General features: G+C 44.1%; 2 protein-coding genes across 3 annotated transcripts; one reads left to right on the forward strand and one right to left on the reverse strand.

The window, feature by feature from the left end:
• Window positions 1-23,417: 23,417 nt before the first annotated feature.
• On the forward strand, window positions 23,418-23,897 carry LOC125507316 (zinc finger protein 4-like). The gene has a single exon (XM_048671934.1). The coding sequence runs from the start codon at window positions 23,418-23,420 to the stop codon at window positions 23,895-23,897; it is 480 nt and encodes a 159-aa protein (XP_048527891.1).
• Window positions 23,898-42,465: 18,568 nt separating this feature from the next.
• On the reverse strand, window positions 42,466-49,815 carry LOC125510411 (ribosome biogenesis protein BOP1 homolog). Of its 2 annotated transcripts, XM_048675581.1 has the most exons (17): window positions 49,559-49,815; window positions 49,370-49,483; window positions 49,129-49,283; window positions 48,524-48,641; window positions 47,939-48,040; window positions 47,032-47,191; window positions 46,744-46,852; window positions 46,537-46,639; window positions 46,263-46,413; window positions 45,564-45,696; window positions 45,384-45,487; window positions 45,236-45,306; window positions 45,093-45,153; window positions 44,531-44,758; window positions 44,283-44,367; window positions 43,508-43,686; window positions 42,466-42,825 (listed from the first exon to the last, which is right to left on the reverse strand). In XM_048675581.1, the coding sequence occupies exons 1-17, from the start codon at window positions 49,682-49,684 to the stop codon at window positions 42,740-42,742; spliced, it is 2,085 nt and encodes a 694-aa protein (XP_048531538.1). In that variant the 5' UTR covers window positions 49,685-49,815; the 3' UTR covers window positions 42,466-42,739. The 2 variants fall into 2 exon arrangements, with proteins under 2 accessions (XP_048531538.1, XP_048531537.1); XM_048675580.1 differs by having other exon boundaries at window positions 49,370-49,815.
• Window positions 49,816-72,089: the final 22,274 nt, after the last annotated feature.

Consider the following 72,089-nt stretch of genomic DNA (forward strand, 5'->3'; position numbering starts at 1 on the left):
GAAGATCCAGAGCGCAAGACGATGTTTCATACGAACATGAGCGCTTGTATGCGCACTCGTATGGGTGGGTGCCGACACTATGTACTATGACAGAGCGAAAGACGGTGGACCATACAACCATGAGTGGTCGTAAATGCCCTAGTACCAGGTCAAGAAAATACCCAAAAAAAAATCTTCGAGCCAAGGTAAGTGGGTTATATTTTAACCATCCGTTTGCATTTTAATGTTTATTATTCACCTCCACACCCTCCGAACCAATAAATCTTTGTAGGTCTTCATGTTTCTTTTATTTGTTTTTCCTTCTTTTTATCTTGTGTGTTATTTTTACAAAGGTTTGGACCTAGTGTGGTGAGATGTACGGTATGGTGCCAACGGTATGCAAACCCTCACAAGCCACTTGGCTGCCTCGATTCAAAAATATATTCAACTACAAGTATCAAAGAACGTTCTATGAAGTGTAGTACATGTCCTTTATGGGAGAGGTTATTAGCGCCACAATGGTAAAAGTTTTATTACCCTTTCTTACATCTAAGCTTAGGGAGGTAAGAACTTTCCATACTCTCCTTTAATAAACTGCACTTTCTCTTTTTATTTCATAATTTTCTTAGGATTGGTTCTTGCAAATTTCTTAGCTTTGGGAAGTTATTTTTGCATGTGTAGAGTTTTCTGTGATGATCTTCATCTGATAGATACTATGCAATCATGTGTCCCGCTATTTGACATGCTTGCTTAAGTTTGATTATTTTGTATTTATGCAAGGGAATTACTTGCTCAAGTTAGGCCCCACATTGCCAAGTTAATGTTTTTATGCACTTTGTTCAATCTTTTGCTTAGCTTGGGAACAATCTTGTGATCCTCTGAAAGATATTGCCATTATCTCTACTTTTACAAAAGGAAAAATATATATAATGGTTGAATAAAAAGTTTGACACTTGTTAGAATTGTTATAAAAGAAAATGTTATGGAATAGCTCAACCCATGGTGTTTGAAACAATAGTCTTGGTGGTCCTTGCTTTGTGTGTTGTTTATACGGAATAGGTATCCCATAGTATTTAAGATTATGCCAAAATCTGTTTTGCAATACATCACACTTTAGCTTCTTGCTGGTTCCATGGCCTTGTCACTATATGTGTGTACGCACGTAAATGTGTTTTGTCACCTCTCTTGATGTTATGTCAATAACTCCATTGCCAATGAACGATCCACCTGAGTTTCGGCTTGGATTTCGGCTATGAGTCTGTTAACGTTCTACAGTGTATATTATTTGGCTTTCTCTTGAACAGTGTGTGTATGTGGTAATAAATGAGTATTAATCGCAAGAGCTCGAAAAAGACAACATATTGGTCCACGGTACTCAATATTAAGCCGCAACGAAACCTCACATATATCACCTTTTGGCATAATCTTGAGAACTAAGAGATGCCTATTCTGGATGCACCACAACTAAAGTAAGTGTCTCGAGCCTTGACTTGAGAACATTAGTGGGCATGAATGAAAATCTCTATATCTTGAATTTTCAACAACTCTCTTTACTCAAGTTTGTTTAAAAAGAAAAACAACAAAAAGAAATGAATAAGCTATTAAGTAAGAGGATCCAAGTATTGGATTCATGCTAGATTAAACTTTGACAATGAGCATATAAAGTTTTGTTGAAGCTCTAGTGGTTTGGTTATCAAAATATAGATTACCTAGTTGAGAATGGTCTACCTTGTATAAATATGATCCATCTTGCTTGTATGTTGTATAGAAGACAAGGATGCGCCTATTGGTAATATTCTTATTGATCATCTAGATGAATAAATTTGGTTTATCAACCTTTTTGCTTGAGGATGAGAAAGGTTTAAGCTTGGAGAAGTTGATGATTGGATTTTATGCATACTTTTTAGAGTATATTTTAGTGCCAAAATCCCTCATATCATATCCATCTAGCACTTATACATGTCCCCAATGCATAGTTTTCGGTGTTTACTCGCTTTATCAGTTCATTGCACAACTTTTATTTCTATTTAGTTTTTATTAGTTTACCTTTGTTTTGTGGTCTTTGTAGGTGTATTAGGATGTTCGTGGACTTGGCACATCTAAAGAACCAAGTTGGGAGTCAAACCGGAGAAGTTCCAGGCACCAGATGAAGGCCCTATGGAATTTTGATGTTTTGACATTTATTAAAGTGTCTGACTTGAAGATCCAAGACCAATGACGCATCGGGCTTTTTGCTAGCAATCCAACGAGTCCAAGAACGTCAAAATCGGAGTTCATATGAAGAAATGGCAACTAACATACGAGAGTGCTCCTGAAATCGAGAACGTATGATGGCCTTTGATGCGAGCATAGCCGCTCGTATGGGGGCTCGTATGATCTTCAGACAACTTTGTAAATTGGCAGAACTTTCCTGATCTTGCTACAATTTTGTCCCGGGTTGTTCCTATGGTATCCTTGGCAGATAAGTCATCCTTTTGGGCATGGATTTGACTCCCCGAGCCCTTGGATGAAAGGGAGGATGCTACATCAACGAAGGAGACCCGAGGAGGCATCCTATATGAAGAGCTCCAACCCTAGCCGCCATGATCATCATCCTCATCCACCACAACTCCAACCAGCTACCGAGAGGATCTTCCTCCATCACCATCACCACGAAGGCCACACAAGAGGGGGATAAGGAGGCACCGCTACCATCACCAGGCATCGGCCTTAGGCTGGGCGCGCCATTTCCCATCCCCATCTCCATCTCCATCCTCGCACTTGTATTTTGTAAGATTGAACATGTTGATGCGAGCAATGAATCATTCCTCTTTGTGTGTAATCATCTATGTTTGAGTAATTGATCCGGTTCTAGGTTGAGGTATGATCCAGTATGCACAACTAGTCTTCATGGCTTCGTTTAGTATTTACTCTCTTTCTCGTTGCATGTATGTTACTTGCACGTACACAGAGTAGATAGATGAACTTCATGATTCTTTGGTTCTGTTGTGTATTATTAGCAGTCGTGTGTGACCATGACGCGATGTTATGTCTAGTAAACCAAGGAGTGACAGACAAGGGATGCAAACCATAGGAGAACAGTTAGTAGTCTATAATACTTGCATGCCACTGAGACGCTCCTCTAGCACTAGTGAGACCAAAAGCCTAGATACCGCCTTTTGCTATATTCAATCCTACAAGTACACCCCCTTTTACTTTGTGTTCTAGTTTAGTATATTTTCTGTCCTAGTTTGTAGTCTAGTTAAACCCCGTTTATTATTGTTCCCGTAGCAACCGATAGAATAGACTATTTTCAAGCTGTGGTTTGGGTGTGAACGTAGTTGCGGGGTTGATAGTGTCTTCCTATTAACTTCATATGGGTTCGACACTCTACTTATCAAGAAAGTGCTACAACAGCTCTATGCCCTTACAGGTCATCATTGTTCATGCCTATGTTTTACCGAACATACAGGGTTTCACGCATAAGGGAATCACGATTTGTTGATTGTTAATGGAGTGAGAGTTATGAAAAAATATTCTCGGAATAGTTTCGGTAACATAAGAAATAGTTTGAGAGAGTTCCAAAAGAGTTTCAGATGTTTCCAGAAATGTTCTAGGAGGTCCTGTGAAGGTCCTAGGAACTTTTGGTGATGTCGAGAAGGTTATGGAACCTTCCGGATAAATCCAAAGGGTTCTTGGTGCGAGGACACCTTGGTTGGGCCAATGGGTAAGGCCCACGAGGCCTTTAGTCGGTGCAAAGGGGGGTTTTGCGGAGGGTAGGGGCTAGACGCTAGGGTCCCTAATGTTTTCCCCCTTGGGCCAAACGCCGCGGTCTATGTAGTTTCCGAAAACGCCTAGAACCTTGGCATTTCGTGTTGGAGATCGAGGAGGACTCTTCCTCACGGTCCAAACCGATTTTGGGGATGCCCCCTCCCCAAGTTGCAACACCAGGGATCAACATATAAATAGATGGGCAGGGGTAGCCCCTAGAACACAATTTTTGGAGCCTCCTCTAGTTCTTTAGTTCTAGTTATAATTTAGAGTTGATCTAATTGGAGCTAGACTTAGTTCTCTCTAATCCTCATAATAGAGAAGCTCCGTGTGGTTAGCTCCTCCTCCCTCTAATTCTCCGACGACAACTAGCTCTAGACGGAGAAGCGTTGCCGGATCATGAAGCATGTATGCCTGCAATCCGTAGAGAGGTTGTGCTTTTGGTATTTAGTTCAAGGGATCATCCATGAACGGTTCAAGGGACTTCATCAGTGATCTAAACCAACTCTTCTTCCGCCACAACTCAAAGTTGGTAATGATCCGATCTAAACCTCTAATGCATCTTCATAGTGTTCCCGGAATCATGACCATGGGGCGAGTTTTTTTTTGTTTTCTACTACTTTTCCAACAACCATGGGTCGCCAAAATAGACTAGACAATGGTTGTAGGATAAGATAGAGATCACGAGAGGGGCGGTCCGGGTGCGGTGGTCGGAGCGCTGTCTAGTGGCCTTGTAGGGGCTTATCATCGATCTGTATCATGTGATTGGTACATGGGGAGGTGCCACTGTGATCATGCTCTGGGAACTAGCAACGATGATGAATCTCGTTAACAAAACATCGCATGTCCTGTCTACTTTTCTGCAATGACATATTCGCATATTTTCTAACAACGCATACATGCATCGACCAAAAAGTGATTAACCAACAAGATTGACTGAACTCCTTGTTTGCAGCTCAAAGTGAACGACGCCCACTTTAGTGTAACTAGACAATACCCGGCGCGTTGCTGTGAGAATCGATTGCAGTATATGTTAGCGACTTGAGTGTATGAAACCTGCATAGTTGAATTAATAATATATGAACTAAAACCAAGAATGAGTATTATATATTATATTTGATTATTGTGTAGTCGAAATATATTGTGAATATAAGTGGCCTAATTTAGTGGAAAGCATTTTTCCATGCATATTGAGTGGACCTTTGATGAGGTGACATGTGTCGTGAGCTAGGATGTGTGCATCAGATCAACTAATAGTGGTAAACTTTTCTCATGCATCTTCTGGTGGGTCTATGATGAATAATAAAGGTAATGGGGATGACCTATTTAGGTTTGTAGAATTAGTTGTCCTAACCATATACTTCCTCCGTCCGAAAATACTTGTCATCAAAATGGATAAAAAGAGATGTATCTAGAACTTCTAGATACATCTCTTTTTATCCATTACATCTCTTTTTATTCATTTTGATGACAAGTATTTCCGGACGAAGGGAGTACATACTTAGACAGCAGAGTGAATGTATGGAGAGAGAAATGAGTATATTCATATCCACCGTTGTCATTAGGGTTTTGGCTTTGGGCATGTCTTCTCCGTTTACTTTGACGTGAGGTCCGGTTTTTTTCCAGCTATTTCTTGGAAGTTGCTTGCTTGCTCACTCAGCTGCAAGACATCGCCTTGGAGGCTCGGAGAAGGCCCAGTAAGCTAGTAAGCTATACTACACAAGAGTCACAGTCTCACAGATACCATTGATAGACTAGACGTTTACTGATCACACCCAACTCAACATAACATAACGCAACACATGGGTGGCAGAAAACTGACCCTTATTTACGGTGACACAGGTATTTCTCTCACCAGGATGCATCGTGGATGGACGGTCACGAATTAGCATCGAAAGTTCAGCCGGGATTAACGGACACTGACAGATCCATGCTTGGTCTCCAAAGTCGATACGCTACATAATGACTGATGACAAGCAACGATCATGCTGAGCGATCCAATCCAAGACATGCAGTAGCGTATCTCCGCCAATGAGTGTGCGTTGGTGGGCCATACATGCATGCTCAAAAGTGAGCTAAGGCATTCAGTAACTCCCCCTGCTGAGCAATCCCAAGTCCCGAGAGCATCTTCAGCCGCGCCTTCAACAAGGCCTCCCAAGCGACTTTTCGGCCGTCGGCGTTAAAAAATCGGCCCAGTCACGTCTCCAATGGCCCATTTTTCGTCGGCTCGGGTCAAAATTGGCGCCGGCGGACCCAACCCGAACCGGGCGTGCTGGGGAGCGTTCGGGGCGCCGGGCGAATCATTTTTGACGCGAAACAGCCGCTGGCCCTCCTTGCCAGCGACTCGTCTCTCTTCTCGCCGATTCGTCGTCCTCATCGCCTCGTTTCCCGCGGCGAATCAATGTCAAAGCTGCCGCGCGCTGCCGCGCCGGTCAGCCTCCTCCATTGATGCCTCACGGGCGGCGCAGTGAAGACCGGACGACGCGCGTCCCCTCGCCTGCAACGCGTACACGCGGCGGCCACGCGTACGCGCGGCGCCTCCGCCTATTAAGCCGACCCCAGCGCGCCGGTGACACGCACAGAGTCTCCACCGCCGACGCGACATTTCTCCCCCTTTCCTCCCTCTCCTCTCGCCGTCTCCAGTTCAAAGCATGACCGAGCGCTTCCCAGGCGACGGCGCGGCGGCAAACGGCTTCGGTCGCCGCCACCTTCACGAGGACGAAACTCGGCTCCTCTTCGAGGCCGAGTACACGGTCCCGCCGGACATGCAGGTGCCCGAGTCGTGGAGGATCAGCGCCGGTGGGGTCCCGGTGCCACCACCGCCCACCGGGGTGGCGCGGCGTGCAGAGATCGCGCGTATCCGCGCCTCTCTATCGCGGGCGGCGAGGGAAGGTCCACGGTACATCCCTGACAGCCCGCTCTGGGAGCCCTACTTCCGTCGCCGCCACGCCGAGCAGCTCGAGGCCACCAACGGCGTCGTGCCCTCCGGCGGGCTCAACTTCGAAGACCGGCGCCGATGATGGGGCGTGACCGGCCGCACGCTGGAGGCCGTCCTCGAGTACATCGAGGGCAGCAACACGCCGAGGCTGGAGTACCCCACTCCCCCGTCCATCTCTCGCCAGCGTGGGAGCTCGTGGACGCCGAGGCGCATGGACCCGGGGGCGTCCTCCTCCTCGTCCGTCCGCTCGTCCGACTCTCCCTGTCTCCGCCCCGTCAAGCTGGAGCCTCAGGACACAGCTGTCAGCGCGCGCACCCGCAGCTCCGGCGTCCGCATCGACGACTCCGCCCCCGCCACTGGCCGCCTCGTCCTCGTCAGGCCGAAGCCGGAGACGGGCCTCCCTGCGGAGTACGAGGAGATAGCCCGGCGTGGCTTCTCCGACGAGGACGCCCTACGGTGGGCGCGGGACGACTACCTCTGCGACGAGATGGTCCGGCAGCGCCGGGCCCTGGAGGAGATAGCCGCCCGCAAACGTGGGCACGAGGACGAGCACGGCGTCGGGATCCTCGACAGCGACGACGACGAGGATGCCCCCGGACCGTCCAACCCGCCGCGCCAACCGGGAGGGGGGGTTGCAGCAGGGACGGCGGCCGCGGAGGAGGCGACGACGACGGCGACTATACGCGGTTCTACAGCCTCCTCGGCATGTAGAACTGCAAGGGCGGCGGGCGGCGAGGAGCGGCGAGGGAGAAGGCGAGGAGCAGCCTACTAGCGTTTTTTCCTCTTTTATAAAATATTTTAAATATGTACAAACTCGCCGAAGTTTGGTTGAATTTGCGTCGTGTTTGTGCCAAAATTAAAATTTTCAAAAAAATATGGGCGCCGCGACTGGGGGGCATCACGCCCCCAGCACGCGGTTTGCACCGGTACACCTCCAGGGGGCGATTTTTAGCGCCTCCTGGAGGGCAACGGCTGGAGCTGCTCTGATTAATCTAGCTAGCCTGTCTAGCATGTGACTAACACTAACACGGAAAAAAAAACAATGTGGCACACTCAACTCATTGGTTCCGAGCAATTGTCCAAATCTATCTCTGTATCCATACGCAGGAGATCTGGAATTTATATAAACCCATCTATCGGCTCTTCTTGAACCTTCATTCTAAAAAAACATCTATCTATCTACCTCCATACATCTATAGCTAAGTAGCTAAGGGCAAGGCCGGCCACTGGCGTGATGCCGCCCCCTTCTTTTCCTTTTCTCTTCTTCCCCCAGTAGATCTCTTCTCATAGCTTGATCCCGTCCTGTGTCCCCTTGATCCTCTGTTCTTGCCATCCCTCGTTCAGCTTCTCTCACCGGCGGGGAGGCCGCTAGCTACAGAGACTGGTGTTTGGCGGCGATTCCCGACGATTGTCCGGCGACTGATGTTCTGCCGTTCCTCCCTGCTTCCCCTTCTTGGTCTGATCTTTCTCTTCCCCTTCTGGATCTGATCTTCCTCTTCCCTTTTTTCTCTTGGACATCTCTAGATCCCCTTTCTCTATTGCCCTGTTCTTGTTGCTTCCTCGACCCCCCGCCCATCTCAAACTGATTTGATTCTCCCCTTCTCCTTTCTTACTCGATTTCTCGCTCTCGCATCTGCGTCCGGCAGCTGTCCCGTCTCCGTTTCTCCCGCTTCAGCCACCAAAGCCTTGCACCGCCGCCGCATCCCGCTGACCTTGGCCCGCTCGTCAGCGCAGAGTGATCTGGTTGTTTCCGGTGCGCTTCTCCCAGCTCTTGCTGTTGTGCCTTCACACCTTGCTCCGCCGGTTCCTTTGCAAATCGACCTTAGCAAATCAGAGCATCTGCTGGATTTGGTCGGAGGGGCGCTCTCCGCTTCTTGGGGAGCGGCGCACAGCCCTATCATGGATCGCATTAAGTTAGCTAGGTAGAGCTAACTTAATGCGATCCACCAAGGCGCATGTAACCTTTGTTTCGGAAATCAAATCATCCAAAGTTCGTTCTGTTGATCTTGTTAATAGGTTTGATGTTACCGATGGTTTTGTTGTTCCTTCTAGAGGTGCTTCGGGAGGTCTTTGGCTTATGTGGACTGATGATCTTAAAGTCTCTGTTCATAGTTCTGCTTTCCATTATATTTTAGCTAAAGTAGTTCATCTAGCTTCGGGGGTCAACTTTTGTTTAATTTGTATATACGGCGACCCATATCATAGGCAGACTCCTGGCATTTGGGATCAAGTTTCTTATTTTGTGTATGATAATCCGGGCATGCCGATGTTGTGTATGGGAGACCTGAATGACATCCTGTATGATATTGATGGTTGTAATGGAAATGTGAATTACTATCGTATGCATGCTTTTCGTTCTCTTGTGAAAAAATGTGGTTTGTTTGATATAGGTTATAGTGGGCCTGCTTATACTTGGAGTGGTAGACAAAACACTTCCAATCCTATTTATAAACGCCTTGACCGTTGTTTGGTTAATTCCGAATGGTGCATGCATTATCCTAATACCAAAGTTCTTAATCTGCCTATCATTTTGAGTGATCATGCTCCCATTTTACTGTCTACTGAAGGTAATTTTGTCAAACCTAAGTAGACCTTCAAATTTGAAAATTGGTGGCTGTTAGAAAAGGATTTTTCTGCTTTTGCTAAATCAGCTTGGACTAATTGCTCAGCTCAATCTTTTGCAGCCAAAACTTCCTCTTTAGCCGGGTCACTTAAAAAGTGGTGTAAAAGGAAGAAGCCCCTCCAACAGGACCTTCATGACCTTGAATTGAGTATTAACCAAATACAACAACTTCCCTTGCAGCAGCAAGATCATGCTTTAGAAAGTACTCTCACTATCAGGTATGAGCAAACTCTCTATAAGCTTAATCAGTTTTACAAACAAAGAAGCAAGAAAGGTTGGGCTAAAGATGGAGACCGCAATACTAAATTTTTTCATCAAGCTGTGGTCAAGCGTAGAAAGAGGAATACTATTTGTTTTGTTAAGGATGAAAAGGACATGATGCAATTTAAGCCCACTGCTATCACTAACACTTTTGTTAGCTATTTTCGATATATATTTTCTTCTCCCAACAATAATTCTGAGAGACCTTACCCTCATTCTTATTGGCCTAATGATTCCCTAGATCCTACTTATGCTCTTCCAGATAAATAGGAGGTATTGCAGATTCTCAAGGAGATGAAATTAAATGCTTCTCCAGGGCCGGATGGGTTCAATGTGGAGTTTTATTTGGCAGCTTGGGACTGGATAGGTGATGAAGTTATGCAACTTGTCATTAATTTTTATAATACTGGTATTTTGCCTCCTCATATTAATGACACAAATATTGCACTTATTCCAAAAAAACTTGAGCCTCATGTTCCCATGGATTACTGGCCTATTAGTCTTTGTAATGTTGTGTATAAGATCATTGTGAAGTCTCTTGCTAATAGGATTAAATTGCATTTGCCTAATTATATTGATCCTGCTCAGCAAGCTTTTATTGAGGGTAGACGCATTAGTGATAATATCATCATTGCCCAAGAAATCACGCACTCTTTCTCTCTTAAATCTTGGAATCATAATGCCTTTATGCTTAAAATTGATTTGGCCAAAGCTTTCGATTGTTTGGAATGGAATTTTATAGTGGCTGCTCTTACACATAAAGGGTTGCATGGTCATTTCATTAACTTGGTGCATGCTTGTATTTCTTCTCCCATGTTCTCGGTCTTGATTAATGGTCAGCCCTCGCGTAAATTTAGAAGCTTCAGAGGTATCCATCAGGGTTGTCCCATGTCACCTTATTTGTTTGTCATCGCTATCAATGAATTGTCTCTTGCTCTTAATGAGGCTCTGGCTGCTCACCATTTGCAGGGAATTTCTCTTGGACCAAACTGCCCTCCTATTCACTCTTTGTTGTTTGCAGATGATTTGTTGGTTTGTGGACAGGCAAGTCTTCAAGAGGCTCATTCTATGGCTCAAATCATTAACCATTTTTGTGCCATCTCAGGACAAACTCCAAACTGGGCTAAATCAGCAATTCTTTTCAGGTCTCACGTTCCTCAAACTATAATTCATGCTATTAAGCAGATTTTCCCGGTTTCTAACTTGGATAGCAGTTTTGTTCATCTTGGTCATCCTCTTGTGCTTCCAGCTAAGAATAGAGCTTCGGCTTACAACTTTGTCATTGAAAAATTTCTGAATAAGCTGCCTACTTATAAAGCTAACATGCTTTCCCATGCTGCCAGATTAGAATTGATTCGTTCAGTTTTCTCGGCTATACCTGTTTATTATATGGCTAACATCTTATTTACCAAGAAGTTCATAGCTAAACTTACTGCAATCATTAGGAATTTCTGGTGGACAGGTGTTCGAGAAAGTGATTCCAAAAAGAGCCTTTGCCTCCGAGCTTGGAAGGATATTTGTAACTCTGAGGAAGAGGGAGGATTAGGAATAAGGAACTTGAAGGCTATCAATGAAGGTCTCCTTCTCACAGCTGCTTGGAGATTAGCTAAGTCTCCTTCTTCTCACTTGCATCTTGTTCTTAAGGCTAAATACTTTCATAATGCCTCCATATGGACAGCCTCTCCTAATTCTGCTAAGTCGGCCTTTTGGGCTTCTATTCTTAAAATTCTACCGAAACTCAAAGCCCATTCTTTTTATCAATTATCTCAAGGCAATATCTCAATTTGGAGCACTCCTTGGTGCTCTCTTTGGAGATCAGTTCATGATTGTCTTATTCATCAACGACATGGTTTTCAATATCCATCTTTAGTTAAAGATCTTTGGCTTCCGGACCAAAAAACTTGGAATCATGACTTGGTTTGCTCTCTTTTTCAAGAACCTTTGGCCTCTCTTATTGTGCAAACAGATATTATTGATGATGATAGTCCGGATACGCTTTGTTGGGATCTCACTCATAATGGTATTTGTTCTTCAAAATCTGCCTATAAACTTTGTTTGCAAGAAATTCAGGCCATTCCCCGAAATGCACCTTCTATTGTTCCTTTGGATCTCTCAAATCTTCTTAAACTCATTTGGAAACAAAAGGATATGCTCCCAAAAGTTAAAACTTTTGCGTGGAGACTTCTTAGGAGGGCTCTTCCTACAGGGTTGAGGGCTGGTAGATTTTCCATTCATATTTCAAAAACTTGTTGCCGATGTGGTCAACAAGAGGATGAGGTCCATCTGTTTTTCATGTGCTCTTTTTCTCGTGCAGCTTGGTTTTCCTCTCCTTGGTTTGTTCGTTCGGATGCTTTAGTCCAGGGGCATTCCACCTTGCATTCTGTTATTGATGTTCTTCGCATGAGGCATTCATATGGTTCTCTTTCTAACATTTTTACGCTTCTTTGGTGTCTTTGGAAAGCAAGGAATGATTTTCTATTTCATAGGGCGAAATCTCTTCCTCATCAAGTTCACATTGTTGCTCTTGCATTAACCTCTAATGTGTATGACAATGCCCTTCTCTTGAATCAGACTCCAACTCCAACTCAGTTGTCTTCTAATCAAATTCCTTTGCCTGGTAGAACCCTTAGGTCTGATTTGTTGGCTGATGGGGCTAAAATCTATTCGAATGCAGCTTTTAGGACTAAGAAAATTCCAGGTTTGTTGCAAGGACAGGTTGGCACAGGTGTGGGAATCTTTATTTCCTTACCCTCTAACGGAGGAGAGATCAATGTGCAAGTGCAAGCTTCAGCTCCTCCAACTTCTACTCCTCTGCAAGCGGAGGCTCTTGCACTAAATTTTGCTGCTTATCTTGCATCTCAACTCAACATTGCTCAGGCTACTTTTCTGACGGACTGCTTGGTTTTAGCAGGGGCTGCTGCTCTAGGTAATGTCTCCACTTCTGAAACTCCATGGAGTATCAGGAAATCTTTGGCTAGTTTTTTTGAGACTACTTATCAGCTTCAGCCAAAGGTGTTTCACATTTCTAGGGAGATCAATGGTATTGCTCATAATCTTGCTCAACAAGTTTTCCGTGCTATTGGCGACACTCGACTTTCTTGTTTTGCTGCAAGACACAATTATGGTCTTTGCCCAATACTGCCTCTTCTTGAAAATTTTCAGATTCAGGGCTTTAGAATTCATACAGTTCACTGTTATTAATTTTCTCCCTGTAGGTTTTGGTGTGGCAAGTTTTTATCTCAGTTATAGATGGTAGCCTGGACTTGTTCTTTGTTTCTTCTTGAGCTCTGCCTTCTCTCTGTACTTTGTGTTGTGCTTGGTTTTTATTCGTTTGCAGATCTCTGGAGTTTGATGCTATAACGCGAAGCTGGAGTACATCAGTTTCTTATTTTGCAGGGTTTTCATCTTGGTTGCAGATGTATTTTGCTGTTTCTACAGGACCTTGACATGCTTGCTTCAAGAAAGATGGCAGTGAAGCAAAAGACAACAGCAATTCATAGTTTCAGATTCAGAGTGTTCTTGTGCTAGAGTGTTCCTGTGCTAGTTCTGACCATGTTGATCATGGTGTAGTGGTCATTCCCACTATGCCTCATATAGGGTCTTTCTTCAGCTCTCTTTTCTAAATACTGCTGCTACTCCTCTCTACATCTTCAGCAGATCTATATAATTCTCTTTGTACTTTCTCTACGAGCTGAATGAATTTGGCACTTCGGTGCCTTTGCTTGTTCAAAAAAAAGTAGCTAAGGGCACACGCGTAATTAAATTGTTCAAATCCTGTGGTTGAGTTGGTTAGGTGGACAATGGTAATCCCAAACCACCAGGGTTCAAATCCTGGTGCTTGCATTATTCCTGGATTTATTTCAGGATTTCCGGTGATGCGCTTTCAGTGGGAGGAGACGTTCCCGTCGACGACGAGGCGTCTACGGTGACTTCATAAATCTCAAAATGATATGCCGGCTCAGTCTCTCGGAGGTGCTCATAGAGATAGGGTGTGCGTGTGTGCGTTCATAGGGATGAGTGTATGCGCGTGTATATGAACGCTTGTGTCTGTACTGATGCTTAAAAAAAATGATTGATGGAGAACTACAACTGGTTGAAGTAGTTTGTATCCTTGAGATGGGAGGATTGGGTCGGGCCCTGGCCAGCCTAGGCCAAAAACGATTAACAGTGAAAAACAGCAGCAAAATAATAAAGGATTCCAAGGACCTGAACCTAGGCGCTATGTGGGCCTATCTCCGCCATGAGTTCACCGAAAGATCAAGATCCTTGCATTGTGTGTACATCATGGCATCTATGTTGCAGGGAAAATCTATTTGAAGGTTCCCAGTCGGTTTTTCCGGTTTCAGGAACCGTCTACAAGGTTCCTTGTTTGTTTTTTTATTTTTCCTTTTCTGTTATACTATTCTGTTTCTTTCTTTTTTTATTTTAAATTTTCATTTTTTCTGTTTCTGTTTCTTTTATTTTCTTCCTTTCTTCTTTGTTTTCGTTTTTTCCTTTTGCAAAAAATGTTGGTATTTTACAAAAAAAAAATCACATATCCATAAATTTTTCGGCAATTCAGAAAAATTTAGCAATTTAAAACAATTTGTTCATAAAATCCCAAAAATGTTCCAATCTTCAAAATTTGTTCACAAATCCAAAAACTGTTTCAGATTTCAAAAAATGTTCCCATTTCCAAAATTTGTTCACAAATTCAAAAAATGCTCTGGAATTTCAAAATGTGTTCCAATTTTTCAAAATATGTATGCGTTTTCCAAAAAAATATTCTCATTTTCAAAAACTGTTCACAGATTCAAAAGATTTTAGAGTATTAAAAAATGTTCTTGCATTCCCAAAAATGTCATGTTTTATTCATGTTTTAAAAATGTGTTTACAATTTCAATAAATATTCTGAATTTTAAAAAAATCGCATTTTCAAAAATTTCAGAGTTTCAAAATTTGTTGATGTTTTCAATTTTTTTGGAATGTTAATTATTGTTCTCACATTTCAAAAATTGTTTAGAATTTAAAAATGTGTTCTAATTTCTCAAAGTTTTTAGTGTTTTCAATAAAAATGTTTTAATTTTTCAAAAAAAGTTCATAGATCAAAATATGTACATGTATTCAAAAGATGTTCGCGTATTAAAAAGTTGTTTGCGGATTTCAAAATATGTTTGTGTTTCTATTTTTTGGAACTTTGAAATTTTTTCCTGTTTTCAAAAATTGTTCACAGATTAAAAAATGTTCGGGATTCAAAATTTGTTCAAATTTTCTTCTTATATATGGGGAGTAAAAAATGTTTCGAATTCCAAATATATTTTTGTTTTCAGAACAATATTCAGCATTTAATTGTTTTCCTAAATTTTCAAGAAACGTCTAAAATTTGTAAAGATTGTCTTAAATGTGCTGCTTCTGTGAGATTTAAAAAACAAATTGCGGTTCCTTTATAGCAGAAACAGCCGTCAGTTCTAGTGGCTAGTGGCAGGCAGCGACTCGCTCGTTTATGTTATTTTTTACGTCGCGGACCCCTTCGTTTCCTGTTAGTGGGCAGGCCCAGTCGCGGGTCTCTCTGTGCGTCTGCGCGCTGTTGGAAGCAAAGAGGGTCCAATAGGTGCTCCCATTTTCCACCTCGCCAACTTCCTCTTGACGAAACGTATGTTTCCTTCCATGTATATGTTCTTGGAAGTTTTGGCCTATTCGACTTGTTCCCTTGACTAATATTCCCTTTGTCCGAAAATACTTGTCCTCAAAATGGTTGTATCTAGATTTATTTTAATTATAGATACATTCATTTTATTCATTTCTGGGACAAGTATTTTCGAACGGAGGGAGTATTAATTGTGAAGCCAAGGCTTGACCAAACAATCATGTGCATGGAGCCTTCTATTGGAACTCTCTATAGCTTCTTCATATACACAGTTCCTAAAAAGAATCCATGTACGTACTCTGCAGCATGGCGCCTTTTGTTGGAACTCACTTTAGCTTCATCTTATACACATAGTTCCTAAAAAAAAGAGCACTTGTAGGTAGCATTCTAGTTGTGTAGTGTGTGTCGTTCTACTTAAAGTGGAGCCAAAAGAAAACCGGAATGACAACTGATTCAAGCTCGGCCAAACAGGGACACAAGGCATATTATGATATTTTTTTAACTATATTTAGCTCCTCCTGACATTCTTTCGATATTTTCTTACCAGTGTCAGTCTAATTTCTTCCATTAAGACGCATTGACCCACGTGGAGCGAGAGCTTAATTGGCCCGGCATGGCCATAATGGGCACATCGCGTAAGAGTGCAAGTGATTAAAAAAATCAAATTGGTTGCTGAAAATCTTTCTAGTGTACGTTTGTGCTGCCATTATGTGCGCATTGTGGCATCTATATTCCACCTCTCTTACTTCATCGACGAAATGCGTGTTTCCTTCCATGTATACATTCTTAGAAGTTTTGGCCTAATCAGTTTTTTCCCTTGTCTAAGATAAATTGTCAAGCCAGGGCTTTCATGTGCATGCGCCTTCTGTTGGAACTCTGTTTAGCTCTCCTTATACACAGTTTTTTTTTAAGCACCTCCTTATACACAGTTCCTAAAAACCTGTAGGTAGCGTTCTAGTTGTGTGGTGTGTGTCGTTCTACTAAAGTGGAGCAGAAAGAAAAAAAGGAAACACAACTGACTCAAGCTTGGCCAAACAGGGCCACAAGGTATATTACAATTTTTCTTGTTTGAACTATGTTTAGCTCCTCCCGATGTCTTTTCGATAGTTTTCTACGAGTCTGGGCCTAATTTCTTTCAGTAAGACCCACTGACCTATGTGCAGCCAGAACTTAATTGGCCTAGCATGGCCATAATGGGCACATCGCGTAAGCGAGCAAGTGATTGAAAAGAACACCGAATTGGTTGCTGAAAATGTTTCCAGTGTGTGTATGTGTTGGCATTTTGCATGCATCATGGCATCTATATTCCACCTCTCTTACTTCAATCAAACATATGTTTCCTTCCATGTATATGTTCTTAGAAGTTTTGGCCTAATCAGTTTGTTCCCTTGTCTAAGATTAATTGTGAAGCCAAGGCTTTGACTAAAGAGGGCTTTCATGTGCATGGCGCCTTCTGTTGGAACTCTCTTTAGCTTCTTCCTATAAACAGTTCCTATTAAGCACCCATGTACGTATTGCGTAGCATGGTGTCTTTCGGTGGAACTCTTTTTAGATTCTTATTGCACTTGTACACATGGTTCCTAAAGGAAAATAGCCCTTGTAGGTAGAGTTATAGTTGTGTGGTGTGTGTTGTTCTAAAAAAAAGTGGAGACGAAAGAAAACCGGAACCATAATTGATTCAAGCTTGGCCAAACAGGGCTTCAAGGTCTATTATGATTTTTCTTGTTTGAACTATATTTTGCTCCTCCTAACATTCTCTTGATAGTTTCTTACCGGTCTCGGCCTAATTTCTTTCAATAAGACACATTGACCTATATGGAGGCAGAGCTTAATTGACCCGGTGTGGCCATAATGTGCACATCGCATAAGCAAGAAAGTGATTCAAAAAAACATTCAATTGGTCGCTGAAAATCTATCTAATGTACGTACAAGCTGGCATTTTGTGTGCATCATGGCATCTATGGACATGGACCCTCTGACGTACCTATCCCTGCCTTACCCTGCCTTTGGGTCGCTGACAGGTGGGACCCATGCTTGGTAGGATCCACATGTCAGTGACCCAATGGTAGGATAGCCCACGTTAATTAGGGGATCCTCGTCCGGCATCTATATTCCACCTCTCTTACTTCCACTCGACAGAATGTTTGTTTCCTTACATGTATATGTTCCTAGAAGTTTTGGCCTAATTGGTTTCTTCCCTTGTCTAAGATCAATTGTGAAGCCAGGCTTGACCAAACAGGGCTTTCATGTGCACGGTGCCTTTTGTTGGAACTCATGTACGCACCGCGTAACATAGCGCCTTCTATTGAAACTCTCTTTAGCGTCTTCTATACTTATGGTTCTTAAATGAAAAGACCCCTTGCAGGTAGCATTCTAGTTTTGTGGTGTGTGTCTATCTACAAAAATGAAGCCGAAAGAAAACCGAAACCATAACTGATTCAAGCTTGGCCAAACAGGGCCTCAAGATCTATTACTTTTTTTTTCTGTTTGATCTATATTGAGCTCGTTGTTGAGGTTCTTTCAATGGTTTCTTTCGAGTGTCGCCAAGGAATATTACGTAGTGCGTAGCATGGCGCCTTGTGTTGTAACTCTCTTTAGCTTCTTCTTGGACGCATGGTTTGTAAGGAAAGAACTCGTGTACCTACGGCCTAGCATGGTGCCTTTTGTTGGAACTCTCCTTAGCTTCTTCAATTGGTTCAATGTACTTAGCATGGCGCCTTTTGTCGGAACTCTCTTTAGCTTCTTACACACAAAGTTTCTAAAAAAAGATCACTTGCATGTAGCGTGCTAGCTATTGGAATTTGTTCTACTAAAACCAGAGACTACACAAAACAGGAACGACAGCCGTCTTAAATTAGCAGTCTTCTGTTTGAACTGTGTTTAGCTTCCTATTGACGGAAAGGGGGTTCATTCCATGGTTTGTTAGCATTCCCGGCCTAATTCCACACGGCTATAGTGTGCACATTGACATTGATAGTGACATGCACTGGCGGAGCTTTTGCAAGGCCGAGTGGGCCGTGGCCCGCCCAGGTCTAGAGCTAATTTTATATATATGCTTCATACCCAGCCGGCCTGCCCAGCCCATCACCAGTACGCAGTGCAGCCAAAAATCGATACAACACACATGACACATCGTGAACGGTCAGCCTCTGCCTCACACAGCCACATTCGTTCCTCCCAAAGAAAAGCACACAACGAAGCTGCCGCTCACCGCCGGCTGCCGTGGCGCCCGTCGCTGCCGGCCACCGCCCACGGGCGCGGCGCACATTAGTCCCTCCCTTCCCTAATTCCCTTCATCCAACATTCAGACACCCCATCGGCCACAACCACTGCTTAGCCGACCCACGCGCGGACGCGCACATGCAGCCGCGAGCGGGGAGCCGGTAAGCCGGCGACGGCGGCGAGGGCGCGAGGCTGTAAATTGCCAGCTGGGCAAATCCTTCTCTGAATCCTTACAAGTTGCGCAGGTAAATCGACTTAAATCATTCTCAAGTTTTTTCCCCTGAATTGAACCTAGGTCATATTGTTCATTTATATTGAGTCATCCTCAAAATCCCCAGTTGGCTGAATATTTCACTGAAGATCATTGTAGTTTTACTGTCTAGTGTCCAAGACCACGGACCACAATAGATGGTTTCTAATTTAGTAGGCAAATTTTGTTTACACAATTGGGCAACTGGCCTTGCTGTAGCATAAATAATTCACTCCATTATGTTTACAGGTTACAAGTTGAGGTGTAGACAGCCATGGAATGTGTGAAGGAAAGGAATGCTGATTTATACACACAGCCTTGCCTGATGGTCAAATGCTCATCTTGTATTCAATGTGAACAGAAGGTGTACTGACTATATATATTGAAATAGTATATATGCTTTAGAATTTAAAAACTATTGTGCTCTCTGGCCCGCCCAACTTTTCTTTTCAAGCTCCGCCACTGGTGACATGTACCCGGTCGGCTTCAAATCGTGTCTCAAGCGTCTCAGGGTCTGGTTGCATCATATGGATTGAAAAGACATGAATGGAGAAGGGCGCTCATGAGTACTGCTACACGGACGACACTGTTCGGCCGATTTACAGACGACGCTATAAATCCAACCATGCATGGCTCAGAGCAAGTATCTAACAGCCGCTGGATAAAGTATCGTCTGCAAATCGGGCACGAAGTGTCGGCCGCAAAGTAGTTCCGGGCGCTCATAGTGTAGCAGCTAGTCATGGGAAGCGCATTTGTAGCATCCGGGTGCTCCACGCCTCTATATGAACATTAAATTCAAAACAATACCAAGAATTTGAAAAAAAAAGTCTGAGATTTTGAGATATCAAACCTGGGTTCACGATGTACTCCCGCGTGAAATTTTGCGAAAAAATACGAGGAAACGTATTCGTGACAAAAAAGACAAAAAAATCCTATGTGTAGAAAAAAAACTGTTTAGATGGATTTTTGTTAGGACAATATTTCCTTCTTCACGGATACATATTTTTTCACGAAATTTCACACGGGAGTAGATTGAGAATCCGGGTTTGATACCCCAAATTTCAGTTTTTTCTGATTTTTTTTGTATTTTTTAGTTTAATATTCGTATAAGGGTGTGGAGCACCCAGGAGCTCCTGTGTATTTTCCCTAGCCATGCGTGAATACAAACACGGAACATGTTATTAATGTTACAAAAGAAAAGAAAAAAAGTCCTTTATGTGAAAAGCAAAAATGTAGCGCCGCGAGAGAGTGTTTTTTTGAAAGAAAAAAAACGCCGAAGCAATGGCAACCCGGCTAAGAGCAACTCTAGCAGACCCCGCATCCGCCCCCGACCCGCAAAATAACCGCCAAAATGCGGGTACGGGCCGGAAAGCCTGCCCGATGCTACCTCTTGAGCACTGCGTTGGATTTCCTTGAAGAGTAAAGGGTGATGCAGCAAAGTAGCGTAAGTATTTCCCTCAGTTTTTAAGAACCAAGATATCAATCCAGTAGAAGGCTGCACGCAAGTCCCTAGTACCTGCACAAAACAAATAACTCTTCGTAACCAACGCAATAAGGGGTTGTCAATCCCTTCACAGTCACTTACGAGAGTGAGATCTGATAGATATGATAAGATAATATTTTTGGTATTTTTGTGATAAAGATGCAAAGTAAAATAAAAGCAAAGTAAGAAGCAAAGGAAATAACTAAGTATTGGAAGAATAATATGATGAAGATAGACCCGGGGGCCATAGGTTTCACTAGTGGCTTCTCTCAAGAGCATAAGTATTTTACGGTGGGTGAACGAATTACTGTTGAGCAATTGACAGAATTGAGCATAGTTATGAGAATATCTAGGTATGATCATGTATATAGGCATCACGTCCGAGACAAGTAGACCGACTCCTGCCTGCATCTACTACTATTACTCCACTCATCGACCGCTATCCAGCATGCATCTAGAGTATTAAATTCATGAAAACAGAGTAACGCCTTAAGCAAGATGACATGATGTAGAGGGATAAATTCATGCAATATGATAAAAAAACCATCTTGTTATCCTCGATGGCAACAATACAATACGTGCCTTGCTGCCCCTACTGTCACTGGGAAAGGACACCGCAAGATTGAATCCAAAGCTAAGCACTTCTCCCATTGCAAGAAAAATCAATCTAGTAGGCCAAACCAAACTGATAATTCGAAAATACTTGCAAAGATAACCAATCATACATAAAAGAATTCAGAGAAGATTCAAATATTGTTCATAGATAAACTTGATCATAAACCCACAATTCATCGGTCTCAACAAACACACCGCAAAAAGAAGATTACATCGAATAGATCTCCACAAGAGAGGGGGGACATTGTATTGAGATCCAAAAAGAGATAAGAAGCCATCTAGCTAATAACTATGGACCCGAAGGTCTGAGGTAAACTACTCACACTTCATCGGAGAGGCTATGGTGTTGATGTAGAAGCCCTTCGTGATGGATACCTCCTCCGGCGGAGCTCCGGAACAGGCCCCAAGATGGGATCTCGTGGATACAGAAAGTTACGGCGGTGGAATTAGGGTTTGGGCTCCGTATCTGATCGTTTGGGGGTACGTAGGTATATATAGAAGGAAGGAGTACGTCGGTGGAGCAACAGGGGGCCCACGAGGGTGGAGGGCGCGCCTGGGGGGGTAGGCACCCCCCTACCTCGTGGCCTCCTCCTTTGTTTCTTGACGTAGGGTCTAAGTCTCCTAGATCATGTTCGGTGAGAAAATCACGTTCCCGAAGGTTTTATTCCGTTTGGACTCCGTTTGATATTCCTTTTCACCCTAAAATAGGCAAAAAAAATAGCAATTCTGGATTGGGCCTTCGGTTAATAGGTTAGTCCCAAAAATAATTTAAATATGGATAATAAAGCCCAATAATGTCCAAAACAATAGATAATATAGCATGGAGCAATCAAAAATTATAGATACGTTGGAGACGTATCACCCGACCAGACCCCGCATCCCGCCTCGGCCCGCAAAAATTTTTAGGGGGCGCGGCAAATTCCCCACCCCAACCCGGGAAAACGCGGGTTTCCGCCTCGCTGCTGCGGTGCCCTGCATCACAGAGAAGTAGTTGGCGGGAGGGACATTTAGGCCCGCGCTCTTTTCCCCCTCCTCCCGCCGCTGTCCGCCCTTGTTTCTGCCCGCCCGCCGCCGGCGATTCCGGCCATATCTGCGGGCGGAATCGCTCCGCGGGGCCGCCCCACACCCTCCCGCGCCGAGCCGCTGCACCGCCCCTCCGGATCCGGCGAGAAGAGCCGCCCCCCAGTCGCCGCCGCCACTGAGATCGACCACCGCCGAGCGCACCACCCTCTTCGCCGCCGACCGCATCAAACTCGCCACCGGTTAGTCCCTTTTTGTGATTTTTGCGAGTTGTGTAGTAGATTGACGCGCCGGTGTGCGTGTAGATGGAGTTGACCCCGTGCGAGAAGTTCTTGCTATCCGATTCGGTCGATTCGGACGACTCGGATGTGAAGACCATGCTTGCGACCTTTCGGCAGCAAACATTGGTCATGGCGCCTGCCGTGAAGGAGCATGAAGACGAGTATCGAAAGAGGAGACGAGGATCTACTGTCCAGCATCTGTGCATTCCGCGGAATCGCCATCTTGGAAACGAGATGTTGATGCAAGATTATTTTTCGGAGAATCCTACATATCCTGCACACCTCTTCCGCAGAAGGTACCGAATGCGCCGATCCCTTTTTGTGAAAATTGTGTTGCAACGCTCTCGTTTGTTTGCTAGGCTTGCTAGTGGTGATGCTCCTGCTTGCAACTACACTATCAATGGGCATGAATACACAAAGGGATACTATCTTGCAGATGGTATATATCCTCCTTGGTGCACATTTGTCAAGAGCATCAAAGAACCCAAAACAAAAAAATAATGTGAATTTGCAAGGGTGCAAGAGGCAGCCCGAAAAGACATTGAGAGAGTATTCGGTGTTTTGCAATCTAGGTTTGCCATTGTTCGTGGTCCTGCTCGTTTGTTGGATAAGAAAACCCTAAAAAATATCATGACTTGCCGTGTTATCTTGCACAATATGATTCTTGAAGATGAGAGAGGAATGAACTTAGAATTCTTTTACGACAATATGGGTAGCCGTGTCAAACCAGCTAGAGACCCAAACCGCATTAAAGCTTTTCTTCAGACATACAAGGGGATTGAAAATGCAGACACACACTTTCAGCTTCAGGAAGATCTCATTGAGCACCATTAGCAAAGGGCTGGACAGTGACTAATTTTTGTATTCATGACAAGTTTTGTATTGCATTATTTTAAGTTTGCTACGGTGATTTGAATAATTATTTGTAATGCGGATGATTATTGTTTTATGTTTGATTTGAATAATTCAGTTTTTTTTTATTGTTGAATTATGTTGGATTCGAGATTTGCGGGCTGATGATATACAGGGATGCAGCGGCGTAAAGAGCAGAACCTGCATAGCCGATCCGTAAAAAAACATATTTTGCAAATATATTTTTTTACGGATCCGTTTAAAGGATTTGCATCTGTGTCAGCCCACGCCGGCCTGTGAAAATTGTTTGCGCGAACTGCAAACGCGTTTTGCGGGTCGATATTTTGCGGGGTCTGCAGGGTTGCTTCTAAACGGGCAAGCACCGGTTCACCCAGTGGGCTCGCTGCTCTTTATATACCGGCGCGCTGGTTCACACTTGACACCTCCTTCTCCTTCATCCTCCACACTTTCCCGCGCGCGCACACCACCTTCGGCGCGCCGGCTCGGGGCGTCGACCATGGAGGGCGAGGCGCCGCAGGCGCACCAGCCGCCGCTGAACGGCGTCAGCCTCGACCTCCGCCTCGACACGATGACGCACCACCACGGCACCTGGCGCCCGGCGTCCCTTTCTCCCGCGGACTACCAGCAGCAGCACGATGGCAAGGAGGCCTTGTCGTGCAACTACTGCCAGCGCAAGTTCTTGAGCTCGCAGGCGCTCGGCGGCCACCAGAACGCCCACAAGCTCGAGCGCACCCTCGCCAAGCGCGGCCGCGACGCTGACGCAGGCAAAAACGCCGCCGCCACGCCTTCCTCGCCGGCCGACGCCCACAGCTGGCTCCACGGCGACGGTGATCTTTGGGCTTACTCTGCTGCTTCACCCGCGGCGAGCATGAGCATGGGCATGGGCATGGGCGGCTGGGCTGGCACTCGCCGCACCACGACGGCTGGCGGGGAGGCCACGGCGGAGATGGACTTGTCGCTCAAGCTGTGCCTCTGAGAACCATGACGGACGGCGGGCAGGCCACGACGGAGTACATTCCAGCGGCACTACGTGCATGCGCCCAGCGTGTCAACAAGTACTGGTGATGTTCTTAATTATTGCAAGCACATGGCGATTGGTTAATTATTGGAATTATAGCTACTACCTAGTGCAATGGGTTGTTTTAGCTCATCCACCTATACAATATACATAAACCCCCTCATGTCTCATATCTCTACTACTATAGTGTAGCAGTTTTGAATTTGGATTTACCACTTGCCTCTTAGTTTCCCGCCAAAACGACATTGAACTGATACGAGCCATTGATTTCTCACAGTATGCTCAAATCTACCGTTCATCAGTCATCTGTGCTACGAATCCAACGGCTGGCATGCGCTGGATTCGCCTCTCCCGCTGTGAGTAGCAGGTCTGTCCCAAATGCAACCAGCTGTGCGGAGCATCTAGAAGCTAGGCGATTTTCCTATACGAAGTAATACTCCACTACAACCCCACTCTCCAGGAGTAAAATAAAGAGAAGCTGGAAGACTTTTCTAGAAACGTATGCCATGCAACCCCACTCTCCATGGGATTCTGGCCGGTCCCACTGAATGTGTTCTTTTTTGCTGGACCAAGCCAGTATCTGGAGTCGTCGTATAACTTTTTTTGTGTTTAAAAATTAAAAAGTCACATAACCTGGAGTATGATTTAGCCGTCGTAAAAAGAAGAAATGATGCGCCACTCTCCAGGATATTTTGCCGGCAGTTGGCCCAGGTAGCAGTACCAGTCACATTCACATTCTTCCAAGCTAAGACAGAGATTCTACTAATACCAGAAACATAGAAGAAACTAAAGGGATGCTTCACGTTCTAATGCTCACTGTCTCAGATTTTAGATGATACATTAGGCCATGGAATTGGATGTGCCATTTGTTGGACCGGAACTCACAGGTAAAAACTAAAGGAATAATAAATGTGCAATGAATACAGTACTTCAAATTTGAGATGTTAATTTACGAAAATTATATACCATCAAATGAACAATCATCAACATGAGTAAATTAAATATTTGTATCCGACATGAACGTATTAAAATATGTTTTTATTATAATACTAGAAATATTTGGCTACAACTCTGCAATTCATATTTGAAACTTGCTGGAATTAATTTATTAGGCGACAAATTCAATCAAGAGTTTGTACGGTTAAAACTACTCTTTACATTTATTTGAAATGTTATAACAGCCACATCTTGATACTGAGTTGTCCACGGTAAAATTAAGTTGTGTCATCTTATTTACATTCACCTAAACACGTTTTTGTATAACTCATAAAACTCTATTACGCTATTATAACCCAAGATTTCTTCCATCATATATCTCTTGATGGCGTCGGAACATTTATTGTATTCTGAAGGTATTCAAGTTATGTAATACGTATTTATTCCAAAAAAATCCAATTTTTTTCATATTGATATGTAAAAATGTAAAATACAACCAAGGTCCTAAAATTATTTAAGGTTCAACTAGGTCATATAGGAATGAAAATGTACATCTAAATCATAAAAGTAGGTAAGTGGTCATTGCAGGCCCTAATTTTTCTTTTTTGAGGGTTGCAGGTCCTAACTTGGTCTGATTCGTCCACGTGCATATTGAGAGAGGTGCCATCGTCAGATGTATTATGCAAAAAATACGCATTGCATCTCGCATGTATTTGGACCATTAGGCATGAATGGTGAGCAATATAAAAAACAATGTATGTCAAATGAAATGTCTCTATGCACGCACATAACTAATATGTAACATTCATTGGGGTGCAATACTTAAGCGTCACGCTTGATGGCCAATGAACCAGAGCACCTAGCGAGGGAAATTTGACATTAGAATATGGATTTCACAAATTGCAATGTGGCATTAGACTTCTAGACATATTGAGTATTTTTAAGATAAGCATTACAAATAAAAATGATGGATTATTCGGGTGTCGTCTTTATATGTTAGCGTGCAAAGCACGTGCAACTTACTAGTATACTATTATGTACTAGTATATATAGTATTTTATTATTATAAGTATGTTCATATATTATATATAAAAGATATTTTAAAGTGAGTTAAATGAAAAATTACAAGTTAGCCCATTATTTTTATTATATACGTGAAACACGCACATATTTGTACATAAATGTCCAGTTCTTGTCTATCGATCGGGTCTCATTTCTTGGTAGTTACTCTCTCCATCCGAAAATACTTGTCATCAAAATGGATAAAAAGAGATAACAAGTATTTCCAGATAGAGGGAGTACTTGCTAGCTGAACGGCGGCCATTTTCTCATCGGTTAGAGCATCTTCAACAGATGTGTGGTTGTGCGGCGTGCTATTTTTTTATTTTTTTTTTGCAGTATCGAAATAGCCTTTTAGCATGCTGAGCTGGTGTTTTGCATGACCAAAAGCGCAAAAACACGGCGTCCAATCTAGCAGCCCTACCTGAAGCAGCTCAGATTTTGCAGCACGCATGAGCGGGCATACCAAATATGCAACGCGCGATGCAGTTTTCCCCAGCACGCTGAACCTTGTTTAACGCGCATATAGGATTATAATGCGGCTGTTGGAGTGCTATTTTCAGTTGCACGCGTGCTATATAACAGCAAAAACATTTAATTGCCGCCGTGTCACTGCTCTCTGCCTATTGCAACACCTAGCCTAGCTGCTACACTAGATCAGATATCCACCATGATCTAACTTGATGTTTAGAGCAACTTTAGCAGACCCTGCATCTCGCCGGCCCGCAAAACGTGTATGTAGTTTACGCAAAACTGCTTTTGCGGGCCGGCGCGGGCTGGCACAGATGCAGACTCCTCAAACGGATTTGTAAAAAAGTATATTCACGGAATATGCTTGTTTACGGGTCGGCTATGCGGGTTCTGCTCGGGCACCACCGTGACAACCCGCAAACACATAAACTGCAAATCTCGCATTTGACATAGAATTTCACAAACAAGTTCAAATTCAAACGACATAAACAGTTTTACGCGTAAATAGAAACCAAGTTTATTACGGCTAACGCAAAAGAGGGCCTTGCAAAAGGTTTGCGCCCATGTCCGGCATCATCTTAATCGATCTTCACTCCGCGCCATCGAGTCCACCTTGGAGTTCATCGGCGCCACCGAATCCACCTCCGGCGCTTGTTCCAACTCCCGCACCGAAATCATTCACATTGCCACCATATGGAGCAGAGAAAACATCACCAGAACTGTAGCACGGACCGGCCGACGCCACCATTCTTCTCTTCAAGATTTCTCTCCTTGACATATCATGCCATGTTTTGGTGAGGTCGTCCATATCATTGCGGTTCATTGACATAATCTTGTTCTCTTCGGCGAGCAACATGGACATGGATTTGTTTTCGGTGGCGCATGCTCTTCTCTCCTCGATGGTAGCTTTGCGCAGCCCCTCTTCCTTGAGCAACTGCCACTTTTCTTGCTTCTCCTTCGCCTTCTTTTCGGCCAACTCTTTCTTGATCTCCAACGACTTCAACAACATCGACTCGTTGGATTGCACCATGGCATCAATCTTCTCCCTCAAGCTTGATGCTTCTTGCTCTCTCTTCATCTTCTCCTTGGTCTTCTTGTCGCCATCGGGCTTGTGCAAATTTCTTGGGCCATCATCATCCTCATCTTCATCCATGTTTGTAAGTGAGCCTCTCTTTGGTGGGGATTCTTTGTCAATCAATTTCCACTTCTCGCACTTTTGGAGCAACTCCCAACAATGCTCTAGTTTGAAAAAAATTCCCTCCAAAGCTTCCATGTCCTTGTATCTATGTTGAGCAATCTTGTCCTACGCACACTACTAGGGAAAAGCCTATACACAGAATCTTATCAGCAACACTCTTTAAAATAAGGCGCTGCTGCTAATTAGCAGTAGCAAGCTCAAGAATAACTCGCTTCTGAAATAAATATAGCAGTAGCGCGCCAGCTCAAAGACGCGCTACTGCTATAATTCCCACGAGGCCGCCATGAGGCTAGCTATAGCAGCAACGCGTTATAACGACGGGCGCTACTGCTACGTAGCATAGTAGCAGTGCATTTCGTCAATAAGCGCTACTGCTAAGTTTACTACAAAAATTTAGTCCCACCTCGCTCCGTGAAGAGAGTTTCTACCAGCTTAAATATGTTACTTCTCAAACTTTGACAAGCACTTGGTCTTCATTGAACTCTATGTGTAGAATTTGTGGCTGCAATATGAGTCTTCACTTGTTCCTAAACCGGCGAGGAATCATATTGACAAATCAGATTGTACACAAAAAGATCCTTGATGATCAATATATTTTTGTACATTGAACTATAAGTTTATTTTTACATGCTGACACATAGCAGTAGCGCTTCTTTGTGGAAGGCGTTGCTGCTATGTAGTTTAGCAGTAGTGTCTTTCTCTATAGCGCGCTACTGCTAAGCCATTACATCTCCCACCCTATCTCCTCTATCCGATCCACTCACAGTCACACACTCGCTGGATCCCTCTCAATCCCTCGCGCCGGTCCTCCCCCGTCGCCCCTCCTCCCTCTGCGCCGCCGTGACCTCCTCCTCCTTGCTGGACTCGGTACCGGCCTCCTCCTCCGTCCTCCCTCTCCACTCGCCGCTGGTCGGCCCCTCCTCGCTCCACCTTCCTCCTCCGTCCTCCCTCCACTGGCCGCCGGCCGGCCCCTCCTCGCTCCGCCTTCCTCCTCCGTCCTCCCTCCACTGGCCGTCGGCCGGCCCCTCCTCCTCCTTGCTGGACTCGGTACCGGCCTCCTCCTCCGTCCTCCCTACATTTTGATTTAGTTGATTTAGTAGGCTAGTTGATTTAGTTGATTTAGAACATTTTGATTTAGTTGATTTAGTTGATTTAGAACATTTTGATTTAGTTGATTTAGTAGGCTAGTTCATTTAGTTGATTTAGAACATTTTGATTTAGTTGATTTAGTAGGCTAGTTCATTTAGTTGATTTAGAACATTTTGATTTAGTAGGCTAGTTCATTTAGTTGATTTAGAACATTTTGATTTAGTTAATTTAGTAGGCTAGTTCATTTAGTTGATTTAGTATGCATCATTTTCATTTAGTTGATTTAGAACATTTTCATTTAGTTGATTTAGTTACTTTTTGGCAAAATGTAGGTGGTACCTTGTCATCTAATATGATACTAGATCTTAGGATTATAATTGTCCATCAAATTGCTTCTCGCGGAAGAACCAAAAATATCTCATGCTACTGTGTTTCTTTCCTATGAAGTGGATCGTTAATCCTTTGCTTATATTGTTTTAGGAAAAATGGCGCCACCACCACCACCACTATGTCGACTGTGCAAGTTAAGGTGCGCCAGCAGCCTTGCAACTGGCAAGCTGTTCGACATCTACTTCCAGCCGGGTTTTCGTCATGCGGTGATAAGAAATTAGATGAAATGTAATAACTATTTTACTTTTAGTGTTGGCATTACTGCATTGTATCATTTTGCTTATTTTACACAGATCGTCCCATGCAATGTGAGGTTGAAATTCAACAAGCTGACAGGAGACACTGTGACATTTGAGGCTCCTGGGGGGCCGTACACTATGGAGGTCGAGAAAGGACGCAATATGTCGCAGATTGGAGGAGATGGATGGGCCCGTTTCGTCGCTCGCATGCGTCTTACTGGTGGTGAGTTGATCAGCTTCTCCTTCAGAGCAGAAAGACCCAAGCGGGCTGTCATTTATCTCAACCTGGTGGAAGATGATGAAGATGATGAAGATAATGAGGACCCACTCGATGAAGATGATGATGACCCACTTCATGAAGTCATCGTAGCTCAAAGAACAAGGCTGAGCGAGGAGGGGGTGTCCAACTTGTGGGACATAATTCCGCCACGTGCTGACTTTGTCGGGGTGCCATTCGTGACCCGCCTGACAAATACCATGGTTGATCGACATGATATGGTATGTTATACTTACAAATGCAAATTATCCGATGAAATACTTAATGTACAGTCCAATGATATGGTATGTTGTGTGGAATCTAGTCGATGATATGTTTTAGTGTAGAGTTCGATCACATGCTTATTAGTGTAGAATCTAAGGAAACTATTAATAGTGTAGATAATCCTCTTGGAAATATGCCCTAGAGGCAATAATAAAAGTATTATTATTATATTTCCTTGTTCATGATAATTGTCTTTATTCATGCTATAATTGTATTATCCGGAAATCGTAATACATGTGTGAATAATAGACACCAACATGTCCCTAGTAAGCCTCTAGTTGACTAGCTCGTTGATCAACAGATAGTCATGGTTTCCTGACTATGGACATTGGATGTCATTGATAACGAGATCACATCATTAGGAGAATGATGTGATGGACAAGACCCAATCCTAAACATAGAATAAGATCGTATAGTTCGTTTGCTAGAGTTTTCCAATGTCAAGTATCTTTTCCTTAGACCATGAGATCGTGTAACTCCCGGATACCGTAGGAGTGCTTTGGGTGTGCCAAACGTCACAACGTAACTGGGTGATTATAAAGGTATACTACGGGTATCTCCGAAAGTGTCTGTTGGGTTGACATGGATCAAGACTGGGATTTGTCACTCCGTATGACGGAGAGGTATCACTGGGCCCACTCAGTAATGCATCATCATAATGAGCTCAAAGTGACCAAGTGTCTGGTCATGGGATCATGCATTACGGTACGAGTAAAGTGACTTGCCGGTAACGAGATTGAACGAGGTATGGGGATACCGACGATCGAATCTCTGGCAAGTAACATATCGATTGACAAAGGGAATTGCATACGGGGTTGCTTGAATCCTCGACATCGTGGTTCATCCGATGAGATCATCGTGGAGCATGTGGGAGCCAACATGGGTATCCAGATTCCTCTGTTGGTTATTGACCGGAGAGCGATCTCGGTCATGTCTACATGTCTCCCGAACCCGTAGGGTCTACACACTTAAGGTTCGGTGACGCTAGGGTTGTAGGGATATGTATATGCAGTAACCCGAATGTTGTTCGGAGTCCCGGATGAGATCCCGGACGTCACGAGGAGTTCCGGAATGGTCCGGAGGTAAAGAATTATATATAGGAAGTGCTATTTCAGCCATTGGGACAAGTTTCGGGGTTATCGGTATTGTACCGGGACCACCGGAAGGGTCCCGGGGGTCCACCGGGTGGGGCCACCTGCCCCGGGGGGCCACATGGGCTATAGGGGTGCGCCTTGGCCTACATGGGCCAAGGGCACCAGCCCCAAGAGGCCCATGCGCCTAGGGTTCACAAAAGGGAAGAGTCCCACAAGTGGAAGGCACCCCTAGGTGCCTTGGGGGGGAGGGAAACCTCCCTTGGCCGCCGCCCCCCTAGGAGATTGGATCTCCTAGGGCCGGCGCCCCCCCTTGGCCCTCCTATATATAGTGGGGGAAGGAGGGCTTTTCATCCACGCCTTTGGTTGCCTCCTTCTCCCTCTCCAACACCTCCTCCTCCTCCCTAGCGCTTGGCGAAGCCCTGACGGAGTACTGCAGCTCCATCACCACCACGCCGTCGTGCTGCTGCTGGAGCCATCTTCCTCAACCTCTCCTTCCCTCTTGCTGGATCAAGAAGAAGGAGACGTTACACTGACCATACGTGTGTTGAACGCGGAGGTGCCGTCCGTTCGGTGCTAGGATCTCCGGTGATTTGGATCACGTCGTGTTCGACTACCTCATCCCCGTTCTTTGAATGCTTCCGCTCGCGATCTACAAAGGTATGTAGATGCATCCGATCACTCGTTGCTAGATGAACTCATAGATGGATCTTGGTGAAACCGTAGGAAAATTTTTGTTTTCTGCAACGTTCCCCAACAGTGGCATCATGAGCTAGGTCTATGCGTAGTTCTTCTTGCGCGAGTAGAACACAATTTGTTGTGGGCGTTGATGTTGTCAACTTTCTTGCCGCTACTAGTCTTATCTTGCTTCAACGGTATTGTGGGATGAAGCGGCCCGGACCAACCTTACACGTACGCTTACGTGAGACCGGTTCCACCGACTAACATGCATAAGTTGCATAAGGTGGCTGGCGGGTGTCTGTCTCTCCTACTTTAGTCGGAGCGGATTCGATGAAAAGGGTCCTTATGAAGGGTAAATAGAAGTTGACAAATCACGTTGTGGCTTTCACGTAGGTAAGAAAACGTTCTTGCTAGAACCCTACTTCAGCCACGTAAAACTTGCAACAACAATTAGAGGACGTCTAACTTGTTTTTGCAGCAAGTGCTTTGTGATATGATATGGCCAAAGTTGTGATGAATGATGAATGATCTATATGTGATGTATGAGATGTTCATGCTATTGTAATAGGAATCACGACTTGCATGTCGATGAGTATGACAACCGGCAGGAGCCATAGGAGTTGTCTATATTTTTTGTATGACCTGCGTGTCATTGAGAAACGCCATGTAAATTACTTTACTTTATTGCTAAACGCGTTAGCCATAGTAGTAGAAGTAATAGTTGGCGAGCAACTTCATGGAGACACAATGATGGAGATCATGATGATGGAGATCATGGTGTCATGCCGGTGACAAGATGATCATGGAGCCCCAAGATGGAGATCAAAGGAGCTATGTGATATTGGCCATATCATGTCACTGTTATTATTTGATTGCATTTGATGTTTATCATGTTTTGCATCTTGTTTACTTAGAACGACGGTAGTAAATAAGATGATCCCTCATAATAATTTCAAGAAAGTGTTCCCCCTAACTGTGCACCATTGCGACAGTTCGTTGTTTCAATGCACCACGTGATGATCGGGTGTTTGATTCAAACGTTCACATACAACGGGTGTAAGACAGATTTACACATGCAAACACTTAGGTTGACTTGACGAGCCTAGCATGTACAGACATGGCCTCGGAACACAGAAGACCGAAAGGTCGAGCATGAGTCGTATAGAAGATACGATCAACATGAAGATGTTCACCGAACGTTGACTAGTCCGTCTCACGTGATGATCGGACACGGCCTAGTTGACTCGGATCATGTTATACTTAGATGACTAGAGAGGGATGTCTATCTAAGTGGGAGTTCATTAGATGAACTTAATTATCATGAACTTAGTCTAAAATATTTACAATATGTCTTGTAGATCAAATGGCCAATGTAGTCCTCAACTTCAACGCGTTCCTAGAGAAAACCAAGCTGAAAGACGATGGCAGCAACTACACGGACTGGGTCCGGAACCTGAGGATCATCCTCATAGCTGCCAAGAAAGATTATGTCCTACAAGCACCGCTGGGTGACGCACCTGTTCTCCCTGCAGAACAAGACGTTATGAACGCTTGGCAGGCACGTACCGATGACTACTCCCTCGTTCAGTGCGGCATGCTTTACAGCCTAGAGCCGGGGCTCCAAAAGCGTTTTGAGAGACATGGAGCATATGAGATGTTCGAAGAGCTGAAAATGGTTTTCCAAGCTCATGCCCGGGTCGAGAGATATGAAGTCTCCGACAAATTCTTCAGCTGTAAGATGGAGGAAAATAGTTCTGTCAGTGAGCACATACTCACTATGTCTGGGTTACATAACCGCTTGACTCAGCTGGGAGTTAATCTCCCGGATGATGCGGTCATTGACAGAATCCTCCAGTCGCTTCCACCAAGCTACAAGAGCTTTGTGATGAACTTCAATATGCAGGGGATGGAAAAGACCATTCCTGAAGTATTTGCTATGCTGAAATCAGCAGAGGTAGAAGTCAAGAAGGAACATCAAGTGTTGATGGTGAATAAAACCACTAAGTTCAAAGGGCAAGGGTAAAAAGAACTTCAAGAAGGACGGCAAGGGAGTTGCCGCGCCCGGCAAGCAAGCTGCCGGGAAGAAGCCAAAGAATGGACCCAAGCCCGAGACTGAGTGCTTTTATTGCAAGGAAAGTGGTCACTGGAAGCGGAACTGCCCCAAATACTTAGCGGACAAGAAGGCCGGCAAAACAAAAGGTATATGTGATATACATGTAATTGATGTGTACCTTACTAGTACCGTAGTAGCTCCTGGGTATTTGATACCGGTGCAGTTGCTCACATTTGTAACTCAAAGCAGGAGCTGCGGAATAAGCGGAGACTGGCGAAGGACGAGGTGACGATGCGCGTCGGGAATGGTTCCAAGGTCGATGTGATCGCCGTCGGCACGCTACCTCTACATTTACCTACGGGATTAGTTTTAAACCTCAATAATTGTTATTTAGTGCCAGCTTTGAGCATGAACATTGTATCAAGATCTCGTTTAATTCGAGATGGCTACTCATTTAAATCCGAGAATAATGGTTGTTCTATTTATATGAGAGATATGTTTTATGGTCATGCTCCTATGGTGAATGGTTTATTCTTAATGAATCTCGAGCGTAATGCTACACATATTCATAGTGTGAGTACCAAAAGATGTAAGGTTGATAATGATAGTCCCACATACTTGTGGCACTGCCGCCTTGGTCACATAGGTGTCAAACGCATGAAGAAGCTCCATGCAGATGGACTTTTAGAGTCTCTTGATTATGAATCATTTGACACGTGCGAACCATGCCTCATGGGAAAAATGACCAAGACTCCGTTCTCAGGAACAATGGAGCGAGCAACCAACTTATTGGAAATCATACATACTGATGTGTGCGGTCCAATGAGTGTTGAGGCTCGCGGTGGCTATCGTTATGTTCTCACCCTCACTGATGACTTGAGTAGATATGGATATGTCTACTTAATGAAACACAAGTCTGAAACCTTTGAAAAGTTCAAGGAATTTCAGAGTGAGGTTGAGAATCAACGTGACAGGAAAATCAAGTTTCTACGATCAGATCGTGGAGGAGAATACTTGAGTCACGAATTTGGCACACACTTAAGAAAATGTGGAATAGTTTCACAACTCACGCCGCCTGGAACACCTCAGCGTAATGGTGTGTCCGAACGTCGTAATCGCACTCTATTAGATATGGTGCGATCTATGATGTCTCTTACCGATTTACCGCTATCATTTTGGGGCTATGCTTTAGAGACTGCCGCATTCACTTTAAATAGGGCTCCGTCGAAATCCGTTGAGACGACACCGTTATGAATTATGGTTTGGGAAGAAACCTAAGCTGTCGTTTCTAAAAGTTTGGGGATGCGATGCTTATGTCAAGAAACTTCAACCTGAAAAGCTCGAACCCAAGTCGGAAAAATGCGTCTTCATAGGATACCCTAAAGAAACTATTGGGTATACCTTCTACCTCAGATCCGAAGGCAAGATCTTTGTTGCCAAGAATGGATTCTTTCTAGAGAAAGAGTTTCTCTCGAAAGAAGTAAGTGGGAGGAAAGTAGAACTTGATGAAGTGTTACCTCTTGAACCGGAAAATGGCGCAACTCAAGAAAATGTTCCTGAGGTGCCTGCACCGACTAGAGAGGAAGTTAATGATAATGATCAAGATACTTCTGATCAAGCTCCTACTGAAATTCGAAGGTCCACAAGGACACGTTCCGCACCAGAGTGGTACGGCAACCCTGTCTTGGAAATCATGTTGTTAGACAACGGTGAACCTTCGAACTATGAAGAAGCGATGGCGGGCCCGGATTCCGACAAATGGCTAGAAGCCATGAAATCCGAGATAGGATCCATGTATGAAAACGAAGTATGGACTTTGACTGACTTGCCCGTTGAACGGCGAGCCATAGAAAATAAATGGATCTTTAAGAAGAAGACAGACGCGGATGGTAATGTGACCATCTATAAAGCTCGGCTTGTCGCTAAGGGTTATCGACAAGTTCAAGGGGTTGACTACGATGAGACTTTCTCACCGGTAGCGAAGCTGAAGTCCGTCCGAATCATGTTAGCAATTGCCGCATTCTATGATTATGAGATATGGCAAATGGACGTCAAAACGGCATTCCTTAATGGTTTCCTTAAGGAAGAATTGTATATGATGCAGCCGGAAGGTTTTGTCGATCCTAAGAATGCTGACAAGGTGTGCAAGCTCCAACGCTCGATTTATGGGCTGGTGCAAGCATCTCGGAGTTGGAACATTCGCTTTGATGAGATGATCAAAGCGTTTGGGTTTACGCAGACTTATGGAGAAGCCTGTGTTTACAAGAAAGTGAGTGGGAGCTCTGTAGCATTTCTCATATTATATGTAGATGACATACTTTTGATGGGAAATGATATAGAACTCTTGGACAGCATTAAGGCCATACTTGAATAAAAGTTTTTCAATGAAGGACCTTGGAGAAGCTGCTTATATATTAGGAATCAAGATCTATAGAGATAGATCGAGACGCCTCATAGGTCTTTCACAAAGCACATACCTTGATAAGATATTGAAGAAGTTCAATATGGATCAGTCTAAGAAGGGGTTCTTGCCTGTGCTGCAAGGTGTGAAATTGAGCTCAGCTCAATGTCCGACCACGGCAGAAGATATAGAAGAGATGAGTGTCATCCCCTATGCCTCAGCCATAGGTTCTATTATGTATGCCATGCTGTGTACCAGACCTGATGTAAACCTTGCCGTAAGTTTGGTAGGAAGGTACCAAAGTAATCCCGGCAAGGAACACTGGACAGCGGTCAAGAATATCCTGAAGTACCTGAAAAGGACTAAGGAAATGTTTCTCGTTTATGGAGGTGACGAAGAGCTCGTCGTAAAAGGTTACGTCGACGCTAGCTTCGACACAGATCTGGATGACTCTAAGTCACAAACCGGATACGTGTATATTTTGAATGGTGGGGCAGTAAGCTGGTGCAGTTGCAAGCAGAGCGTTGTGGCGGGATCTACATGTGAAGCGGAGTACATGGCAGCCTCGGAGGCAGCGCATGAAGCAATTTGGGTGAAGGAGTTCATCACCGACCTAGGAGTCATACCCAATGCGTCGGCGCCGATCAAGCTCTTCTGTGACAACACTGGAGCTATTGCTCTTGCCAAGGAGCCCAGGTTTCACAAGAAGACAAGGCACATCAAGCGTCGCTTCAACTCCATTCGTGAAAATGTTCAAGATGAAGACATAGAGATTTGTAAAGTACATACGGACCTGAATGTAGCGGATCCGTTGACTAAACCTCTCCCTAGAGCAAAACATGATCAACACCAGAATTCCATGGGTGTTTGATTCATCACAATGTAACTAGATTATTGACTCTAGTGCAAGTGGGAGACTGTTGGAAATATGCCCTAGAGGCAATAATAAAAGTATTATTATTATATTTCCTTATTCATGATAATTGTCTTTATTCATGCTATAATTGTATTATCCAGAAATCGTAATACATGTGTGAATAATAGACACCAACATGTCCCTAGTAAGCCTCTAGTTGACTAGCTCGTTGATCAACAGATAGTCATGGTTTCCTGACTATGGACATTGGATGTCATTGATAACGAGATCACATCATTAGGAGAATGATGTGATGGACAAGACCCAATCCTAAACATAGCATAAGATCGTATAGTTTGTTTGCTAGAGTTTTCCAATGTCAAGTATCTTTTCCTTAGACCATGAGATCGTGTAACTCCCGGATACCGTAGGAGTGCTTTGGGTGTGCCAAACGTCACAACGTAACTGGGTGACTATAAAGGTATACTACGGGTATCTCCAAAAGTGTCTGTTGGGTTGACACGGATCAAGACTGGGATTTGTCACTCCGTATGACGGAGAGGTATCACTGGGCCCACTCAGTAATGCATCATCATAATGAGCTCAAAGTGACCAAGTGTCTGGTCACGGGATCATGCATTACTGTACGAGTAAAGTGACTTGCCGGTAACGAGATTGAACGAGGTATGGGGATACCGATGATCGAATCTCGGGCAAGTAACATATCGATTGACAAAGGGAATTGCATACGGGGTTGCTTGAATCCTCGACATCGTGGTTCATCCGATGAGATCATCGTGGAGCATGTGGGAGCCAACATGGGTATCCAGATCCCGCTGTTGGTTATTGACCGGAGAGCGATCTCGGTCATGTCTACATGTCTCCCGAACCCGTAGGGTCTACACACTTAAGGTTCGGTGACGCTAGGGTTGTAGGGATATGTATATGCAGTAACCCGAATGTTGTTCGGAGTCCCGGATGAGATCCCGGACATCACGAGGAGTTCCGGAATGGTCCGGAGGTAAAGAATTATATATAGGAAGTGCTATTTCGGCCATCGGGACAAGTTTCGGGGTTATCGGTATTGTACCGGGACCACCGGAAGGGTCCCGGGGGTCCACCGGGTGGGGCCACCTGCCCCGGGGGGCCACATGGGCTGTAGGGGGTGCGCCTTGGCCTACATGGGCCAAGGGCACCAGCCCCAAGAGGCCCATGCGCCTAGGGTTCACAAAAGGGAAGAGTCCCACAAGTGGAAGGCACCCCTAGGTGCCTTGGGGGGGAGGGAAACCTCCCTTGGCCGCCGCCCCCCTAGGAGATTGGATCTCCTAGGGCCGGCGCCCCCCCCCCCTTGGCCCTCCTATATATAGTGGGGGAAGGAGGGCTTTTCATCCACGCCTTTGGTTGCCTCCTTCTCCCTCTCCAACACCTCCTCCTCCATAGCGCTTGGCGAAGCCCTGACGGAGTACTGCAGCTCCATCACCACCACGCCGTCGTGCTGCTGCTGGAGCCATCTTCCTCAACCTCTCCTTCCCTCTTGCTGGATCAAGAAGAAGGAGACGTTACGCTGACCGTACATGTGTTGAACGCGGAGGTGCCGTCCGTTCGGTGCTAGGATCTCCGGTGATTTGGATCACGTCGTGTTGGACTACCTCATCCCCGTTCTTTGAACGCTTCCGCTCGCGATCTACAAAGGTATGTAGATGCATCCGATCACTCGTTGCTAGATGAACTCATAGATGGATCTTGGTGAAACCGTAGGAAAATTTTTGTTTTCTGCAACGTTCCCCAACAAATCCATATGTACTTATTTGCGAGGCTATTTATTAATTGAAATGTTTTTCTTATTTAGAAATTGGCAAAGAGCATATCTGTGAGTTATGGTATCGAGCCTGATGAAGAAGGCTCGGCTGGACTACGCCTTACTGCAAGGGGCTCCGTCACAACCTGTACTTATCATGTGGACACGGACGGTCGCACACACTTAAACTCGGTTGGGTGGAAGAAATTCCTCGATGGCAAGAATCTTCGTGTTGGACAGGCCATCCTAATTACTATTAGGAACACCAACCGCCCAGGCTTGAGGATGATGATTGTCTCTGATATCATCTAGAACTACATATGTGTGTGTGGCTATATCATCTAGAACTACATATGATGATCGTCGTCGATATCATCTAGAACTACATATGATGATCGCCGTTGATATGACCTTGTACTGCTTGAGGATGCATGTTGACTATGCATTAAATTGTTATCTAGTACTCCCTTCGTTCCAAATTACTCGTCGTGGTTTGAACTAAAACCACGACGAGTAATTTGGAACGAAGGGAGTACTACCCAGTAATGGTTTATGACTTTGATATCTACTAGCAGTACCTAGTATCTAGTATCTGAAAGGGAAACTGAAAGGGAAAGGGGTACGGGGGGAAATGATGAAAGATATAGCAGTAGCGAGGGACTGCGAAATCGCTACATCTAAGTAATAGTAGCGCGTTCATAAAAAGCGCTGCTGATATCGTCAACTGTAGTAGCGCGGGTAAGGACCACGCTACTACTATAAGTTAGCTATAGCGCCTTATTAGTAGCGCGGCCACCCATGCTGCTGCTAGCCTCAAAACCCGCGCTACTACTAGGGTTTTCCCTAGTAGTGGCAATGTGAACAAAGTGATCCAATCATTTTCCATGATGCAATATGATGATGCACAATTTGAACAAAGGCAAAACAAACTCACATAGTCGGACTCCACGGTGCCACTTGGAGGTGCATTGCGTACTTGCTCCAAGCAAGTTGCCCAACGGCTGCACATAGGCTTGATATTCTCCCAACGCCCTTGAAGCGACCGAAATGTGCGTGGAGTCCTATTGGGATGCTTTGCCATAATGCGGAAGTATTGATCTTCGATCCTTTGCCAATATCTCTTGAAAGTTTGAGAAGTACCCGTGCATGCATCAAGAGACACCGCACTCCATGCTTGAATCAAAGCTTGATCTTCCAAGATCGTGTAGTTCTTCGATCTTATGCTTTTCCCAGATTTTGCTTGCGATTGCTCAAACGCTTCCGCTTCGATCTCCTCCAATTCGTCCGCACAACCATGATCATCCACACCGCCCTCCGTTTCATTGTAGTCGAATGGTTCGAAAGGGGCTTGATCAATGTCAACCGCGTTCGTGTCCAACAAGTTCACGAACTCGGTTGTTGCATTGCTCGAACCACCGCTATAGCGAACGATAACAAGTCACGCGCTATCGAGAATAATGGCGAAAAATGAAAGGGAATCGCCAAGACCGAAGACGCATACCTTCCGGCCATTTCGTCGAACACCTCGCTTGTGGGAGGAGCGGCACCGTTGAACGGCATCGCCGAAGCACCTCCTTGCGGGGGGGATGGAGCGAGAGGTTGAAGAAGGTGGCTTCTTTGAAGCCGGAACCTTCCTCCGCTTTACGCCCGCGACCTTGCTGACCTTCTCGGCCGCCGGCCGAGATCGCGCTGCCGAGTTGGCGCCCGGAGCGCGGGCCATCGCGGCGGGGGCGGCCGGATACCCGCCCTGCACGACCATGTTGCCCTGCCGCTTGCAGGGAGGCGCGGCATGGGCTTGGGCGACGGCGGCGGGGCCAACATGGCCGGCGACGAGATCCGCCCGAGGGGAAGGGGCGTGCGCGACCTCGACGGTGACAGGGGACAGCATGGGGTTGTCCATGGCGGCGAGGGACGGAAGGGGAGGAGCAGCCGGAGCTTGCGGAGTGGGGGCAATGGTGGCGGAGGGTGCGGGGAGCGGGAAGGGCCGCGCGGAAATGTCCCTCCCGCCAAATCTCACGCGGGATAGGGGTTGAGCTCGGGTCGGCCTCCCAGCCCGTGAAAATAGAGATTGGGGGAGAAGATTTGCCGCGCCCCGCAAAAAATTTTGCGAGCCGGGGCGGGATGCGGAGTCTGCTCGTACAGATTTTCTGACCCCGACCCGCAATTTGACGGTTATTTTGCAGGCCGGGGCGTTATGCAGGGTCTGCTAGAGTTGCTCTTGCCCATACCCAACTCACCAAAAACATTTGGGGGGCAAATGTGTGATCCTCACACATGCTTAGACATTGATTGATACCACGCCCCCTTTTTGAAAATATTTCACTTTATCCTCGATTACCTGAAGGGTTTTTTCGGTTTAGCTATTTTCAATCCTGCGGCGACCAAGAAATAACCATTTCTAAATCACTACCAATGACGCCTCAGTTTGATCCGCACATTGGATGAAATTAGTTTTTCATGTGCAAAGGGGACGAGAAGTTTGCACATTGTGTTTTTTTAAGGGCACTGTAAGGCGTTGACGCGCCGGACGAAAATTTTGGTCGGTCCAGCCCTAGCCATTGGATGTGAGCCGCCCGTCTGTTGGATCTAAAGCAAAAAAAAAATCACCCCAGCTTCTTTTTCCTCACGCTCGATCCCCCGCTCAGGCTGCGCGGTGCCGCGCCTCCTACCCTTCTGGTGGCCATCCTCATCGCCGGTCCCCACCCTCGCCGTCCGTTCCCCGTCGCCGCTTCCAACCCTCGCCGGTCGTCCTCATCGTCGTCGCAACGCATGAAAGAACCACATCTGCAGTTGCAGCTTGCAGCGGCGACGCTTCTAGCTCCCCCGGTTGTAGCTCCACCGCCGTCCCTCGCCGTTGATGCTCGTTGCACGAAATTGCGTCGACGACGGCCACCAGGCCATCAACGGTGATTGCAGCTCCATTGTCTGCTTTAAAAAAAAGGAAAACATTTCACATCAGCGCGCCGGCCGAAACGTTCGGCCAGTCGTGGAGCTAGCGTTCGATCCACCTCGATCCAGTGTCGTCTGTCGCGCGTCCTCCTCTGAGTTTTTTTTTCTTTTGCCTTACCTTCCTCTTCCTTTCACCACTCGACCTCCCTCCCTGGCTCCTTGTTTGATCCTCCCCTCCCCCCACCCCGCGTGACCTCAGGCACTGCCGGTGAGCGCCGCAGCTTCTCTGGCGAGGCGTCCACCAGGAACAGATTTTTCAAGCCCACCTGTTGCATGTTCGGCGTTCCCCAACTTCAATTAAAGGGCTGTTTAGATTGTGACTATCTTTGCCATATATTATCACACGAGTTTTGCAACACTTGCTTAAGTTGAGTTACTGGGTATCCACAATTCGGCGTCATCCCAACCTGCGCCTATCTATGCGACACCCCTGCAAATCAAAATCATAATTACATGTAGAGGCCATCAAAATCGTCCAAGAAAGTTACACTGCTGCGATTGCACCAAACATAACTCTGCTGCAATTGTGCCCAAACATAACATTCATTGCAACTTGTTTTGAATCACTTCAGATAGATACATCCACGCAAACCTGCATTTCTTTGGGTAAATTTGAAGAGCGCCTTCGAAGCCAACCAACAGGGTGGACAACACTACAGCATGGCTCAGCACAGAGCCAAAGAAGCTGGCGACAGCAGCAGCAGCAGCAGCAGCAGCAACTATGCTGATGCTCAGCTGCATTGGCCTGGGAGACCATGTAACTACAAGAATAAATAGCACCAACAAAAGGCTCAAACTTCTCTTGCCACTCCCTGTTGTCATTACAAGCGAAGGCTCTGCACCTCATCTAATTGTTATACATAATGACTAAGAAAAAAGATACAACAATCTCTCCAAACAAAACTGCGATCACAAAAACTGCAGCACGAGAGGAAATCCTTCCTGGCCCCGGTCTGCAACTCTTGGCGAAACGGTAGAATATAATCATCATGAAAAGCTACTCGTAGAAATTGGCACCTAAAATGTATGCTCCTTGAAAGCATCGTCATCAGTCGCAATAAAGCCTAATCATCGAGTCGGCACCGGCGGTGAACAACCACGGTTGTCTTGGGTGGAATTTGCAATCCAAAACTCCTGCAAAGCAACAAAACCAAAACATATAGTTACAGATACTTGCTATTTGCATAACCTTGTGTGGCTAACTGGTTAGCAAAATATATCATAGATAATTGTTATAAACAAAAATATATAGCTTCAAGCAACGCAAAATATAATATAAATACATATTTCCTTCTGGGCGTACAAAGTTGGATCCTGCCCAAATCTTGAATTTGCCTATGCATCCTTGCGAGCCCATATATACCTAGAGTGCTTGGTTCAATGGACACTGAAACTAAGTTTCTTCCGTGCGAATAATTTCAATTTAACAAGATACATGCTACAACATTACAGGCTCAATATTACGCTAGTCTGTCCCTGGTTCTCGAAAAAAATCCAAGCACCAACAAAGCAGGTACAGCTATAAGCAATTTACTGTAATTTGTAAGAAGTGATCAAATAGGAGAACATGGCATATCAGCACAAGCACATGTATGCTTCAGTTCAAACTCACGTCATATGGATTCGAGGACTCCAGAATGCAAGGTTCAAAGCAAAGTATATGACTTGCATTCTTCCAGTGAAAAACATAACGATGTAAACAGAGTTTAACCACTGCCATATATCTGTTTTGATCGAAATGTCTACGCAAATAAGAATCAACAAAAAATGTAAAATAATGCAAATTATAGAAACCACATGATGTATGACAATATACCTCTTCTATCTGAACTCAAATGGCCACGAAGAATCTCCAATGGCACAATAAGTGGGTTCTGGTTGAGATCAGCATAAACCATCCCATGGAACACATGGGCTGTACAATCCTCCGACGATGAGGCAAAAAGAGGGTATCTCCGGTGGAAAGTAACACTGGTTATATCCTTCGAGTGGTTCCTGAATTAAAGAAAATAAAATACAAAATATAAACTCATACAGAACAGGATAAGTATAACTAGTGGGTATTATCCATAAAAAGAACTGTATCTGATGTTTTTTTAAACAGAGCAGTAACTGAAACTGGAAAAAACATGAGAATTTCTTACAGTACAAAATTCAAAAAAACTAGACTAAACAGTGTAAATCATCGACATTTAATAGGGAACACTTTTGCGCATAGTGGTGATGTCGAGAAAGAATAGGTCGGCATGACTTTGAAGGCTAGCGTAATGGAGTCATCTGTGGCTGCATCAGATAGCAAAGCATGTGGCATGTACTGTTGCTTGATTAAAATAGGTGCCCACATCAGATGGAAAAGCATGTTGCCCGTATAGTACATTGTTATTAAAGCATTTAGTAATTAGTACATAAAAACACTTTGTAATAAGCTCCATAAAAAACATTAAGTTATCTGAAGTAAATTGAACAAAGAAAAGCTAAAATAATAAGCAACCAACTGCCTAAAACAGTAACATTGGCAACGTATCTATAGTTCTATACAAAAACTGAAACCAAAAATACAAGAAAGAAACTAAATGTAAGAGAAGTAGTACTTTAACATCTTGTACGGCCTTGTAGACAGATCAGTGTCAAACCAGCACAATTTACCATCTTTACTTCCCACAATAACATTATCGCCTGCATGAAAGAATTGCAATGCCAATAAAAAGGCGATCCAACAAACAATGTAGCACTACCATTAATTTAACCAATGGTTTACAGCTTAGAATAGCAAAGGTAATATGAACCAACTCAAGATTTATCAACTGGTAAATTAGTAATCAGTTGATTTTATACGTACCACCAGGGTGGATAGAGATAGAGGAAATCTCACGAAGACCTGACTCCAGCTTCTTGACTACCTCTGCCTTTTGGAGATCATAAACCTGAACAAACTTCTTAGTGGCAACAAAGAACATCTTTTGAGTTGGATGGAATACTGCTGCAACAGGGAGTCCCGGCAATTTACGGAAAGGATGGTGAGAATGCTTCTTGGAGAGCTGATGCAACAGTACAGCCCTTGATTCACGTACAAAGGAATTAAGGTATACAAACGAAAGAAAAGATATTCAAAATGTGAAGAATCTGTTTACACACTATGTTGGCGGGGATGCATATCTACAGTAACTATGAATTGAAAGAGTGCGACCCAATAAAGAAAGAAAAGCACACAGCTCCAAAACAAAGAAAGAAAAGCCAATTTTGCTGGGGCACACACTTTAGAAACGTCGCAAATGATTATCTTGATATAGTTAGAATGTTGCATGGCAGCTCCAAGATTGAAACTAGAGAAAATTATTTTAGAACATATTTGTTATTATGCTCATGCATCACTTGTAAATTAAACAAAGCAAACAGGATATCAGTTGGCACGACTGTCGTGAAATAGTCTCCCTTTGAATGCCACTCCACGGTTGATGCAGCCTGAACAATAAAACAGATGTAAGCATGCGAACAAAAAGCCTACGCATTTAGGAGAATGATAAGTAACCCTCAAGTACTATACCCTATGATGAATCAATGTGATTCCGTCAAATTTGTCATTCTTCACCCACCTCACAGCTGGTTTCTTATCACCTGCAACATAATTAAATATTTAAGAACACACTGAATAAGAGAGGTGGAAGAATTGTTTGGTTGACAACTACTATTACCATCATCTTCAGGGGTCGGTTCCTCGACATGGAGGAGCTGCTTTGTCCTCACTTGTGTTTCCTCATCCCCCACCTCAGCGTTAAGAAGCAGAAGATCACGGCCACTGCACAACATAAGATGAATGGTGAGAATGTGTAACACCAGAAAATGAAGTATACTTGTGAATGGCGAAGGCATACACAATAGCAGCCAGAATGGGCCTCTCAGGTGAAGGATTCCACGAAATATGATGGACATCAGCACCAACATTGAAAACCTTAAGACAGCGACCAGTTTCAACCTCCCAAACACGAATTGTTCCATCAGATGAACCTTCAGCAAAGAAGAACTGTAATATAAGACAATGCCATGCTCAAGTTTATGAGATCATTTCATGCAGCAAAGGGGCCTTTTCACAGCCCAATTCCTCATCCTTCTACAAATATAAGACCCTCCATTTTTTGGAAACTTGAGATTGGTCAATAATATTTGCCATTACAGTTATGTTTCACAGCACTGTCATTTACTACTTTTGTATACGATGCATACTAATAAAGTTGGTCACATTGAAAATGTAAATTAACTAATAACATTGAGTTCATTACTATTTGAACCATCAGAACATTATCATAGAAAATAAGGACGCCGATAACTGCCACACGTGTGGCATGTAGTAACACCGCCCACACGTTTTTTACAGTAAAGTTGCCATCCGGAAAAAAAATAAATCTCAAAAAAACTGAAACTTGCCATCCAAACAGAAAGTTGCCATGCTTCACAACTAAAGTTGCCATCCTCTTGTAACTAAAGTTGCCATCAAAAAACGTGTGGGCGGAATTGCTTCGTGCCACACGTGTGGGCGTTATCATTTGGGGAAAATAAATATCTACACTCTATACCTGATGCTATCCACTGCCCTGTTGCTTCAACTGACAGTGACGTCACTGGACCACCATGGCCCTTGAACTCAAGGTAACAAGTTCGTGGATATGGCCTCAGATCCTTTTTACTGGGTAACTTTGGCTTGAGCAACTCAGGATCAATGTTTATCTGTGGAATTGCCAAATGATCATCATGCATTGAAAAGAACATCACGATAATAAATGATAAACTGGAATCCAGGCAATAAAGGCCCATATATAGTCATGAAAAGAAGATAGATCCTCCACTTACACGCTTCTTGCGAGTTCTAGGACATAGATAAAGATCTAGGCACCGATCAAATCCTTCCCTAAGTGCCTTCTCGTAGGCAGGTACACTTCTAAGAGATTCAAATCTGCATAATCAATGGCACAATATAAAGGGGTGATGTAACTAAATTTCCTCAGACGAATCAGACCATGCATAAGAAAAATCGTAATGACAATGTAGAAGTAATACCGTCGTGGGATGAATTTTGGCCTGTCCTCCTCATACATAAGCTGGTAGTTATCTATCTCCTCTTGTGTGGGAATATATTCAACAGAAGGATTATACGACTCTTCATGACCTGAATAGAAGAAATTAATGGCATCATACACAATATAGAACATCAACTAAGAAACAGAAATGCCCAGTGCAAAACTGTTTCACATAATTTCAACAGAATGGGAGGTCATCAGGTCAAATAGATTGCCGAGAAGCTTTTCAAGTAAGCATGACATGGCTTGCAAAATGATGGCATGGTACCTGGCAAATTTGGTTTAGGTGCAGGAATGTAGCTCAAGCCTTGCCGCTTATTGTCTGCTGTATCAGTGTCATCTCCCCACAAGAGATAATAGTTTGGCTCATCCTTTGGCTTGTCAAACTTGATCCATCCTTTACGAATGGCTCTAACAAGTTTAACAACCTGCCATAAAGAACAATTGAGGTAAAAGATATAGTAAATAGCAATGCAAACTAATTATTAGTTATAAATGGCAGGCAAGAAACATGATAGCACAAATGCAATTCCAAAGCAGTTTCAGAAAGAAACTAACAAATAAGTCCTGTGGAAATTAAGGCTATTTGACCAGTACTAAGTACTAACAGCATATAATCTCTATATTCTTGCTCAGCGAGAAAGCATATACAATACGAATCCAAAGCAGTTTCAGAGAGTACCTACAGAATTAGTCATATGGCTACTGAGTCTGTTTATGGAGTACTAATATCACATGATATAATTCAATGACTGCCCACAAAAATCTAGGCAACTGAACAAAAGTGAAAGTTGAACTAACATTAGTAATCCCTTGCTGCAACATGCGATAAATTAGTAGAGCGCAATCTGAAATCTAAACAGTAAACACTCCAAGGCAACCAGCAAAATATGAAAACTAGAAACACCTCACAATCATGAACTGAATTATTAAAGCAGGAACCCGTGACCTGCCAATAATCATGAGTTCACTGTCTCACAAATTTCTTAAAACATTCTGTATAAAACACATTTTAATAGGGTATTTCTTTTCTTAAGCAAGATACTTCAGATCTCGAACAGACAGATTAACAAGACATCCATGCACTTAGTTATATCTTATTAGAAATTAAAGAGCATGTAGATTTTATCAAAAGCTCTAACATAACATAGAAGATAAGGAAACTGATGATATACCTTCTTTTGCTCCCATTTTGAGGGCACAAATCGCCTCTTTGGCTCAGGAGCGTTAGAAAGTGGATGGCCTTTATCAGCATATTCAAACCAGTCAACATAATCCTACGAGAAAAGTTTACTCAGCCCATGTTGAGCATAATAGTTATATGTATAGAAAGGGGAAGGAAACCATAAATTGCAAAAGAATTAACTTCAGTGATCACCATATTCAAACCAGTCAACATAATACTAAGAGAAGTCTACTCGCTCTGTGTTGAACATTATAGAGAAAATGAAAGGAAACCATGAACTGTAAAAGAATAGCTTCAATTTGCATGCATGTACATAATCTCCACTGCCATGTCAACTACAGCTTAAATTATTACTTGTACAGGTAAGTACAAGTTACATCCGTAAAAAATCAGTATTATGCATGATGCTTAGTAAATGCCAGCATGGAATTCACTTCTAAATGTTCATCTACACAGATTCACAAGCATAGTGACGATAGCAAATAATAACCACTATGCAGACCAACTAGGTCTTTTTTAATTACAAAATGAACACTTCAAATAAATGTTCGATGATATTGGCAGGTACACTTACTGGATATGGATCAACATTGGCATGTGGAGTCTTCCCCTTCATCATTCTACTAATTATCTTAGCTTCTTCCTTGGTAATCTTCACCTCCTCGGCATTATAGTCATCCCAAATCTTTAACCTATACTTGGCAACAGCAGGAAGTGAGGATGGGGCATTTAATCAGTAAGGAAATCCAGACCCACCTAACCTAGCAGCAGACAATGTGTGAATGAATGTAAGGGAGGAAAAACATTTTGCAAGACGTGTGAAATCTGGGGCACTGAACCATGAAATTTTTCAAAAACATTTTGACTCCATATCGTGCAAGACTGCAGGGATACTTGGCAAGGCTTTCTTATATCAGCTGAGTATGTGCAGAGTTTAAAATCAGAACTGGGCATAGGCTAGTAGCTAGTCTTTGAGTATGACAGACTGGAGTGAGATGATAAAAGCACTTATACAGAAGCTAAACCGCTCAACATTTGTTCAGCCCCTGTTTCCTTAGCTGTAAGTAAAACTGAAGTTACATCAGACGGATAACTAATCCCATCCTGAAGTTCTCACGAGCACGTAGTAAGTTGGGCACACGACCCTATATAGCAGCCAATCGAGTTGGAGCCTCGTACCAGTCATCATCATTATCTTTGCTGCTGAGGAAGCTGTCGATTTTGCCCTCCCTGTCCCGCTTCTTGATCTTCCTCCCGGAAATGTCGTACCCGATGTGCTCCTCGTCCTTGTACCACTTAAGCGGCACGTCCCCGACGGTGTTCCGCGGCGCAACCTGCAGCACAGCAAAGCCAATTGATAATAGTCCGTCCGTCCGTCCCCGGGTACGCAACTAAAATGGCCGTGGAGCAGCTGAATCACCTCGTCCTCGGAGGAGTCGCTCTCTTCCGCCGCGGCATCATCCTCCTCCTCCAGGCCGTCGGAGTCGGCGTCGGAGCCAGAGCCCTCGCCGCTGTCCTCGAACGACAGCGATGCCTGCGGCGGCAGCAAGGACAACCCATCAGCGCTAAGTAGAAAATCGATGGGGTGAGTGGGGGAGCAGGGGCGGACCTCTTCGTCGTCGTCGTCCTCGGACCAGGCGCTGTCGCTCCACGGCGAGTCGTCGGGGGAGAGGTCGGCGGCGTCGTCCCCGCCGGGGGAGAGGGCGGCCTTGTCTTCTTCGTCGGCGCGCCCCATTCCGGACGGCGAGAGGCGCGGGGCTCGGGGTGGCGCGGTGGAGGAGGGAGGAGGCCGCCGCCTGGGCTGCTAGGGTTTTAGGAGGGGACGGACGGAGGGGAAAGAGTGTTCCTTCGCTTCGCTTTGCTCCTCGCTGTCGGGTGGATGCAAGAAGAAAGCCCCATGCCAAGGGCCGGGCCGGCCCAGCTTCCATCATCCATCATCATCGTGGTCCCGCGCCGGCCCAACGGACCAACCTAAAAGGTTTTCCTAGGAAATGTGGCGTGCAAATTCTAAGGGGCCATAACTTAGAAGATTATAAGATTTTATTATATGGACTAGCTGAATGCTCCTGCGTTCTCAAAAAAAAAAGTTGAATGCTCCTGCGTTGCCACGAAATACAAAATGTGAGTAAACAAAGGTTAAAATTCAAAAATGTGTCAAATGTGACGGTGTGTGGTTTTCTATTTCTATTCATACAACAACAAACTAATTCTAGTTCCCACTCCTTTCCTCCTCGGTCATCACCATATCGCCTTAATCACCCTCTCCTTGCAAAGAAACAAAACAAATCAGCATCTTTCACCACCCTCTCGATGATGCAATAATTTAAGCTGGTGGAGGAAACTTTATAATTTACAATGGAACATCCCAAAGAAAGCTAGCTTGATCCGTTTGCTTATGCATCAAGTCGTCCTTAGCAAAATTCTATTTCAACGAAAAAACAAGAGGTTTGTCCATTAAATAGAGTAGTTATTTAAATACTTAGCCAGAGTATGGAAATGTAGAGGTTAATCTCTACTACCTAAAAAATATGTTCGGTTTCTGTCTCCCATCTTACATCGTCTGATCCCTTCGTCTGTCCCTCCCACCCTTCCATTGATTTTCATATGCTCCTGGGTTTTTGTTTAAAACGATTTTCATCTAGCCAGACAAACCCAATCAATATTTTGCAATATAATCAATTCATGTATGGCAATCAACATCTTATCTGGTAATGCATAACACAATTAACTCACTTCAATAATGGACGGTAATCTCTTCTATTTTTTCCTATCTAAAAAGAACGTACGAAAAAATTACCCTTGTTAACTCTGCCCCGAATGTTCCTTCCTCTCATGGTTCCCTATGCCTCGTCTCACTCAATCCCATCTCCTCGGTCCTCTCCTTTATTCGCTCCTCCTAATCGCCAACAGCCTAACCCTCCCCCTCGCCTCACTTGACTTGATCTGGCACCGCCTTGTTGAGGTGTCCAGCTATAGTCGATGAAGCACTACAAGATCCTCATCTCCCCGAGCGACCTCTCCCGTGTATATGTGGCAACTCCGTATTGAGAAGGTCGTAAGCGACGCGACTATCCGGCGTGAGCTGCTCCATAACTTGCTTTTGCCGCCGGCCGCGGAACCTCGTCCCGTGGTGATGTGCCACGTGGTCCAGGTTTTGCATTGAAACTAATACAATTGTGAGGAACACGCTAGTGGATCTAGCAATCAAACTGGGGAAGGGAAGTAAATTGTGGAGATTTGAATTTCAAACAAAAAGCAGTGGTTGGAGCCGACCTGTTGCACCCATACACACCCTCATGGTGAATCACTGACGCATCATGTTCCTAGCCTATCTTATTCCTTTCGTTCCAAGTTGCAATGATCGACAGAGAGAACTACTTATAGTTACAAGGTTCGACGAACTCAACTCTTGTAAGCCAACTGGGCTCTTTTCGTTCTCTCCTGGGTTGGGCCTTGTGAAAGTGCTAGTGATCGACTAGAGGGGGGTTGAATAGGCGATTTTTATGAAAGTCTTCAAAACATGAAAGTTTCAAAGACAAACGATAGAAATAAACCTATTACCATGCAGCGGAAGGTAGACTACACTAGGCAAACCATAGTCAAGTATTCAATGAAGTGAAAGCACAATGACTAATAGCAGCTGGGCAGTAAATATAAGGTAGGAAGATATTGTGAAGCCAATCAGAACAAGCAGTCACTAGTGAAGACAAAAGATAATGCAATCATACAATGACTTCACAAGGACCAACAGTAAGTAAAGGGAAGGGAAGGATGAAACCAGTGACTCGTTGAAGACAATGATTTGTTGGACTAGTTCCAGTTGCTGTGACAACTGTACGTTTGGTTAGGGAGGCTGAGATTCAACTCAGAAGACCTCGTCTTCACCTTATTCCCCTTGAGCTAAGGACACCCAGTCCTCGCCCAATCACTCTGGTAAGTCTTCAAGGTAGACTTCCAAACCTTCACAGACTTCGTTCACCGGCGATCCACAATGACTCTTGGATGCTCAGAACGCGACGCCTAACCGGCTGGAGGATTCACAGTCCTCAAGTGTAAAAAGTCTTCAGATCACACAGACAGGAAGACTTAAGTGATGCCTAACACTCTTTGGCTCTGGGTGTTTAGGGCTTTATCCTCGCAAGGAATTCTCTCTCAAAGGCTTCGAGGTGGGTTGCTCTCAAACGACAAAAGCCGTACTCTAACTCTGAGCAGCCAACCGTTTATGGTTGTAGGGGGTGGGCTATTTATAGCCACTAGGCAACCCGACCTGATTTGTCCGAAATGACCCTGGGTCACTAAGGAACTGACACGTGTTCCAACGGTCAGATTTCAAACACACACGACAACTTTACTTGGGCTACAAGCAAAGCTGACTTATCCAACGCTGGACAAGATTTGCTCTCATAGTCTTCACTCGAAGACATAGGATTTTTGGTTAAGCATCACTTCAGTCATTCTGACTGGTTCTCTTGGACCCCACTTAACAGTACGGTGGTTCCTACAACTCATCAAAGAAAAACACAGAACGACGAAATTGCTAAGTCTTCGCGCTCCATAGTCTTCACGCGATGTCTTCTCTTATCATAGTCTTCAATGTGAATGTCTTCACATACCACCTCTGACTTCAATGTCTTCATACATTTTTAGGGGTCATCTCTGGTAGGAAAACCGAATCAATGAGGGACTTCTACCTGTGTTATCCTGCAATTCTCACAAACACATTAGTCCCTCAACTAGGTTTGTCGTCAATACTCCAAAACCAACTAGGGGTGGCACTAGATGCTATATATGAGAAAGACAATCAAATCAACATAGTGAAGATAATCATGAAGACAAGTTGAGATTGAAGCCAAACCAAATGTGAAGACATTCCAAACGTAACGCCATGAGTGAAACACTTCAAACAGAAAAATTTGGTGGTGGCGTTACCCACCGTATAGGAAGTATTAGACCCAGACACGATGCACAATTATCGCGGCGCTCCGAAGTCAAATTCCACATTAATGTATTCACACTTAGAATGTAAGTCTTCATTGATTGAAGATATACTTTACTTCGTGTGTTGCACATCTAAGTCATCAATATGCATAAGTGTTAGGATGTGTGCCTGATCACAGGACATTTGAGGATTCCAAGATATTTAGCTCACACCGTAACTTGCAAAACCTCTTCTCACCCAAGGGCTTGGTGAAGATATCTGCCAATTGCTCTTCAGTGTTGACGTGTATGATATCATTATCTTCCTTCACAACATGATCTCTGAGAAAGTGATGATGAATTTCAATGTGCTTTGTCTTCAAGTGCTGAACTGGGTTGTTGGCAATCTTGATGGCGCTTTCGTTGTCGCAGTAGAGTGGCACTTGCTTCAGATGAATGCCATAGTCTTTGAGTGTTTGCTTCATCCATAGAAGCTGAGCGCAGCAAGATCCAGCAGCAATGTATTCAGATTCAGCAGTGGAGAGAGATATACAGTTCTGCTTCTTTGAAGACCAACATACAAGTGATCGTCCCAGAAAATGACATGTGCCTGATGTAGACTTGCGATCCACCTTGTCACCAGCATAATCAGCATCCGAGAATCCAACCAGATCAAACTCTGAGCCCTTTGGATACCATAATCCTAGTGTTGGGGGTGTGAGCCAAATATCTGAGAATTCGCTTCACAGCTAAGTGATGCGATTTCTTTGGTGCCGCTTGGAATCGAGCACACATGCAACACTAAGCATAATATCTGGCCTAGATGCACATAGATAAAGTAAAGAACCAATCATGGAGTGGTATACCTTTTGATCGAACTCTTTACCATTGTCGTCGGGACCCAGATGATGTTTGGCTGGCATTGGCGTCGTGAAGCCTTTGCAGTCTTGCATCCCAAATTTCTTCAGGCAATCTTTGAGGTACTTCTCTTGAGATATGAAGATGGCGTTGCATTGCTGACGTATTTGAAGACCAAGGAAGAACTTCAGCTCACCCATCATGGACATCTGATATTGCTCTTGCATCATATATCCAAACTCATCAGTGTATTTATGATTGGTGCAGCCGAAGATAATGTCATCCACATATATTTGGCACACAAACAGTTCACCATCATATGTCTTCGTGAAGAGAGTGGGGTCGAGGGAACCAGGTTTGAAGCCTTTGCTCTTCAGGAAGTCTTTGAGTGTGTCATACCAAGCCCGAGGGGCTTGTTTGAGGCCATACAGTGCCTTGTTGAGTTTGTACACCATGTCATGATGTTTTGGATCTTCAAAGCCAGGCGGTTGTGCAACATACACTTCTTCTTCAATCTTGCCATTGAGAAAAGCGCTCTTCACATCCATTTGATACAGAATAATGTTATGATGATTTGCATAGGCCAGCAGTATGCGTATGGCTTCAAGTCTAGCCACGTGAGCAAATGTTTCATCGAAGTCAATCCCTTCAACTTGAGTGTACCCTTGAGCAACGAGACGAGCTTTGTTTCTGACAACTTGACCATGCTCATCTTGCTTGTTGCGATATATCCATTTGGTGCCTATTATATTGTGCTTGCGAGGATCAGGACGCTTAACCAGTTCCCATACATTATTCAGCTCAAACTGTTGAAGCTCTTCTTGCATAGCTTGAATCCATGAAGGCTTCTTCAACTTTCTTGGGTTCAGATATTGAGACGAATGCGAAGTGCCCACAGAAATTTGCTAGCTGTGTTGCCCTTGCCACAGAACTTTCTTGGGTGCATTGATGCTATCAATTATTCTCTCAATATGTACTTCATTTGCAACACGAGGATGTATAGGACGAAGATTTTGCTCTTGCTGATCATTGTCATCGTTAGAAGGATTGTCTTCAGGCTGAGCATTGTCTTCTGTTTGTTCAGGTGCGGAGATGATAAGTTCCTCTTTAGGCTGAGATTCAGATGGTATGATTTCTCCAGTTCCCATAAGTTTGATTGATTCATTGGATGGAACTTCATCTAGCACATTTGGCAGGTGCTCTCTTTGTGAGCCGTTAGTCTCATCGAACCGCACATCCACTGTTTCAACCACTTTATAGTGAAAAAGGTTGAAGACTCTGTAGGAGTGCGAATCCTTTCCATATCCAAGCATAAAACCTTCATGTGCTTTTGGTGAAAATTTTGAAGTGTGATGTGGATCCTTGATCAAGCACCTAGCACCAAATACTCTGAAGTAACTGACATTTGGCTTCTTGCCAGTAAGGAGCTCATAGGATGTCTTGTTCAGAAGCTTATGAAGATAAACACGGTTGATGATATGGCATGCAGTGTCAATGGCTTCAGGCCAGAACTTTCTTAGAGTCTTGTATTCATCAAGCATTGTCCGGGCCATCTCAATGAGTGTTCTGTTCTTGCGTTCCACAACACCATTCTGTTGCGGTGTGTACGGAGCTGAGAATTCATGTGTAATGCCCAAAGTATCAAGATAAGTGTCTAGACCAGTGTTCTTGAATTCAGTGCTATTGTCACTTCTGATGTGCTTGATCTTGATGCCATAGTTGTTCATGGCTCGATTGGCGAAGCGTCTGAAGACATCCTGCACTTCAGTCTTGTAGAGGATTATATGCACCCAAGTATATCTTGAATAATCATCAACGATGACAAAGCCATAGAGACAAGCAGTAGTAGTAAGAGTTGAGTAATGAGTGGGACCGAAAAGGTCCATGTGGAGCAGTTTGAAGGGTTGAGTCGTTGTCATGATTGTCTTCGAGGGATGCTTGGCCCTCGTCATCTTTCCTGCTTCACAGGCACCGCATAAGTGATCCTTCTTGAACTTGACACCCTCGATGCCTATGACATGCTTCTTCCTTGCAAGGGTGTGGAGGTTCCTCATGCCAGCATGCCCTAGCCTCCGATGCCAGAGCCAGCATTCAGAAGCTTTTGCTAGAAGACATACGGCAAGTTGTGGTCCTGCTGAGAAATCTACCACGTACAAATCATCTTTCCGATACCCTTCAAACACTAGAGACTTGTCAGATTCCATTAGAACAAGGCAACGATATTTTCCAAACATCACAATCATGTTTAAATCACAAAGCATTGAGACAGACATTAAGTTGAAACCAAGGGATTCAACAAGCATGACTTTATCCATGTGTTGATCCTTTGAGATTGCAACTCTACCTAGACCCAATACCTTGCTTTTACCAGTGTCAGCAAATGTGATGTGACTTTTGTCAGATGGACGTAAGGTTGAGTCCATGAGAAGACTTCGCTTGCCAGTCATGTGATTAGTACACCCACTATCAATAATCCATTCTGAAGCAGCTGGTGTCGTACCCTACAGTGCAGTTAGGGGGATAGGCTTCACGAAGAGAATTGTGAAGCATAAACATTTGACGAGCAAGTGGATTATGAAAGCTTAGATCAAGGTTAGGACTGATAGGGCAAGTAGCAAGTGACTCAGGAACAAAATACATAATAAGACCATTTGGGCATTTGATCTTGCGCCCTACAAGATGTTTAAGGTCCCCAGTAATAGCTTCAGACGATTTTGGTTTTCAGCTGGAGACCTTTCCCTGCAAAAGAGAGTTAAGCTTTCTTAGCCACCCACATCTTCAAGGGTGGCTTTGAAGCAATGAGTCTAAGTGCAGCATCTGAGAACTTTGGCTTTGGAGCCCTAGCAAAAAATCTTGCAGGTGGACAATAGTACTCATAAGAATAAGCAGAATAGTTCTTGGTCTTATGAACATGGCGGTTTGATGAACAACGCTCATATTCATAGACCTGAGTATGGCTTCCCTGCAAAACATTTGCATTAGTGTGACTCAGGTGAGTCCTCTGTCTATATGAAGCCTTTGGGCCGTATGAAGCCTGTGGTCTGGGATTTGTCTTCTTTACTTGTGGTGTCATGACGACATTCACAGGAAGATTCTCCAAACACCTTTTCAGCACCCAGACCTTCTTCATAGGCGGCCCATTCCTGTAGTTAGTACCAATATACCTGGCAAACACTTCACCATCCTGATTCTTAAACAGTTTATAGTTTGCATCAAAGGATTCATCAATAACAATGGGATTAGCACAAGTGAAGCCAGATAGGGTGGATGGATCCGCTGAAGGTTCCTTTGCAGCAACCCATGTGGTTTTGGGGTACTGCTCAGGTTTCCAGTAAGAGCCATCAGCATTCATTTTCCTTTCGAACCCAACACCCTCTTTCCTAGGGTTTCGGTTCAGGATCTGCCTTTTGAGGACATCACATAGTGTCTGATGCCCTTTGAGACTTTTGTACATCCCTGTTTCAAGCAATGTCTTCAACCTAGCATTCTCATCAACAATAGCAGTGGTATCCTCAGCAGAGGGGTTAGTTACCACATCAACAGTTGAAGATATTGCAACAGTAGCAGCAGTAGAACATTCAGCAACAGAAGTAGCGTTATCACGCTCAAGGCATTTAAGGCATGGAGGTTCAAATCCTTCCTGAGCTGAACTGATCTGTTCAGCGCGAAGTGACTCGTTTTCCTTTTGAAGATCTTCATGAGCCGCTCTAAATTTCTCAAGATCTTGCTTCCTTTGAAGATAATCATAGGAAAGCTTTTCATGAGTTGTTGAGAGCGTTTCATGACGACTTTCAAGTTCCTCATACTTAACGTGAAGATTTTTTATGTCTTCAATTAAGGACTGAGATCGAGTCATTTCAGCATCTAACAGATCATCGCTTTTGTCTAACAGTTTTTGAATATGTTCCATAGCTTTCTGTTGTTCAGTTGCAATTTTAGCAAGTGTTTTGTAGCTGGGTTTGGAACCACAATCAGAGTCATCTTCACTAGATGTTTGATAGTGAGTAGTGCGTGTGTTTACCTTGGCACCGCGTGCCATGAAGCAGTAGGTAGGAGCGGAGTAGTCCTTGTCATTTGCATCGGTGTCGGTGATGAAGTCATTGTCTTCAGTGTTGAAGATGGACTTGGCAACGTATGCTGTAGCCAGACTCGCAACGCCAGAATCGGACTCCTCCTCAGACTCCACCTCCGCCTCCGCCTCCTCAGAAGCGGACTCCTCCTCTGAATCCATTTCCTTGCCAACAAACGCACGTGCCTTGCCAGATGAGCTCTTCTTGTGTGATGAAGACTTTGAGGAAGACTTGGAAGAAGACTTTGAGTATTTCTTCTTCTTCTTGTCGTCAGAGTCATACTCCTTGCTCTTCTTCTTCTTCTTGTTCTCATTGTCCCACTGCGGACACTCAGAGATGTAGTGGCCAGATTTCTTGCACTTGTGGCATGTTCTCTTCTTGTAGTCATGAGCAGAAGCTTCATCATTCCTTGAGCTTGATCGTGAAGACTTTCTGAAGCCTTTCTTCTTGGTGAATTTTTGGAACTTATTCACAAGCATAGCAAGCTCCTTTCCAATGTCTTCAGGATCATCAGAACTGCTGTCAGATTCTTCTTCAGATGAGGAGACAGCTTTTGCCTTCAAGGCACGAGTTCGCCCATAGTTGGGACCATAGATGTCTCTTTTCTCAGAAAGCTGAAACTCGTGTGTGTTGAGCCTCTCAAGTATGTCAGACGGATCGAGTGTCTTGAAGTCAGGACGTTCTTGAATCATCAGGGCTAGAGTGTCAAATGAGCTGTCAAGTGATCTCAGGAGTGTCTTGACGACTTCATGCTTTGTGATCTCAGTGGCGCCGAGAGCTTGAAGCTCATTTGTGATGTTAGTGAGTCGATCAAACGTGAGCTGGACATTCTCATTGTCATTTCTCTTGAAGCGGTTGAAGAGGTTGTGAAGGACACTGATTCTCTGATCTCTCTGGGTTGAGACGCCTTCATTGACCTTGGAGAGCCAGTCCCAGACTAGCTTAGATGTTTCCAAAGCACTCACGCGGCCATACTGTCCTTTGGTCAGATGACCACAGATGATGTTCTTGGCAGTGGAGTCCAGTTGAACGAACTTCTTGACATCAGCAGCGGTGACACCTTCACCAGCCTTGGGAACGCCATTCTTGACGACATACCATAGGTCGACATCAATGGCTTCAAGATGCATGCGCATCTTATTCTTCCAGTAGGGATATTCAGTTCCATCGAAGACGGGACATGCAGCGGAGACTTTAATTATCCCTGCAGTCGACATAGCTAAAACTCTAGGTGGTTAAACCGAATCACACAGAACAAGGGAGTACCTTGCTCTGATACCAATTGAAAGTGCTAGTGATCGACTAGAGGGGGGGTGAATAGGCGATTTTTATGAAAGTCTTCAAAACATGGAAGTTTCGAAGACAAACAATAGAAATAAACCTATTACCATGTAGCGGAAGGTAGACTACACTAGGAAAACCATAGTCAAGTATTCAATGAAGTGAAAGCACAATGACTAATAGCAGCTAGGCAGTAAAGATCAGGTAGGAAGATATTGTGAAGCCAATCAGAACAAGCAGTCACTCAGTGAAGAGAAAAGATAATGCAATCATACAATGACTTCACAAGGACCAACAGTAAGTAAAAGGAAGGGAAGGATGAAACCAGTGACTCGTTGAAGACAATGATTTGTTGGACCAGTTCCAGTTGCTGTGACAACTGTACGTCTGGTTAGGGAGGCTGAGATTCAACTCAAAAGACCTCATCTTCACCTTATTCCCCTTGAGCTAAGGACACCCAGTCCTTGATGGCGAACGTAGTAATTTCAAAATTTTCCTACGCACACGCAAGATCATGGTGATGCATAGCAACGAGAGGAGTGTGTGATCTACGTACCCTTTGTAGATCGACAACGAAAGCGTTTGGTTGATGTAGTCGTACGTCTTCACGGCCCGACCGATCAAGCACCGAAACTACGACACCTCCGAGTTTTAGCACACGTTCAGCTCGATGACGATCCCCGGACTCCGATCCAGCAAAGTGTCGGGGAAGAGTTCCGTCAGCACGACGGCGTGGTGACGATCTTGATGTACTACTGCTGCAGGGCTTCGCCTAAGCACCGCTACAATATTATCGGGGACTATGGTGGCTGGGGGCGCCGCACACGGCTAAGAATAAGATCACGTGGATCAACTTGTCTGTCTCTGGGGTGCCCCTGCCTCCGTATATAAAGGACTAAAGGGGGGGTGCGGCCGGCCTAGGAGAGGCGCGCCAGGAGAGTCCTACTCCCTCTGGGAGTAGGATTCCCCCCGAATCCTAGTTGGAATAGGATTCGCGGAGGGGGGAATAGAGAGAGAGGGGCCGCCCCCCTCTCTTTGTCCTATTCGGACCAAGGGAGGGGAGGGGCGCGCGGCCCATGTAGGGCTGCCTCTTCTCTTTTCCACTAAGGCCCATCATGGCCCATATAGCTCCCGGGGGGGTTCCGGTAACCTCCTGGTACTCCGGTAAAATCCCGATTTCACCCGGAACACTTCCGATATCCAAACATAGGCTTCCAATATATCAATCTTTATGTCTCGACCATTTCGAGACTCCTCGTCATGTCCGTGATCACATCCGGGACTCCGAACAAACTTCGGTACATCAAAATGCATAAACTCATAATATAACTGTCATCGTAACCTTAAGCGTGCGGACCCTACGGGTTCGAGAACAATGTAGACATGACCGAGACATGTCTCAAGTCAATAACCAATAGCGGAACCTGGATGCTCATATTGGCTCCTACATATTCTACGAAGATCTTTATCGGTCAGACCGCATAACAACATACGTTGTTCCCTTTGTCATCGGTATGTTACTTGCCCGAGATTCGATCGTCGGTATTCCAAATACCTAGTTCAATCTCGTTACCGGCAAGTCTCTTTACTCGTTCTGTAATACATCATCCCGCAACTAACTCATTAGTTGCAATGCTTGCAAGGCTTAAGTGATGTGCATTACCGAGAGGGCCCAGAGATACCTCTCCGACAATCGGAGTGACAAATCCTAATCTCGAAATACGCCAACCCAACATGTACCTTTGGAGACACCTGTAGAGCTCGTTTATAATCACCCAGTTACGTTGTGACGTTTGGTAGCACACAAAGTGTTCCTCTGGTAAACGGGAGTTGCATAATCTCATAGTCATAGGAACATGTATAAGTCATGAAGAAAGCAATAGCAACATACTAAACGATCGGGTGCTAAGCTAGTGGAAAGGGTCATGTCAATCAGATCATTCACTTAATGATGTGATCCCGTTAATCAAATAACAACTACTTGTTCATGGTTAGGAAACATAACCATCTTTGATTAACGAGCTAGTCAAGTAGAGGCATACTAGTGACACTTTGTTTGTCTATGTATTCACACAAGTATTATGTTTCCGGTTAATACAATTCTAGCATGAATAATAAACATTTATCATGATATAAGGAAATAAATAATAACTTTATTATTGCCTCTAGGGCATATTTCCTTCAGTCTCCCACTTGCACTAGAGTCAATAATCTAGTTCACACCGCCATGTGATTTAACAGCAATAGTTCACATCACCATGTGATTAACACCCATAGTTCACATCGATATGTGATCAACACCCAAAGGGTTTTACTAGAGTCAGTAATCTAGTTCACATCGCTATGTGATTAACACCCAAAGAGTACTAAGGTGTGATCATGTTTTGCTTGTGAGATAATTTTAGTCAACGGGTCTGTCACATTCAGATCCGTGTGTATTTTGCAAATTTCTATGTCAACAATACTCTGCATGGAGCTACTCTAGCTAATTGCTCCCACTTTCAATATGTATCCAGATTGAGACTTAGAGTCATCTGGATTAGTGTCAAAACTTGCATCGACGTAACTTTTTACGATGAACCTTATTGTCACCTCCATAATCGAGAAACACATCCTTATTCCACTAAGGATAATTTTTGACCGCTGTCCAGTGATCTACTCCTAGATCACTATTGTACTCCCTTGCTAAACAGTGTAGGGTATACAATAGATCTGGTACACAACATGGCTTACTTTATAGAACCTATGGCCAAGGCATAGGGAATGACTTTCATTCTCTTTCTATCTTCTGCCGTGGTCGGGTTTTGAGTCTTACTCAATTTCACACCTTGTAACACAGGCAAGAACTCTTTCTTTGGCTGTTCCATTTTGAACTACTTCAAAATCTTGTCAAGGTATGTACTCATTGAAAAAACTTATCAAGCATTTCGATCTATCTCTATAGATCTTGATGCTCAATATGTAAGCAGCTTCACTGAGGTCTTTCTTTGAAAAACTCCTTTCAAACACTCCTTTATGCTTTGCAGAATAATTCTACATTATTTCCGATCAATAATATGTCATTCACATATACTTATCAAAAATGTTGTAGTGCTCCCACTCACTTTCTTGTAAATACAGGCTTCACCACAAGTCTGTATAAAACTATATGCTTTGATCAACTTATCAAAGCGTGTATTCCAACTCCGAGATTCTTGCACCAGTCCATAGATGGATCGCTGGAGCTTGCATATTTAGTTAACACCCTTAGGATCGACAAAACCTTCTAGTTGCATCGTATACAACTCTTCTTTAGTAAATCCATTAAGGAATGCAGTTTTGTTTATCCATTTGCCAGATTTCATAAAATGCGGCAATTGCTAACATGATTCGGACAGACTTAAGCATAGATACGAGTGAGAAAATCTCATCGTAGTCAACACCTTGAACTTGTCGAAAACCTTTTGTGACAATTCTAGCTTTGTAGATAGTAACACTACTATCAGCGTCCGTCTTCCTCTTGAAGATCCATTTATTTTCTATGGCTTGCCGATCATCGGGCAAATCCATCAAAGTCCATACTTTGTTCTCATACATGGATCATATCTCAGATTTCATGGCCTCAAACCATTTCGCGGAATCTGGGCTCATCATCGCTTCCTCATAGTTCGCAAGTTCGTCATGGTCTAGTAACATGACTTCCAGAATAGGATTACCGTACCACTCTGGTGTGGATCTCACTCTGGTTTACCTACGAGATTTGGTAGTAACTTGATCTGAAGTTACATGATTATCATCATTAGCTTCCTCACTAATTGGTGTAGTAGTCACAGGAACAGATTTCTGTGATGAACTACTTTCCAATAAGGGAGCAGGTACAGTTACCTCATCAAGTTCTACTTTCCTCCCACTTCTTTCGAGAGAAACTCCTTCTCTGGAAAGGATCCATTCTAAGCAACGAATATCTTGCCTTCGGATCTATGATAGAAGGTGTACCCAACATTTTCTTTTGGGTATCCTATGAAGACGCACTTCTCCGATTTGAGTTTGAGCTTATCAGGATGAAACTTTTTCATACAAGCATCGCAACCCCAAACTTTAAGAAACGACAACTTTGGTTTCTTGCCAAACCATAGTTCATACGGTGTCGTCTCAACAGATTTAGATGGTGCCCTTTTAACGTGAATGCAGCTGTCTCTAATGCATAACCCCAAAATGATAGTGGTAGATTGGTAAGAGACATCATAGATCGCACCATATCTAATAAAGTACGGTTATGACGTTCGGACACACCATTACATTGTGGTGTTCCAGGTGGCGTGAGTAGTGAAACTATTTCACATTGTTTTAAACTGAAGGCCAAACTCATAACTCAAATACTCTTCTCTACGATCAGATCGTAGAAACTTTATTTTCTTGTTACGATGATTTTTCACTTCACTCTGAAATTCTTTGAACTTTTCAAATGTTTCATGTTGGAAATATGCCCTAGAGGCAATAATAAATTTATTATTATTATATTTCCTTGTTCATGATAATCGTTTATTATCCATGCTATAATTGTATTGATAGGAAACTCAGATACATGTGTGGATACATAGACAACACCATGTCCCTAGTAAGCCTCTAGTTGACTAGCTCGTTGATCAATAGATGGTTACGGTTTCCTGACCATGGACATTGGATGTCATTGATAACGGGATCACATCATTAGGAGAATGATGTGATGGACAAGACCCAATCCTAAGCCTAGCACAAGATCATGTAGTTCGTATGCTAAAGCTTTTCTAATGTCAAGTATCATTTCCTTAGACCATGAGATTGTGCAACTCCCGCCTGGCCGCACCCTTCCTTGGAGGAAGGGGCAAGGGCTGCGCCCCCCCTCTCCCTTGGCCCTATATATAGTGGGGGGAAGGGAGGCAGCAACACCTAAGCCCTGGCGCCTCCCTCTCCCTCCCATGACACATCTCCCTCCTCCCGCAGCGCTTGGCGAAGCCCTGTTGGAATCTCGCTACTTCCACCACCACGCCGTCGTGCTACTGGATCTCCATCAACCTCTCCTCCCCCCTTGCTGGATCCAAGAAGGAGGAGACGTCGCTGCTCCGTACGTGTGTTGAACGCGGAGGTGCCGTCCGTTCGGCGCTAGGATCATCGGTGATTTGGATCACGACGAGTACGACTCCATCAACCCCGTTCTCTTGAACGCTTCCGCGCGCGATCTACAAGGGTATGTAGATCCACTCCTCCCTCGTTGCTAGATGACTCCATAGATAGATCTTGGTGACACGTAGGAAAATTTTGAATTATTGCTATGTTCCCCAACAGTGGCATCATGAGCTAGGTCTATGCGTAGTTTCTATGCACGAGTAGAACACAAAGTAGTTGTGGGCGTTGATTTTGTTCAATATGCTTACCGTTACTAGTCTTATCTTGATTCGGCGGCATCGTGGGATGAAGCGGCCCGGACCAACCTTACACGTACGCTTACGTGAGACCGGTTCCACCGACTGACATGCACTAGTTGCATAAGGTGGCTAGCGGGTGTCTGTCTCTCCCACTTTAGTCGGATCGGATTCGATGAAGAGGGTCCTTATGAAGGGTAAATAGCAATTGGCATATCACGTTGTGGTTCTTGCGTAGGTAAGAAACGTTCTTGCTAGAAGCCCATAGCAGCCACGTAAAACATGCAAACAACAATTAGAGGACGTCTAACTTGTTTTTGCAGGGTATGCTATGTGACGTGATATGGCCAAAGGATGTGATGAATGATATATGTGATGTATGAGATTGATCATGTTCTTGTAATAGGAATCACGACTTGCATGTCGATGAGTATGACAACCGGCAGGAGCCATAGGAGTTGTCTTAATTTATTTATGACCTGCGTGTCAACATAAACGTCATGTAATTACTTTACTTTATTGCTAACCGTTAGCTGTAGTAGTAGAAGTAATGGTTGACGAGACAACTTCATGAAGACACGATGATAGAGATCATGATGATGGAGATCATGGTGTCATGCCGGTGACAAGATGATCATGGAGCCCCAAGATGGAGATCAAAGGAGCTATATGATATTGGCCATATCATGTCACTATTATTTGATTGCATGTGATGTTTATCATGTTTATACATCTTGTTTACTTAGAACGACGGTAGTAAATAAGATGATCCCTCATTAAAATTTCAAGAAAGTGTTCCCCCTAACTATGCACCGTTGCGACAGTTCGTTGTTTCAATGCACCACGTGATGATCGGGTGTTTGATTCAAACGTTCACATACAACGGGTGTAAGACAGATTTACACACGCAAAACACTTAGGTTGACTTGACGAGCCTAGCATGTGTACAGACATGGCCTCGGAACACAGAAGACCGAAAGGTCGAGCATGAGTCGTATGGTAGATACGATCAACATGAAGATGTTCACCGACGTTGACTGGTCCGTCTCACGTGATGATCGGACACGGCCTAGTTGACTCGGATCATGTAATCACTTAGATGACTAGAGGGATGTCTATCTGAGTGGGAGTTCATAAGATGAACTTAATTATCCTAAACATAGTCAAAAGGTCTTCGCAAATTATGTCGTAGCTCGCGCTTCAGTTCTACTGTTTAGATATGTTCCTAGAGAAAATTTAGTTGAAAGTTGATAGTAGTAATTATGCGGACTAGGTCCGTAAACTGAGGTTTGTCTTCATTGCATCATAGAAGGCTTATGTCCTTAATGCACCGCTCAGTGTGCTGAACCTCGAACGTTGTCTGTGGATGTTGCGAACATCTGACATACACATTTTGATAACTACGTGATAGTTCAGTTAAACGGTTTAGAGTTGAGGCACCGAAGACGTTTTGAAACGTCGCGAAACATATGAGATGTTTCGAGGGCTGAAATTGGGATTTCAGGCTCGTGCCCACGTCAAGAGGTATAAGACCTCCGACGATTTTCTTAGCCTGAAACTAAGGGAGAAAAGCTCAATTGTTGAGATTGTGCTCAGATTGTCTAAGTACAACAATCGCTTGAATCGAGTGGGAGTTGATCTTCCAGATGAAATAGTGATGGTTCTCCGAAGTCATTACCACCAAGCTGCTTGAGCTTCGTGATGAACTATAATATATCAGGGACATATATGATGATCCTTGAGATATTCGCGATGTTTGACACCACAAAAGTAGAAATCAAGAAGGAGCATCAATTGTTGATGGTTGGTGAAACCACTAGTTTCAAGAAGGGCAAGGGCACAAAGGAATACTTCATGAAACGGCAATTCAGCTGCTGCTCTAGTGAAGAAACCCAAGGTTGAACCCAAACCCGAGACTAAGTTCTTCTGTAATAAGGGGAACACCCACTGGAGCAGAATTACCCTAGATACTTGGTAGATGAGAAGGCTGGCAAGGTCGATAGAAGTATATTGGATATACATTGTGTTGATGTGTACTTTACTAGTACTCCTAGTAGCACCAGGGTATTAGATACCGGTTCAGTTGCTAAGTGTTAGTAACTCGAAATAAAAGCTACGGAATAAACGGAGACTAGCTAAAGGTGAGCTGACGATATGTGTTGGAAGTGTTTCCAATGTTGATATGATTAAGCATCGCACGCTCCCTCTACCATCGAGGTTGGTGTTTGCGTTGAGCATAGACATGATTGGATTATGTCTATCGCGATACGGTTATTCATTTAAGGAGAATAATGGTTACTCTGTTTATTTGAATAATACCTTCAATGGTCTTACGCCTAAAATGAATGGTTTATTGAATCTCGATCGTAGTGATACACATGTTCATGCCAAAAGATAGTAATGATAGTACCACCTACTTGTGGCACTGCCACTTAAGTCATATCGGTATAAAACGCATGAAGAAGCTCCATGTTGATGGATCTTTGGACTCACTCATTTTGAAAAGTTTGAGACATGCGAACCATGTCTAATGGTATATATGCATGAAGAAACTCCATGCAAATGGACCGTTTGGACTCACTTGATTTTGAATCACTTGAGACATGCAAATCATACCACATGGGCAAGATGACTGAAAGCCTCGTTTTCAGTAAAATGGAACTAGAAAGCAACTTGTTGGAAGTAATACATTTTGATGTGTGCAGTCCAATGAGTGCTGAGACATGTAGTGGATATCGTTATGTTCTTACTTCACAGATGATTTGAGTAGATGTTGAGTATATTTACTTGATGAATCACGAGTCTGAATTATTGAAAGGTTCAAGTAATTTCAGTGTGAAGTTGAAAGATCGTCGTGACAAGAGGATAAAAGATCTATGATATGATCATAGAGATGAATATCTGAATTACGAGTTTGGCACAGAATTAAGACATTGTGGAAATTGTTTCATAACTGATACAGCCTGGAACACCATAGTGTGATGGTGTGTCCGAACATCATAACTGCACCCTATTGGATATGATGCATACCATGATGTCTCTTATCGAATTACCACGATAGTTTATGGGTTAGGCATTAGAGACAACCACATTCACTTTAAATAGGGCACCACGTAATTCCGATGAGATGACACCGTATGAACTATGGTTTAGAGAAACCTAAGCTGTCATTTCTTAAAAGTTTGGGGCTGCGACACTTATGTGAAAAAGTTTCAGGCTGATAAGCTCAAACCCAAAGAGGATAAATGCATCTTCATAGGACACCCAAAACAGTTGGGTATACCTCCTGTCTCAGATCCGAAAGCAATAAGGGATTGTTTCTAGAATCGGGTCCTTTCACGAGGAAAAGTTTCTCTCGAAAGAATTGAGTGGGAGGATGGTGGAAACTTGATGAGGTTATTTAACCGTCTCTTCAACTAGTGTGTGGCAGGGCACAGGAAGTTGTTCCTGTGGCACCTACACCAATTGAAGTGGAAGCTTATGATAATGATCATGAAACTTCAGATCAAGTCACTAGCAAACCTCGTGGGATGACAAGGATGCGTACTACTTCAGAGTGGTACGTAATCCTATCTTGGAAGTCATGTTGCTAGACAACAATGAACCTACGAGCCATGGAGAAGCGATGGTGGGCCCGGATTCCGATAAATGGCTCGAGGCCATAAAGTCTGAGAGAGGATCCATGTATGAAAACAAAGTGTAGACTTTGGCAGGATGGCTCGATGGTCGTGAGGCTATTGAGTACAGATGGATTTTAAAAGGAAGACGGACAATGATGGTAAGTATCACCATTAAGAAAGCTCGACTTGTCATTAAGATGTTTTCCAACAAGTTCAAGGAGTTGACTACGATGAGACTTTCTCACTTGTAGCGATGCTAAGATTCTGTTGGAATTATATTAGCGATTTCTGCATTATTTATGAAATCTTGCAGATAGGATGTCAAACATTGTTTCCTCGACGATTTTCTTGAGGAAAGGTTGTATGTGATACAACCGGAAGGTTTTGTCAATCCTGAAAGATGCTAATAAGTATGCAAAGCTCCAGCAATCCTTCTAAGGACTGGAGTAAGCATCTCGGAGTTGGAATGTATGCTTTGATGAGATGATCAAAGATTTTGGGTTTATACAAAGTTTATGAGAAACTTGTATTTCCAAAGAAGTGAGTGGGAGCACTATAGAATTTCTGATGAGTATATGTTGTTGACACATTGTGGATCAGAAATGACGTAGAATTTCTGGAAAGCATATAGGGTTATTTGGAAAGTATTTTTCAATGGAAAGCCTGGATTAAGCTACTTGAACATTGAGCATCAAGATCTATAAGGATAGATCAAAACGCTTAATGGTACTTTAAATGAGCACATACCTTGACATGATCTTGAAGGTGTTCAAGATGGATCAGTCAAAGAAGGAGTTCTTGCCTGAGTTGTAAGGTATGAAGTTAAGACTTAAAGCTCGACCACGGCAGAATAGAGAGAAAGGACGAAGGTCGTCCCCTATGCTTAAGACATAGGCTCTACAGTATGCTATGTTGTGTACCGCACCTGAAATGTGCCTTGCCATGAGTCGGTCAAGGGGTACAAGAGTGATCCAAGAATGGATCACAGGACAGCGGTCAAAGTTATCCTTAGTAACTAGTGGACTAAGGAATTTTCTCGATTATGGAGGTGGTAAAAGAGTTCGTCGTAAAGGGTTACGCCGATGCAAACTTTGACACTAATCCAGATTATTCTGAGTAGTAGACTGGATTCGTATAGTAGAACAGTTATTTGGAATAGCTCCAAATGTAGCGTAGTAGTTGCATCTACAAGATGACATAAGAAATTTGTGAAGTACATACGGATCTGAAAGATTCAGACCCGTTGACTATAACATCTCTCACAAGCATAACATGATCAAACCCAGAACTCATCGAGTGTTAATCACATGGTAATGTGAACTAGATTATTGACTCTAGTAAACTCTTTGGGTGTTAGTCACATGGGGATGTGACCTGTGAGTGTTAATCACATGGCGATGTGAACTAGATTATTGACTATAGTGCAAGTGGGAGACTGTTGGAAATATGCCCTAGAGGAAATAATAAATTGATTATTATTATATTTCCTTGTTCATGATAATCGTTTATTATCCATGCTATAATTGTATTGATAGGAAACTCAGATACATGTGTGGATACATAGACAACACCATGTCCCTAGTAAGCCTCTAGTTGACTAGCTCGTTGATCAATAGATGGTTACGGTTTCCTGACCATGGACATTGGATGTCATTGATAACGGGATCACATCATTAGGAGAATGATGTGATGGACAAGACCCAATCCTAAGCCTAGCACAAGATCATGTAGTTCGTATGCTAAAGCTTTTCTAATGTCAAGTATCATTTCCTTAGACCATGAGATTGTGCAACTCCCGGATACCGTAGGAGTGCTTTGGGTGTGCCAAACGTCACAACGTAACTGGGTGGCTATAAAGGTACACTACGGGTATCTCCGAAAGTGTCTGTTGGGTTGGCACGAATCGAGACTGGGATTTGTCACTCCGTGTAAACGGAGAGGTATCTCTGGGCCCACTCGGTAGGACATCATCATAATGTGCACAATGTGATCAAGGAGTTGATCACGGGATGATGTGTTACGGAACGAGTAAAGAGACTTGCCGGTAACGAGATTGAACAAGGTATCGGGATACCAACGATCGAATCTCGGGCAAGTATCGTACCGCTAGACAAAGGGAATTGTATACGGGATTGATTAAGTCCTTGACATCGTGGTTCATCCGATGAGATCATCGTGGAACATGTGGGAGCCAACATGGGTATCCAGATCCCGCTGTTGGTTATTGACCGGAGAGTCATCTCGGTCATGTCTGCATGTCTCCCGAACCCGTAGGGTCTACACACTTAAGGTTCGGTGACGCTAGGGTTATAGAGATATTAGTATGCGGTAACCCGAAAGTTGTTCGGAGTCCCGGATGAGATCCCGGACGTCACGAGGAGTTCCGGAATGGTCCGGAGGTAAAGAATTATATATAGGAAGTGCTATTTCGGCCATCGGGACAAGTTTCGGGGTCACCGGTATTGTACCGGGACCACCGGAAGGGTCCCGGGGGTCCACCGGGTGGGGCCACCTGCCCCGGGGGGACACATGGGCTGTAGGGGGTGCGCCTTGGCCTATATGGGCCAAGGGCACCAGCCCCAAGAGGCCCATGCGCCAAGAGAAGAGGGAAAGGAAGAGTCCTAAAGGGGGAAGGCACCTCCGAGGTGCCTTGGGGAGGAGGGACTCCTCCCCTGGCCGCACCCTTCCTTGGAGGAAGGGCCAAGGCTGCGCCCCCCCTCTCCCTTGGCCCTATATATAGTGGGGGAAGGGAGGGCAACCTAACCTAAGGCCTGGCGCCTCCCTCTCCCTCCCGTGACACATCTCCCTCCTCCCGCAGCGCTTGGCGAAGCCCTGTTGGAATCCCGCTACTTCCACCACCACGCCGTCGTGCTGCTGGATCTCCATCAACCTCTCCTCCCCCCTTGCTGGATCAAGAAGGAGGAGACGTCGCTGCTCCGTACGTGTGTTGAACGCGGAGGTGCCGTCCGTTCGGCGCTAGGATCATCGGTGATTTGGATCACGACGAGTACGACTCCATCAACCCCGTTCTCTTGAACGCTTCCGCGCGCAATCTACAAGGGTATGTAGATCCACTCCTCCCTCGTTGCTAGATGACTCCATAGATAGATCTTGGTGACACGTAGGAAAATTTTGAATTATTGCTACGTTCCCCAACATTTCAGACTTATGTTTCATCAAGTAGATATACTCATATCTGCTCAAATCATCTGTGAAGATCAGAAAATAATGATACTTGTCACGAGCCTCAATATTTATCGGACCACATACATCAGTATGTATGATTTCCAACAAATCTGTTGCTCGCTCCATTGTTCCGAAGAACAGAGTCTTAGTCATCTTGCCCATGAGGCATGGTTCGCAATCATCAACTGATTCATAATCAAGTGATTCCAAAAGCCCATCAGCATGGAGTTTCTTCATGCGCTTTACACCAATATGACCTAAACGGTAGTGCCACAAATAAGTTGCACTATCATTATTAACTTTGCATCTTTTGGTTTCAATATTATGATTATGTGTATCACTACGATCGAGATCCAACGAACTATTTTCATTGGGTGTGTAATCATATAAGGTTTTATTCATGTAAACAGAACAACAATTTATTCTCTTACTTAAATGAATAACCGTATTACAATAAACATGATAAAATCATATTCATGCTTAACGCAAACACCAAATAACACTTATTCAGGTTCAACACTAATCCCCAAAGTATAGGGAGTGTGCGATGATGATCATATCAATCTTGGAACCACTTCCAACACACATCGTCACTTCACCCTTAACTAGTCTCTGTTTATTCTGCAACTCCCGTTTCGAGTTACTAATCTTAGCAACTGAACTAGTATCAAATACTGAGGGGTTGCTATAAACACTAGTAAAGTACACATCAATAACATGTATATCAAATATACTTATGTTCACTTTGCCATCCTTCTTATCTGCCAATCACTTGGGGTAGTTCCGCTTCTAGTGACCAGTCCCTTTGTAGTAGAAACACTTAGTCT

This window comes from Triticum urartu, chromosome 5, assembly GCF_003073215.2.
Source record: "Triticum urartu cultivar G1812 chromosome 5, Tu2.1, whole genome shotgun sequence".
Classification (NCBI taxonomy): Eukaryota; Viridiplantae; Streptophyta; class Magnoliopsida; order Poales; family Poaceae; genus Triticum; species Triticum urartu.

Bases quoted from the DNA above. Each gene is read 5' to 3' on its own strand.
- LOC125510411 (XM_048675580.1), bottom strand. From the start codon at position 49,684: ATGGGGCGCGCCGACGAAGAAGACAAGGCCGCCCTCTCCCCCGGCGGG. The intron at 45,697-46,262 runs GTATAGAGTGTA...TCTTTGCTGAAG, and splicing joins AGGGCAGTGGATAGCATCAG to GTTCATCTGATGGAACAATT. The intron at 45,488-45,563 runs GTATGCCTTCGC...TATGTTGTGCAG, and splicing joins CCCATTCTGGCTGCTATTGT to TGGCCGTGATCTTCTGCTTC.
- LOC125507316 (XM_048671934.1), top strand. From the start codon at position 23,418: ATGGAGGGCGAGGCGCCGCAGGCGCACCAGCCGCCGCTGAACGGCGTC.